Source organism: Plecotus auritus (genome assembly GCF_963455305.1).
Source record: "Plecotus auritus genome assembly, chromosome: 7".
Lineage (NCBI taxonomy): Eukaryota > Metazoa > Chordata > Mammalia > Chiroptera > Vespertilionidae > Plecotus > Plecotus auritus.
The window spans coordinates 11,847,962-11,918,298 of NC_137774.1; the positions used below are offsets into that span (position 1 = coordinate 11,847,962).

Here is a 70,337-nt window from a genome sequence, read left to right on the forward strand (position 1 = left end):
TAACATTTGAGACATACTCAAGTTATTCATGGTTTATCTGAAATGCTAATTTAACTGGATGTCCTGTATTTTATCTGGCAACACTGCTTGCAGGTCAAACCACCAGGAGATTCATACTAACTCCTTTGGAGTTTCTTAGATAACAATGCAATAGGAAGGAGAGAAATACTTGGATCGCTTCACATTCATTGGTACTGGGCATTGGAGACAGAGAAGATGGCCAAAGATGTATTAGGGACGCAAGAGACCCAGACCCAGGTGCCCACCGACTCTGGTAGGCAGACTCATCCCCACCCTGGGTGCGTGGGTCACCAAGCCTTTAACTGGCTCCCTGTCAGACTGAAGAGTTGCTTCAGAGCCTCCAGAGAGAAGACAACCTGCCCACACCTTGATTTGGCCTACATTTGAAACGTCTGACCTCCAGGACTGTTAGAGAAGAAATCTGTGTTGTTTTAAGCCACTAAATTAGTGGTAACTTGTTACAGCAGCATCAGGAAACTAAATCCCTATCGCCTAAAGGGAAATCTGTACTGCTTTGCAAGGCATTCAAGGGCCTGCTGTTATCTGCCTCACTGCCTCCCCTCCCCCATGCGTCACCCACGGAACTTCTCCAGGATCCTCAACAGGTCATGCCCTCTCTTATTCCCATGCCTTTGCATGTGCTATTTCTTCCACCTGAACACCAACTGCTCACTCGTTTGTCTGGCAAACTCCTCATCCTTTCTACGGCTCAGCTCAAATACTACCTCCTCTGTGAAGTCTTTCTTGCTTTCCCCTCGAGGGACTTAGGGCTCCTTTCCCGCTCCTCTGCTGCACTTCATCTGCACTCCTGTTAAAGCAGTCCCATTTATAAGGGCCCTCCCTGGACGGTACGCCATTTGAGAGCATGGAGCCTCTCTTTAGACCTTGGGTCTCCCTCAGCACTAGCATGGTCCCTGGCACATCAAATAACGGTCCCCAGAGACCACAGCTCTTTTTTTTTTTTTTTAAATATATTTTATTGATTTTTTACAGAGAGGAAGGGAGAGGGATAGAGAGTTAGAAACATCGATGAGAGAGAAACATCAATTAGCTGCCTCCTGCACACCCCCCACTGGGGACATGCCCGCAACCAAGGTACATGCCCTTGACCGGAATCGAACTCAGGACCCCTCAGTCCGCAGGCTGACGCTCTATCCACTGAGCCAAACCGGTTTCGGCGAGACCACAGCTCTTATCCCGACTGCCAGTGGGCCCTGGACCAGTGACACAGCCCCTCCAGCCCAATTCTCCACCCATAACAAGCATTGGGGAAGCCATCCCTTCCCTTCCCCAGTGAGCGATGATGACAAAGGAAATCCGACATGGAAGTGTTTCAAGGCCGAAAAAGAAAAGGGCGCCAGTCAGAGTTGGTAATATTCCGATTGTACCCACGGTACTTCATGCTTCCTCTCCAAGTCCCAGTTCTTCACCTGGGAATGCATTTCATGGGCTTCACAAAGGCAGGCGCCATGTCCGCCTCGCACCCTATTTAAACCCCCCGCCCCCCGGCCCCCCCCGCGCCTCCCCCCCCCACCCCCCCACCCCCCGGTCTACACTGCTCTTCAGGATGAATTCGCTGGTGGTGTTGGTGAAGATCTTGGGGGAGGCTTTCCCACATTCTTCAGACTTGTGGGTTCTCTCTCCTGTGCGCACCGAGGCGGAGATCATCTGGACGAGAGGTTCCCCCCCAGTCACAGCACTCACGTAATCGAGTTCCATGATACTGAGTCAGGTGTACCGTCCCAGCTCCCAACTCACCCCGAGGGCTCTCCCATGGACACTCAGGTACAGGCACAGGGTTCTTTCCAGCAGGAATTATCTGATGTTGTATAAGGTGGTGACTCCACCCAAATGAAGGCTTATTCACGCTTATTACACTTATGAATATTTTTTTCCGTGTGAATTCTCTGATGTTTAATGAGAAGTGAAAGGCAATGAAGGTCTCCATAAAGGCCTCTGATGTTCCCAGCTCTGTGTCCAGTGTGCGGAGGGACTCCGGCCTCTGGCCTCTGACAGTTTACAACCTGGTTGGGGAGACAACATGCATGCACATGAAACCGCTGGGGAACACGAGACATTGTGTAATCGGACCAAGCCCCGGAGTTTAATGGGATTCAGAGACTGACTAGACGGGGAGGGCCGCCCGAAAGGCGTTAGACGTTAGCTCAGCCTGGAAAAGATGGTAGAACTGAGGCTGGAAAAGAGAAGAGAACGGTGTTCAGGAGGTGGCTTTAGAGCAGGGATAAAGACATCCTTCTGCAGGGACTCCCTGTTTTAGATTCTGGAGAGGGAGACTGGGGTGGGGGGTGGTGTGGAGAAGGAGGAAAGAAGGGAAGGAAGAAAGGAGGTTGGAGGGAGGAAGAGAGAGAGACAGAGAGAAAGAAAAAGAGAGAGAGATTCTTTCTGTCTGACGTAATGATTTGTCCCTTGACTTAGGAAACTCCCGCAAACGTAGGGCAGCAGCTTTTGAAAATGTTTTCTCTCTAATGCTGCTCTCATTTTATAGCTCAAGCCAGTTTCACTGTTACCTGAAAAGGCACCTACAAAGGAACATTTCCCCCCTGCACTTCGGGAGCACAGGCCCCCATTCCAGGCCCAGGACTATGAATGCCACCCCCCCCCCCCCCACAGGTGACAGAGGCCCCAGTGGGGAGAGAAGCCCGCCCAGGAGAGGGCCCAGGAGGCTGCGTTCCAGCACGCCGGAGCGCTCTCTTCCCCTCCCTTGTCACATTCTCTAAAATCTTTCCATCCGGGATGTCGACATTTAGAGAGAATGAGGCGGCATCCGAGCCAAAGGCCTTTTCCTTGCCGTTTTATGGAAGTCTTTCGGGAGCATTCGGAGCAGGGAATGCTCGGTAACTTCCCGCAGAGGGTGGCGGCCGAGCAGGAGGGTGGGATGTGCAGAACCCATCTCGTCTGGTTAGACAGTTGGGAGACGTTTCTACCAATTACAGTGGTTGAACGCTGACTCAACATCCAGCAGCGGCCTGAGGTGTCAGAGCCTTCATATACGGACAAGTTTCAAAGTGAGACACGGGAGGACACGGGCCCTGCCCTGGGCAATGTCGTCAGAGAACAGAGGAGTGGACTTCACGCCCAGCAGGCGAGGGTGCGAGCCCTGTCATTTCCAACGCGGTGAAACGGGACGTGCCTTTCTCCATGGCATTGCCCAAAGGGTTTGTTTGCATGTGGAATGCTGAGGCTCCTTTAAATACGCTTAAAAAAAATTTTTTTTTAATTTTAGAGAGAGAGGAATGGAGAAGGATAGAGAGAGAGAAACATTGATGAGAGAGAAGCATCCCTTGGCTGCCTCCTGCACGCCCCCTGCTGGGGATCGAGCCCACAACTGGAGCATGTGCCCTGACCCGAACCAAACCGTGACCTCCTGGTTCGTGGGTCCACGCTCCACCGCTGAGCCATGCTGGCCCGGCCCGGCTGGGTGGAATTCTGAGGCTCTCCATTCTGTGCCGCTTCCTGTGTCACTTCCCTGGGAGGCTGAGGGTGGGGAGGGAGGGGCCTCACCCCGGGAGAACAGATCGGGGGCCAGGGCCTTTTGGGTGGACATCCGGTTGGAACATTCTCTGTTCCTCCCGGCGAGGCACGCTTGGCTCTGTGAAGCACGCAGGCAGGAAGTGAGAGAGATCGCCGTGGCTTTCAGCAGCCCCGGTGGTCATCCAGTCTGACCGCGCACCCCATCCTATTTTCATTCTTAGCATCTGTCCTGCCTGCTGGCTCATGGGCTCCCCCAGGGCAGGCGGCATGTCTGTTCTCGTCACCATCGGAGCTGTCTTAGTACCTGTCACGGCGCCTGGGACACAGCAGCTGTTCATGAAATCCTGGTGGAATAAATCAACTATAAATGTGGAAGTGATCCCCTTCAAAGCGCTCGTACCCTTGCCCAGGTGTACGGTTACGTTATAAATGCCGGTATCCTAGGGATGGGAGGGACACTGTGGGGCAGTCATAACAATCAGAGCTAGAAACGTGGCGGGAGGGGCCTGGAGAATAGGCCAAGAGCTCAGATGGTATCTGCGAAGCAACAGGGAGCCACAGCAGGCTCTCGGGGTCACCAATAAGAGAAGGCAAACGGGAGGAGTCACCGAGGACCAGTGCGCCTTGGCATGGCCTAATCACAGCGGTCAGCTCGAGAGATGACCTTTGGGGCTGAACGTCAAGAAAGCAGCAGGAATTCTAGTGAGTGTTGCTTCTGGGTGAATGCAGAGAGTGGGCGGCGGGAGCAGAAGCAGCGGCCAGTACAGTCATGGCCGGACATGTCCAGGGAGGAAGAGATGCCTCAGATTCTGGTGGTATGCTGTGTGGCGCCAGGGTGAAACCAAAAGGAAAGTTTGTTTTTCTCCAGAGAGTGCCTCCTGAGGGCAGAGACCGTGTCTTATGCGTCTACCCAGACGTCCTCAAACTACGGCCCGCGGGCCACATGCGGCCCACCGAGGACATTTATCCGGCCCGCCGGGTGCCGCTGCCTGTCCTGCTTAGCAGCCGACTCGTCCCGGGCCCGCAGTGCGCATAGGAATTTGTTCGCAGTTTTTTTTTTTTAAACTATAGTCCGGCCCTCCAACGGTCTGAGGGACAGTGTTTAAAAAGTTTGAGGACCTCTGGCACCCAAAATTCCAAGCAGACTGCCTTGCATGTAGTAGCTGCTTCATAAAAGCTTCATCAACGAATGCTTGGCTGGCCGGCCGGCTCTGGGAGGCGCTGAGGATGTGAGAGCTTACGGAGGCCTCTAGAGTCTGTTTACTGTCCGGTCTGCTCCAGCTTCCTCAGCCTCCTCTTCCGTGTTGTGCCACCTGTTTCCTGCCAGAAGCTGTTCCTGAAGATTGCTGCTCTCTAGGTGGACAGCAATCATGGGGAAGGGGGCTCGAGCCATCACAGGCTGGGTCTCAGCCTGCAGCCTGTCGGGCCACCCCTGCCTTCTCCTTGGGCTTCCCACTGCCAGACAGGAGCTACGTTTTGCAGGGTTGCACGGAGCCCCCCACCCAGCCACCAGGTTGTTCTTCACCTTTCCTCCTGGTCTTTCTTTGATCTCATCGCGGCAGGCAGGGACACGTCACCGCTGGAAGCCTGGTGTTAGCAATCGTGCGCACACAGACACACGCACACGCCTTTCCCCGTCTCTGAGCCACTGCCCGGCCCTCTGTCTCTGGGCCTGGCCCACCTTTCCAAGCCCCGGGCTCTCCCTCTCCCGGGGACGCCCCGCGTGGCCTCTGACGCAAGCGAGCCAGGCACTTGGCACGTCTGCAGCGCTGGCTCCCTCGGGGGCTGGAGGAAACCCACCCAGAAGGCGTGACCTTCAGAGAGACGCGAAACCAGGAGCCTGACCTCATGATGCCCACAGCGGCTGGCAAGGGGGGGGGGGTACCAGCTCTGCTGTCCTGGCTCCAGCCCAGTTCTCTCTTCTAGATTCTACCCCTTCCCTGGCTCCCCTCAAGGCTGACAAGATCTGCCCCAACTGGGGAAGGATAAGCATGGCATGGCGAATAGAGGATGGCAGGGGAGGGAGGGTGGTCTCTCTCCCAGGACCTGGCTCAGATCATTCCCTGGCTCGGTGCCTCGGTTTCCCCCTTGAGAAATGATGCCCATGCTTCCAGGGTTAGGAATTTGCTCAGCTTTTGGAAGATTCCTGAGCAAATTGGGGAGGAAACCCAGTCACGTTGAGTTCCCTTGCGGCCAGGAGCTGTCGGCCCCGCCCCACCCTAGGAGGCCTTGCTAGTAGGTGAAGCCGGGCCAGCAAGGCAGGGTCCTGCAGGATGAAAGCTCAGAGAAGCCAGAGCAGGAATAATAATGATAATCATCAGCCTGGCGTCCTAACCGTCCAGGAATGCGAGGCCCCACGCCCTGCGCGCCTCACACCCCAGGACACTCCACCGGCTCCTCTCCCTTCCTTTTATTGCTTCGATCCCACACTCTGCCATTCCCAGCCCAACCCATCTGGTTCCCAAGGACTGCAGCCCATCCAGCACCCAGTCCCATGGGAAGATTCGGCCCAACCAGGCCCAAGCCAGCAGCAGGGCAGGCTCCAGGCTTTCCCAGAGAAGCAGGGTGCCTGCCCCTGGCCTGGGGTGCTTTCCCACAGACCCATCTCTGTCTGGCCAGTGTGAGGTCCAGGAGCTTTGCCCGTGCCAGTACAAATCTGAATTCAGGTCCTGGCTGGGCCACAGACGAACTCATCATCGGGCCCGGAGTAAGTTTTGCTTTGAATTGCTCTGGGTTCACTGCCTCACCTGCCTCACACTTTCCAGGCTCCGCATCACTCACTGAAGATAAACTCTGGACCGCGTAGTTTCTTTTCTTAAAAAAAAAGTATGTGTTTTTATTGATTTCAGAGAGGAAGAGAAAGAGAGAGAGAGAGAGAGAGAGAGAGAGAGAGAGAGAGAGAGAGAGAAACATCAACAATAAGAATCATTGATTGGCCACCCTGGGCATGTGCCCCAACCGAGAATCGAACCGTGACCTCCTGGTCCATAGGTTGACGCTCAACCACTGAGCCATGCCGGCCGGGAAGTCTGTTTCTAGCCCACCTTTCCGACCCCACTCTTCTTCTTCACCTCCTGCATGCCGGCCGGAAGTGTTTTCTCACTGATGGTCACACGTCTCCCAGGCTTTTCCATTCTGGGGCTTCAGTCCTTCCTTGGGCGGTCACTGCCTCCATCTCCACCTGGCCAGGCTCTCCCGCCTTCAAGGCCCCGGCCAGAGGTCAGCACCTCCGTGACTGTGCCTGACCCTCGTCCTTGGAAGGTTGGCGTCTCTTGGTCTGGCTCTCTCAAGCCCACATACGGTGCTTATGAGCATAGTTCAACTTGCCCGCTGCACCTCCAGCGTGCCGCCAGGCTGTGTCTCCATGGTGCCTAGTTTAGCATCTGTACACAGGGCACGTGCTCAATAAATTCGTCTTGGACACACATTGTGGCATCCTATTAACTTCTCCACTTACATGTGCTTTGAAAAAGTAAAAATAAAAACAATTATGTTTTAATTTGTCCAATTCTTTTCTATTTTGTTGTAAATCTTCACCCAAGGATTTTTTTTTTTTTTTTTTTTAGAGAGATTGGAAGAGAGAGGGAAAGACAGAGAGAAACATCGATGTGAGAGAAACACATCGATTGGTTGCCTCCTGCACCCACCCAGGCCAGGGAGGAGCCTGCAACCTAGGTACTTGTCCTTGACCGGAATCAAACCTGGGGCCCTTTGGTCCACAGGCCCATGCTCTATCCACTGAGGGCAAAAAAAAAAAAATTATTTTAATGTAAAATGTTAGGTGTGTGTGTTCTCCCCAGCTTCCGCAGTAGCGGGTGAAGGTGGCAAAGTCTCTGGTGAAGGCGTGCCCCCTCGGTGTTGGCTCCTGGGCTGACACGTGGCATGCTCTCCTCACTAGTCACTGGTCCAGTCTGATCTTGGGCTCTGTCTAGCAGGAGGTGCGCTCTGTCCTCCTCAGAGCATGGCAGTCCCACCCTAGGGGGCTTCAGTTTGTTTAAGCTCCAGCAGCCTCCATGCCCCCTAGGACGCATCCCCCAGAAGGCCCCTGGGTTCCTGTGGGGGCAGAGACGAACGGTGGATGTGTTTAGAACCTCGCACCTGGCTCCTTGTGAGAACCCCGTGGAGCGGCCTTCTCCACTGCTGCCTAATAGTGTTTTTAATAATAGTAACAATAACTTTGACAACGCCTTGCATGTACTCAATACTTTTCTCCAGGGAGCCCAGCTCGCCATTCCCTCATTTCCAGAAGGAAGAGAAGGACCGAGGCGATGAAAGAGAGCCACTGCGGCCACACTCTAGAATACAGGCATCCTTTGTTCTGGGAGGGAACTGCAGTACATGGTATTTCAGATGCAGAGGCCTGATAAAGTGGGAAACCAGTTCCTTCCCTGGGACCCAAAGCCTGTGACTAAAGAATTTTTGCCCAAATCAAATCCCGCGTGAGATGAGAGCTCCCATCCTGAGCAGTTACATCTCATCAGGAATAAAAGTGGAGCGGGCCCCTTTAATATATTGTTTACAAATTGTGTGCATGGCCTACTGTCATTAGTATCTCAGGCACAGTGTACACTCTGGGTGAGGTTTGCTTTTTAAGAATGATGGAAGTGCAAGTTCACGTTTCAGATAGTCGCCTTGGTCATTACAGATGACCAAAAAAAAAAAGGTTGTGGTCGTCTTCATGGGAGACCTGAGCAGATGGCCACTGTTTAGACCTCAGGGTGGGGCTGATGAAGAGCTCGTGTGAGAAGCCAGAGCAGGAATTGACCTTTTCTCATGAACCAGTGCTTGCTGAATTTGGGTGACCCTTAGTCTGCAGTTTTCTATGCAGGAATCTTCATACACACATATATACATATACATATACATATACATATACATATACATATACATATACATATACATATTCATATACATATACACATATATCTACCTATATATATATAAAAGCCAAGCGACCGGAATGACAGAATGACCGGAACAACTGGTCGCTATGACGTGCACTGCAGCAGCCAACTGGCCCGATCGCCCCCCTCCACCTCCCACAGCATCTCTCCCAAGCTGGCCCGGCCCCCAATCGGCCCCCCACCCCAATTGGGAGCGGGGCTGGCCAGTCAACCTCCCACGGCCCCTCCCCTGGCCAGCCGGCCCCCAATAATCCCCCATCAGGGCAGGCCAGTAGGACCCCACCCATGCACAAATTTGTGCACCGGGCCTCTAGTATATAAATATATATTTTATTGATTTCAGAGAGGAAGGGAGAGGGAGAGAGAAATAGGAACATCAATGATGAGAGACAATCATTGGTCAGCTGCCTTCTGCACACCCCCTACCAGGGATCGAGCCCACAACCTGGAATGTATTCTTGACTGGAATCGAACCCAGAACCTTTCAGTCTGCAGGCTGATGCTTTATCTACTGAGCCAAACCAGGTAGGGCATGCAGGAATCTTCTTAACCCCATTATTTATTTCATGAATGTGAATTTAGGTCAAGTTAGATAATATCCTGTATAATAAAAGCATAGTATGCAAATTGTCACCTCAACAGGGAGTTGTCTGTGAGTTTGACCAGGGGCGGGGCTAGCCAGGAGAAGGGAGGGAGGCCCTGGCTGGCAGCTGCTAGGGACCCTACCAGTGAACAAATTTTGTGCACTGGGCATCTAGTCCTATATAATAGAAGGTTAATATGCAAATCGACTGAACGGCAGAACGACCGTTCGCTATGACATGCACTGACCACCAGGGGGCAGACACTCAACGCAGGAGCTGCCCCCAGTGATTAGTGCACTCCCATAGGGGAAGCGCCCCTCAGCCAGAAGCCAGGCTGGTGAGCACAGTGGAGGTGCTGGGAACCTCTCCTGCCTCCGCAGCAGGTGAACATCCCCCAAAGCAGTGGTCGGCAAACTGCGGCTCTGTTGACTAATGAGTTTGCCGACCACTGACCTAGACTCTCGATTCCAATAATTACAGGCTGTTGTTGTTCCTTGTGATTAAGCCCCTATCCCAGTGGTCGGCAAACTCATTAGTCAACACAGCTGCAGTTTGCCGACCACTGCCCCAAAGGGTCCCGGACTGCGAGAAGGTACAGGCTGGGCTGAGGGACCCCCTCCCAATGCATGAATGTCGTGCACCGGGCCTCTAGTCGTCCATAATGTCATTGTACCAGGCAATGTATATTGTGACACTTTGCAATGTTCTAGCCATAAACAGAAGAGTGAGGGAGCCCTGTCCACCCTCTGGGGCACGTCCAGGCGTCCCTCCAGGACATTCCACATGTCACACGTGGCCCATGTCTCAGTGTCCATCCACAGGTTAAAATAAGGGGAAGCTTTCTTGACTCATCCAAAGGGAGCCCTCATTTCTGTCACTGTCCCTACCATTTCTAACATCTGCAGGGCCCTCATAGCTCTCTCAGCCACCTCACCTCCCCTCCCCTCTAAAACCCTCTTTATAAAGTCCCCTTACCTCTCTCCATTCTCTGTTTCCATGAAAGACACCACTACATGCTCCATTACCCGGACTAGAAGCCACAGAGTCCGTCTCGCTCCTTCCTCCTTGTCATTTTCCCAAATGAGTCCGCTTTCTAAGGGTCCTCCCTGGTCCTGACCATTGCCGGGCCACTGGCTCCCTGCCACCAATCTCTTCCAGTCACATTTCCTCTCCACATTTTGCCAGAGAAATCTTCCAGGTACACAAGTCGGATTGGGTTTCCCCATTCCTAGTCTCTCCGTTGGCCTCACGCCTACGGGACAATGTGAGAACTCTTGGCAGTGCTTGCAGGCCAGGCCCGACCCACCTTTCCCAAGGGTCACCCTCCGCCAACCCCCCGGGAGCCACCCCCTCGAGTACCATGCTCCCTCCTACTTGGTTTCTCTTCTCGGCCTGCTGAGTCACGTGACAACCTCTAAGACCAGTTTCCCTGGCGCCTTCCAAAGTCTGAAGGCAGAGAAGGTTGCTCCATCCCCCTGCACCCCGGTGCTGGGTGTGGAACTCTCCTCTGTTCCGCTGACATGGGATGGTGGAGTTGTTGGGATCCTCCTAAGATACTGGTTCCTGAACACGTGAGCCGGTGTTTTATTTCTCTCTATACCCTCCTTCCTCCGCGCCCTCCTAGTCTGGGGGGAGGGGAGAAGGGGGGTACGCTCTTCTGTGAAGGATGGTTGGTTGACACTAGGCGTGAGGAACTTCTTTCCCACCCACCACCTGCCCTGCCCCCTACTCCACCCCCACTAGCTAACACTTAAAAAGCTACCAAGTAACAGCTACTGGATGCATTCACTCACTGAATCCTCACCACAGGCCATGAGCTCAGTGCTCCTGGCATCTCCACGTTACAGAAGAGGAAACTGAGGCACAGGGGAGTTATGTGATGGTCCAAGGTCGTGCAACTCGTCAGTGACAGAGTCAGGAGTCAAACTCGGCATCTTGGACCCAGAGCCTGGATCCTAACCTCTGTGACAGGGCCAGTGCTATCCCCCCTCCTTCAGCCTTCTCGCTGCTCTCCCTTCCACCCCAAGGTGGCTGCTGTTCCCAAGACCAGCTGAAACCCTTCCACTCTGCCCAGGGCGGAGGGTCTGCTGGCTTAGGAATCCCTCTCCCCCGCCTCGCTCAGAGAGAATGGCAGGCTCCCTTCGGTCACCCGCACCTCTCTGTCCTAGAGGGAGGCCCTCTGACGGCACACTTCATTCCTGGGCCAAGATGCATCGAGGGGATGGGAATCCTGGCCTCAGTGGGCCCGAGTCATTTCTCTGGGAGGACCCGCCAGAACCATGCCCAGGACCCCATTCCCTGCCCAGCAGCCCCTCGGGCACCTGGAGGCCGCTCCCTACCTGGTCTACCTGCTCAGCTTCCGGCCATCACGAACATCTTCGCCCTCTCAGAGGCTTTTTGTCTATTCTGCCTTGCCTCCCCACACTTCCTTCCTGTTCTTCCTCTTTACACCCCAACTGGGTATTTTTAACCCGAGGTTTCCACTCCTCTCACTGTCCAGTTGGTACTGGGTGGGGCTGCTGGTGCGCTGGAAGGGCTGGGAGCGTCTGGCCAGCCTCGAGGCTACAATTTGTGTCTCTCGCTGCTGGGCCCAGCCTGGCCCTCCCCCTTCCCCGTCTCTGTGAAGCTGTCCCTTCTCTGCTTCTGGAAGAAATGCCCTAAAGCAGCTGTGGGCTGACGCTTTGGAAACTGCCCGTAGGGAGCTGAAGCCCCCACCCCCGCCCCCACCCTCCCAGGTGATGCGGCAGAGATTGGACCTGGAACCAGGTGAAAATCAAGGAACAGCCCAGGGCCATCTCTCGGTCCGCCGTGCGGCCCGCATCACTGATGCCCTTTGGAGCATTGAGGTGGGGGGCAGGGCTCCCAGGGCCGCTGCTTCCTGGTCTGCCGTCTTCTCTCAGATTCGGAGCTGCGGCTCAGAGAGCTGGGCACTGCCTCCCGACCTCCTTACCTTCCCGGAGGTCTCTGCTACCAGGGCCTCCTCGCCCGAGCCTGGCCCACCGGTTCTCCACTCCACCCGCACCTGCTGCTCTCTCACCTCCACGAGGCTCAGCTTTTCTGCATCCCAGGTGCTTCACAGAGAAACCTATGTCTGAAGCTGCAGACGGGGCTTTTAGAGCTTCGGAGTTCTGATGGTTTGTGTTTGAGGTTTTTTTTTTTTTTTAAATATATTTTATTGATATTTTACAGAGAGGAAGGGAGAGGGATAGAGAGCTAGAAACATCGATGAGAGAGAAACATCGATCAGCTGCCTCCTGCACACCTCCCACTGGGGATGTGCCCGCAACCAAGGTACATGCCCTTGACCGGAATCGAACCCGGGACCCTTCAGTCCGCAGGCCGACACTCTTTCCACTGAGCCAAACCGGTTTCGGCGAGGTTTTTTTTGTTTTTTTTTTTAAAAATATATTTTATTGATTTTTTTACAGAGAGGAAGGGAGAGGGATAGAGAGCTAGAAACATCGATGAGAGAGAAACATCGATCAGCTGCCTCCTGCATACCCCCAACTGGGGATGTGCCTGCAACCAAGGTACATGCCCTTGACCGGAATCGAACCTGGGACCCTTCAGTCCCCAGGCTGATGTTCTAGCCACTGAGCCAAACCGGCCAGGGCTGTTTGTTTGTTTTTGTGCCCAGCTTTCTGAACAGTAGCAACTAAACAAGTTGATATCAGAGATTTTTCTTTTTCCAGCAACTGACGGTGACTCACTGCGGCTGCTGGGCCCAGGGCTAATAATGTTCCCCAAAGTCATTGATGACCCTAATGATTGCCCCAGGCAGGGAGGGAGGCGCCCGCCCTGAGTCACCGCAGAGGATTAAATACGCTCAGAGTTGTTTTTATGTTGACTGTGTTTTTAAAAAAATTCTAATTCCTTAAAAAACGGGCGCCCCTGTACAGTGTATTTAGTGACTAACCGATCGGAAAGCAGGGACCTGATTTTCCATGGGGCCTCGGGGACCTTCAGGACTTGTGGCCCGGACAGAATATGTGCAGCTCTCACCTCCAGCCTCCGCCCTAGCCACACCTCGGCTTCACACTTGTAACTGTCCCCACCCCTCCCTCCTGGTTCAGCCGCCATGGTCCCAAGTAGCACAGCTTCTGGCCCTACTGTGAGCCCTGACTGCAGCCCTGTCCGTCTCCCTTGCCCCCTGGCACTCCTTTTAGAGTTGGTCAGCCCTTCCGTCTACAAACATTTATTGGGTGTTCCCAGGAGCAGAGGGCAGCCTCCCACCTCAGACACCCACCACAGACACCCAGGGAGCGGCTACTACAGCTTCAGAGCTCCATCTAGAAGCGAAGGAGGAAGGGGCCCCACCCAGGATGGGGTTTATCAGAACAGGTTCCCCCCACGAGAGAGACCTGGCCTCCCTGTGCTTGTCAGGAAGGCTGTCCAGCTGGGCAAATAGGGGCAGAGAGCTGGGGAGTCTACCCAGGGTGGGGCCCCAGAATTCCCCCGCCACCTCTGCCAGGAAGCTGCCTTGTGAATCCTGGGCTAACTGGGCGCCAAGGAGGGGGGGACCAGCCCCAGCAAGGAGGAAGTGGACTGGCTTCCTGTTTGTTTGTAAATCTCAGAGCAGCATCGTGTGGCCATGAACACCAGCTACTCAGAGCAACCTTGGGCTGAGGCAAGAGCCTCAGAGAGCCCGTCCGTCCGCCAACGCGGTGAGCCCTCAACCAGCTGGGAGATACAGGGACCCATCCCAGGGCAGCCACGCTGGGGTGGCTAGCCTGGGTGAAGCCATGCCAGCTTGGCAGGGACAGGAGGTGGAGTAATGACTTCCCCAAAGATGTCAGAGTCACACATTCATAAGAGGAAGCCTCCGTGCAGCTCTGGGGGCTCAAGCATTACCATCTCCCCAACCCGAGGGCTATTTTCTAGACCCCTGGGTTCTGCTGTTTTGCCTTGGAGGGAAATCTCCTGCAGAGATCACTGGGCCCTTTAACATTCGGGCAGCGTGCATTGTGGTTTTGTTTGCAACAGCGAAGTACATGAAAACCACCAGCAGGTTTGCAGAAGCCTACTGGTGACAACAAAACATGATAGATCCATCCCAGGGGAAGGGTGTAGCCATTAAAAAGAATGGGGTGGCCCTGACCGGTTTGGCTCAGTGGATAGAGCGTCAGCCTATGGACTGAAGGGTCCCGGGTTCGATTCCAGTCAAGGGCATGTACCTTGGTTGCGGGCACATCCCCAGTGGGAGGTGTGCAGGAGGCAGCTAATTAATGTTTCTCTCTCATCAATGTTTCTAACTCTCTATCCCTCTCCCTTCCTCTCTGTAAAAAAAATCAATAAAATATATTTTAAAAAAAAAAGAAAAAAAAAGAATGGGGTGGGCCCGCCAGCGTGGCTCAGTGGTTGAACCAGGAGGTCACGGTTCGACTCCTGGTCAGGGCACATGCGTGGGTTTCAGGCTCGATCCCCAATGTGGGGCGTGAAGGAGGCAGCCAATCAATGATTCTCTCTCATCATTGATGTTTGTACCTCTTTCCCTCTTCCTTCCTCTCTGAAATCAATAAAAATATAGTCATATATATTAAAAAAAGGGATGGCACTGGCCAGTATGGCTCAGTTGGTTGAGCGTTGTCCCATGCACCAAGAGGTTGTCGGTTTGATTCCCAGTCATGGCACATGCATGGGTTGCAGGCTCCATCCCCAGTAGGGGGCACATCCATGTTTCTCTCTATATATCCTCCCTTCTTCTCTCACTAAAAATAAAATTACATATATATATATATATTTTAAGAATGGGATGGAGCCCTAGCCAGTTAGGCTCAGTGGATAGAGCGTCGGCCTGTGAACTGAAAGGTCCCAGGTTCAATTCCGGTCAAGGGCACATGGCTGGGGTGTGGGCTCGATTCCCGGTGGGGCGTGTTCAGGAGGCAGGTGATCCACGATTCTCTCTCATCATGGATGTTTCTATCTTTTTCTCCCTCTTCCTCCCTCTCTGAAATCAATTAAAAAAAAAAAAAAAAAAGAATGGGATGGATTTGTATGTGCTATTGTGGCGACATGTCCAAGATATTTTGATCAGTGAAAACAGCAAGGTGCAGAACAGTGCAATCCCTTTGGTGTCAATAATCAGAAGAGCGGGGGAATGTTCACAGAGGCGTAGAGATGAATGGACTGAGGAATGCCTCACTTTTTTCTGGAAGGAAATTTACGCAACCTAACAGCGGCTCCTCTGGGGGAGAGGAACCGTGGGAGAAAGTGGTGAGAAGGCTTTCACTTTTCATTGTTTATCTTTTTGTACTATTTGCATTTTTTAGTGATGTTTATATACTTAAAAAATATTACCTGTGGGCAATGGCATTATGATTCACTCTGTTCTGTTCTTTACATGTCCCTATTATTTACAAGAAAAAAGCATTAGATCCCTAAGTGTTATTTTTAAGGCTTAAAGAATCAGGCTGCCTGCATCTGCAGGATGAAACAGGGTGGAGAGAGGCTCACACCTTCTCCAGGAAAACTGATGGGAGGAGGCGGGGAGAATGCTTTGCTTTAAGGTCCGTACACATCGGTAACAGACAGAACAGCCAATTCTACGCTCCAGTTTGCGGACTCTTATGGCAAGCGTTTGAGCTGTCTCTGGCTTCCTTCCAACCACGCCTTTCTCTGTCTCTCTCCCCATTTCACAGCCTCGTCATTTATGTTTAGACTTGAACCAAACAATAAGGAACAGAAATCTGAAGGAAGAAGGAAAACATAATGCACTTGAATACACAGGACCTGATCACCTGGCATTGGGACTAAGTTGTTATAAGGACCTGCGTCTGATTCATCTTCTTTATTTATTTATGTATGTATGTATGTATGTATGTATTTATTTTTAATATTTTATTGATTTTTACATAGAGGAAGGGAGAGGGGTAGTTAGAAACATCAATGAGAGAGAAACATTGATCAGCTGCCTCCTGCACACCTCCTACTGGGGATGTGCCCGCAACCAAGGTACATGCCCTTGACCGGAATCGAACCTGGGACCCTTCAGTCCGCAGGCTGACGCTCTATCCACTGAGCCAAACCAGTTAGGGCTGATTCATCTTCTAATCCCCTGAAGCACACAGCCCAGGACTGCACACAGTAGGGACTCAGTAATCAATCACTGGATGAATGAATGGACCAACTTGTTTACACAACATTTGTCTTTTTAGGTCTGTTCATTCATCAGAACATCCACAAGATGCCCAGCCAGCATTGCTCGGTGGTTGAGCATCAACCTTTGAACCAGGAGGTTCAGTTCCCAGTCAGGACACATGCCCAGTGAGGGGCAGGAAGCAGCTGATCAATAATTCTTCTCATCATTGATGTTTCTATCTCTCTCTCTCTCCCTCTTTCTTCCTCCCTGAAATCAATTAAAAAAAAAAAAAAGAAGTTTCTATCTCTCTCTCCCTTCCTCTCTGAAATCAATATATATATATATATGTGTTTTAAAAAAAGCATTCATAAGATGCAAGGTCAAGTCTCCCCCAACTGCCTGGCAGCCTCTTAACATTTAATTTTGCTCCTCCTAAATGTTTTAAAGAAATTAGAAGAAAACTCACGGGGCTTTAGAAAGAGAATCTAAGGGTCTCCTCTGTGTCCTATTAATTCGTTAACAAGTGGGTGAGCTCCACAAACTGACCTCAGGTCTGCCAAAGCCGAGCACCCAGCGCCCTGGGGTAAGGAGGCATTGAAGCTACACTGGGTGGCAATTTCCCTGGCGAAGCGAGGGCTAGCCCCAGTTTGGCTGGTGCTTGGGACAGGACAGTGGTGTATGTACAGTCACCGATGCCCAAGGGGTTCTATATCAGGAAGTCACCCGGACCTGTTATCCTCACGCTGGCTGCTAACCTAGTCCCTTCTCTGGGATCTTTTTTTGAACATCCTGTGCTTGTTGACGCGGCCTGGCACCGGCAGCGGCAGGCGGGCTGCTGCCACCTGGTGGAGAAGTGAGGCACAGCCTTGCGGGGCTCAGTCTGAGACTCGAGAGAGAACAGGAACCTTTGAGCCCAGCTCCCAGCACCGCTCCCAGGACAGCCATGCAACCCTTCCTTCCAATGACAGCTGTGACCAAAGCCCGCAGGTGAGACGGATACACCCGCCGCTGCTCGGGCTGTAGCAGGGGAGGGAGGGACTCCCCGCTGGACCCGTTCCGCACGCCTCCGAGATCAACTGGCAAATAGCTGGTAGATCTACCCCCTCCACGTAAGGATGGGGAACTGGGGACCCAGAGAAGTAAAGAGACGCGTGTAAACAGTGACACAACAAAGGCTAACGCGCAAACCCCTTGTACAAAAAATCACTTTGGGGTTTGCGCGGCCAGTCCGTACCCTCGACCTCAAATAATGACTGAACACAGCTTACGGAATGCCAGGTCAAGCTACCTCCCTCGAGACTTCGGAGCTCCTGGGGAGGGGACCCGGGAGCACAAACCCTCCTGCATCTTCTCGTATGAATGAGACCAGGTTCAGACCCTTGACGGGCCTTACGTCCCTTCTCAATAGCTGGCACGTGTCAGGGACACACAGATGCCCACTGCCATCTCAGGATGCCCGAGAACTTTCCTGGTCCCTGACACTGGGGAGAGGCAGGCCGCTCCCTGGGACATAATAGGGAAGAGAGTGAGAATATTGAAGCATCTACATGCTAAGCCCTGTGCTAAGCATTTTCACATCTGTCGTCTCATGTACTCCTCAACAACACTGCGACGTGGGTATTCATGTCCTTAGTTTTTTGAGAAGAAGAAGAAAAAAAAGATGTTTGAAGTATTCAAGTAATTGACCCAAGATCTCCCAAGCTAGTAAGTAGCAGGGGGCAGGGTCAGAATCCAAACCGCAGTCTTTCTAACTCTAGAACCCATATCCTTTCCACTAAACGGAGGTGCTTTATGGAGCGAGCAATAGGGGACGTCCATCCCACCTTGGTGTTGAGCAATGTCAGCAAGGAGAGCTGTTGTCCTGGTTTATAGGTCGATGCTCGATCACTGAGCCATGCCGGCCGGGCTTATTCTGCTTTTGATATTTTCCCAACCATTTAAAAGGGTAAAGGCCATTGTCAGCTATATAAAAACGAGCGGAGGGATGTTCGGGGCCCACAGCTCACGTAGCTGGCCAAAGTGTTTGCAGCTCAACCAGCCAAACATAGACAGTCCACGCCTCTCCCCGATCCTGGCTTTTCTGGCTAATCCAGGTGGTTTGTCCTATCCTCCACGGAGGACTCGAGTGGAGGGTGCTGGGAAAACACTCTCCTCCCTAACCACCCCGTGTCGCAGGCGAAGGCGTTCTTCCAACTGTAAGCTGGTTTCCCCAGGCCCAGTACATTTCCGTCCTTTCTCTCTCCAGCTCCGTGCATCTGGGCCTTGCCAAAACTCCTAGCCTCCACCGTCTGGGGCAGGCCTCATCACTCCTTTTCTGTTCAGTCCTCAGACCCACTGTTGCCAGCGTTCCAGAGCCAATGTCCTTTTTACAAAGGGAGACTTACAGGCACGGAAAGCTAGGAGGAGGTCAGCCAGAGGTAAGTTCCTGGAGAAGAGGGATTCTAAGTTGGGCCTGGGACAGGGATTGGAAAAGGGAAGAGAGGTTGTAACAAGTATGTGTGGTGCCAGGTGGGTACTAGATTATGGGGGTGACCACTTGGTAAGGTAGACAGATGCCTAATCACTGTATACCTGAAACTAACACAATGTTGTATGTCAACTATAACTGAAAAAATTTTTTTAAAGAGGGGGAGGAGCCGAAACCAGTTTGGCTCAGTGGATGAAGCATCGGCCTGCCGACTGAAGGGTCCCGGGTTCGATTCCGGTCGAAGGCATGTACCTTGGTTGTGGGCACATCCCCAGTAGGAGGTGTGCAGGAGGCAGCTGATCGATGTTTCTCTCTCATCGATGTTTCTAGCTCTCTATCTCTCTCCTTTCCTCTCTGTAAAAAATCAATAAAATATATTTAAAAAAAAAAAAGAGGGGGAGGAGAGCCCTGGCCAGGGTGGCTCAGTTGGTTGGAGTGTTGTCCCGTGCACTGAAAGGTCTCTGGTTCGATTCCTGGTCGGGGAACATGCACAGGTTGCGGGTTTGATCCTTGGGAGAGGTGCATGCCAGGAGGCAAGCGATCGATGTTTCTCTCTCACATTGATGTCTCTCTCTCTCTCCCCGCCCCTTACTCTCTCTCTCTCAAATCAATAAAAATATATGTATTTTAAAAGTGTGTGTGTGTGTGTGTGTGTTGGGGGGGATGGGAGAGGGGGTGTTCCAGGCAAAAGCAGGAGAGACTGAGCTGTGGGCAGCTGACAATGAGGGGACAGTCCACACGCAGAGCCCATATGAAGGGAGAGAGTGATGAGACTGGGGTCAGGGTGGGACTTTAGTGGAGGGTTGGCCTGCTGGACCCTGAGAACCCAGATTCTGAGTAGGTTGAGGTAACTTCATGCAATGGCCTTAACTTCCAGCCCTCATTTGTAACCTCAGTCCTATACTCTCTAGTCCTTCATCTAGTCATTCGACAAACATTCAGCAATCCCCATCAAGAGCCAGGCGTGTTTGGCGTGTTAAGGGAAAGAAGAGAAAAGGGGAATGAATGTTGAATCACATACGTGTCCTGCACTCCGGAGATGTAGAGTAGGAGAGAACACACACATACCTACAACCCAAAGAAGGTGGCGCTGAATGCTTCATGGGACTGTGGTCAAGGAGTTCAGGCAAGGGAGAAGCAATGGACAGGGGAGCCGGGGACGCCAGAGGAAGTTCTGTGAACAGAAAGGATTTGAGCTAGGCCTTAAAGGGTAGGGGACATCTGAGTCTGTGCAACCTGGGGGAAGGGCTGTCCAGGATGACGTGACAATGAGCAAAGGGGGTGCAGACAAGGGTAAGGCACTCATTTTGGTGCTTGTTTTCAGTGGGGGTGTTATTGGCATTACTTGGGGGCGATTTTTCATTGTATGAGTCTGCCCTATACCAAGGAGGTCTTTTAGCATCCCCGCCACCTCCCGCCCCCCTCGCCTAATGCCGGTAGCCACAGCCCCTGTCCACTTGCATTTTCCAACAACACTCCCCGCTCTGCGGGAAACGCTAGATAGGTTTGCGAAGGCAAGCAGTGAAATGGAAAGTTGGACTGGAAAATTAGCAGCCCGGCCACGGAGGGCCTCAAGTGCCAGGACAAGACATTTGCGCTTTATTAAGCAAGGAGAGTCCACTGAGACCCTGCAGAGGGAGGGAACACGATCTGCTTTAGAAAACGAAGTTTGGAGCAGGATGAACGGGAGGCCTCCAGCAACCTCTCACCCAGGTCACTTTCCATCGGGGCGGGCTGCTTTACCCACAATTACTGGTGGAGGGCAAAGGTCAAGGGAGGTTCTATCTGCATATCCCTGCGGATTGCTGGAATGTCCTATTAGAATTGTATTTGCTACGTTGGGATTTGACTAATATCTCCTTGTCTCTCCCTGTCTTTCGGATCAAGCCACTTGGTAATGACCACGATACAACCCTCCCCCCCCCCGCCCCCCGCCATTGGTCCACACGGGGAGAATTTGTGTAAAACGAGAAGAAAAAGGGCAACCCTTTGAGGGTTTTCTCTTCCCTCCCTGTCCAGGGTCCACTGCCTGCTTAGTAAGCAGCCCCTTGGTGCCTGAACAAGGGAACTATTCAGCCTGACCAAAGGAGAGAGGAAGACCCTCCCTGCCTGCCCCTTCCCTGGCCAGGGCAGGACATGGATTTTGATCCTCGGCCCAGAGGATCCCAAGCTGATAAAGGCTCATTGTGGCAGCTTCTGGAGAAACCCAGAGGCCGTCAGGGGACTCTGGGGCTAAGCAGCCAGTTAACGGCCCTTGAACATTTGTGAAAAGAATTACTACTTGGCGGAAGTCAAAGCAGAATGAGGCCCCCGGGGCTGCCGCTGGCACCACCCATGGCAAGGAGACTAACAGCAAAACCAGCAGGAGCCGGGCCTGACTGCCAAGAGGCCGACCAGAGGCAGGAGGAACCCAGAAGCTGTGGACGACCCCCCCGCGGACACCTGCAGCGTGAAACCTCATCGCCCGTCAAATGCAAGAGATACAACTGCTCTCTTACAATGTCCCAGGGAAGAGAGGGGCCTCCTGCCCGCCCCCGCTCCGCCAAGAGTGTCCAGCGCCATAAACGGCAGGAAAGAAAGAAGGACGGCAGTAGAGTGGAAGTCGGCCTGGATCCGCTTTAGGAATGAGGCTCTTTCTGCTCCAGTCTTGAATGCGTTGAGTCCAGGCACCTCATCATTCGCGGGCCTCCCTGTTCTTACAGCAAAAACACAAAAGTAAGAAGGAAGATCCTGAGATAAATGAGGCCGGGAAGGTGGCAGGGAGATGGGCTAGATGGGAGGCTGGTGGGAGTATCAGCAGAATGCAGCTTTGGTGGGAGGTTTGCGGTTCAGCCGAGGGTCAGCAGCCCAGAGCACGCTTGTCATTGGGGGGTGGCTGGGAAGGGTTTCAATCGCTGCTGAGAGGCCCAGGGAGGGGAGCGGGGTGCAAGGATGGGAGAACTCGGTCCCTAGAACTACCTCTGTGCACTGTCTCCGCCTTGCTCCTCAGACAGCTGGCCCCATCCCTTGGGAGAGGAAATGCGGAATTGAGGTCAGAGACCCCTCGCCTTGGCCAGGTGCAGGACCTGGGGTTAACCTGAGAGCAGAGGTTAAAGCAGTCAGTGCACGTGCCCACCGCACGTCCTCGCTTCCGCTTTATTCCTAAAGGGATTGGCAGGGCTCATCTCTCAGTCGTAGCTCTGCTTTCCCTCCCCACCACCCCAAATGCAAAAACGAGGCCCTCTCAAATGTCATTTCTACATCAAAGCAAAGCAGAACAAGCAACCTCAACTCACAGCGGAGCGCCGAAGCCACCTCACGTACATAAAAACCAAACCAGAGCAGAGGGCTGTCACACTCACGCATTTTATGCCCATCAGGGGACTGACGCTGACAGCTGCCGGGCAGACCCACAACTTCCGGTTAACAGTGGCATCAAAGCCTCAGAGAGTCAATGACCCTGTACCCACTGGTACCTAAGAGCCCATCTCACGACACACCTCACCTAACCCCAGAGATTCACTTCCGGTTGGGGATGGATCTAGAACGCAGCGGAGTTTTCTGAAACTCAAGCATTTTTGCCTTGCTGGAGATTGTCCCAGCTGGCCACCCGAACGTGTGCACACAAAAACTGTGGGAACGCTCTGTTCAGATCGCATGGCTCCCACAAACAGAAAACAATCCCAGAAGACGGAGCTGTGAGGTCTGAATGTCATTTATTGACTGCAGTTCACACACATTGGCTTTCTCCCCAAGGCCGTTCCTTCAAAGCGAAGGCACCGAGCCCTCGAGGAGGGCAGTCTCGGAGCAGAGCCAGGAGCGCAGAACGCAGAGCAGAACGCAGGTCCCTGGCAGGCACGCCCAGCCCTGCCTGGCAGGATGCAATCCTTCCCAATGGAATTCCGCCAGGCATTTGAGACCCAAGGTGGGGGTGGAGAGGAAGTCTTCCACGGGACTCACAGCTCAGTCCAGGCCTCCTCTCCCACTAGCCGAGTCCGTCTCAGCTGCAGCAGCCCCAGGGGGCAGCACATCCAGCCCACCCACCTGCACAGGGCGGATCCTTCAATCCATGCCGTGTGCACACACCTGCTTCCGCTGGCCCAGAGTGAAAGAGAATCAGCCTTATGGTAAGAGACAGACCGCTTCCTCTCTGACCCGCCCGGCACCTCTTCAGCTGGGTCTGCGCAGGAACGGCTGGAAAACGGAGGCCTGTGCGCTCGGTTCAGCCGTGTGGCGTCTTCAAACCCTGGTAAACGTAGAGCTGCGGGCTACCGGTTTACTCAGGCTGACCACTGCGCTTCCCCAGCCCATCGCGCACACGACCCCGCCTTTCTTCTGCCAATTGCCACTGCCGAGGCTGCAGCTCCCGCAGCCCCCAAGACAGGAGTCAAGCCGGTCCGCACAGGCACTTGGCAATTGTGGGTCGGGAGGTGGACAGAGAAAGTGGGTGGGAATGAGAACAAGAGAGTTTTGTCTGATAAGAGTAATTAGAGATCTGAAGTGATTTTACTTTTATTTCCTTCACGTTAAGCCAATCATGAAATTTCACAGTGATTCTGGGGCAGGGGCAGAAGGAACTCGATGTTAAGAATCCTCGGGGCTGTGGCCCATGGGGCCTGAGCGGGTGCGGGCAGGGCAGGCCTCACTGGGGAAGCTGCAGGAGCACCGACTGCCCGGCCGGCAGGTAGGTGATGTTCCGAGAGCGGGAGAGCTGGTAGGCGATGTCCTCCGCGGCTTCCAGCTTGCGCAGCTCGATCAGGCCGTCGCCCGCAGTAGCCAGCGAGTTTGCGATCAGCTCGGCAGCTTTGGAATCGCCCTCAGCAGAGATGATGGCTGCCTTCTTCTGCTGCTCGGCCTAAGACAGGGAGGTGGGGAGAAACCAAGATCACACCTCAGGGAGCCGGAGGGCAGGCCATAGCTTTGAAGGCCCGGGCTGGGCACCCTCACTGATTCCCCAAGGAACTCTGGGTATTTGCCTCCTCCTCCTCCGGATGGGGTCAACAAAGCACTGTGAGCCACCCAATCCTCTCCTGTCCTGGACCACCTACTTCTCATTACTTTAGGGATACACTGTCGGCTGCATAAACAGCTGTCTTTTTCCAAAATCTTCATTATTATTAATAGCAATCTAGTCCGGCCATGCTACTCTGAGCCAGAGCATCCCAGGCCCAGGAAACAGGAGAGAAAGTTAGAATCAATGCTCAGGCTCCTCTTTCCCTCCGGTCCCAGGTCAAAGTGACTTTCACCAAGACCAGCGTCGCTGAGCTGGAGAAGCAGGCGTGTGTGGTGCTCCTTAGAGCTGCCGGGAACCCAGGCACCCAGGATGAGGTTTCCTAGGCTGCCACACTCCTGTCAATAGGACGTCTATCTGCAATGCATGGCCAATAAAATGAACACAAGTTGGAAACTGCTGGGCTCTGTGACTATTCACTCAACACATGTTTACTGAGCACCTCGTATCTCCAGGCACATGTCCAAGACTCTGGAGAGAGGCAGTTTATATAAGTTAAAAAAAAACTTCCTGCTCACGGAGTTTACCTTCTCTGGAATTAAATGCTTGCCACCCCTATGTCCCTCTTTTCCCTCATTTCAAGGCCTAAGGGGTGTTGGATTAGAACCATTTTCAACCTTTTTCATCTCATGACACACATAAACCACTCCAATTCTATGGCACACCTAAAAATGTATTTTTTGGTGATCTGACAAAAAAAAAGGTATAATTTTGATTCACTCACACCACACGGCTATTGTGTTGGCTGTCGTCATTTTCTTATTTGACAATCTAAGACAGTGGTCGGCAAACTGCGGCCGCCGTTTGCCGCTCTGTTGACTAATGAGTGTGCCGACCACTGACCTAGACTCTCGATTCCAATAATTACAGGCTGCTGTTGTTCCTTGTGATTAAGCCCCTATCCCAGTGGTCGGCACACTCATTAGTCAAGAGAGTGGCAAACTCATGAGCTGCAGTTTGCCGACCACTGATCTAAGGGAAAAGAGGTCAGGGTCCCGACTAAACAGCCAGGCATTGCGTGTTTTAGACTCTGCAGTATGCCGCTTGGTGATCGCTGGTTTAGATTGCCAACGCCAGAGAACGAGTGGTGGGAAGAAATAAATACACCTTTGCAGAGACCAGGAAGACCGGGCTGTTATGCAAATACTCTGTGTCCCACCACACTCTGACACATCTGGATGGACTTAGCGTTTAAACAAACCCGGTGATGATAGAGCATCTGGTGCAACATTTGATCCTTTTCGCTGTCAGCTTTCACTGTGTTAACTATGGTTAAAAATGACCTCTCAGCAAAGCTGAAAATATTCCAGGAGAAAAACATTTTTATTTGTAGAAAGTGTTTTTGATCTTAGGGAAGTGGAGAAAAAAATGGCCCTTCAGTGATTGGGGAGCATAACTTGACATATCCCTGACTAGCCCCCAAAGACTCTGGAACCAATTGCGGGAGTACGATCCCTTCAATCCCTTCCAATGATCCCGGAAGGAGAGATGACAGATGATGAATTTCCAGGCCACCCAGCAAACGGGGAGGCCGAGCACAGGAGAAAGGGGAGAGGCTCCCGCCATCTGGCCGAACGCTCACCTTTTCCACCACAAATCTGGCCCTTTCCGCTTCCTGCTGGGCCACCTGTTTGGCTTCTACTGCTTCTGTGAACTCCTTCCCGAAGGTCAGATGCGTCTAGAGGGAGAGAGGGAGCGCAAGATGAGGCGGTGTAATTGCTCAGACAGCGTGGCTGCGAGGCCCCGCGGCCGCTGGAGGGAAAGGCTGGGAATGGCTCTAGCAGCTGGAGGCTTCGCGAGGCCAGATCCCCCTTCCACCTCCGTAGCTGTGTCCAAACTACGTTACACCCCGAACCCTCGGCTGCCACTGTTCCCGTACATCATGCTGTCACCCTCAGTGCGACCATCTCAGTGGAAAACAGTCCACAGGCACTGAAGGGATCCACTCAACTGATCACCTCCCTAGAGAAGGAGACCTGTGGGCCCCAGGACCCCCACCATGATCAGTGCTCTTGGAAGGCTCTTTGAAGCCCCCGGGGAGGCCAGGTGGAGCCCCTGAGAGGGAGGATGCAGCTGGTTCTCAGGGATTCGAGAGCCTGCTGCTCCGCGCTTATGGGCTAACCAGCCCCCTTCCTTCTCACAGCACCTCCACCACCGAACAGGAAGAGGACGGGAGACCGTGGGACGCACATCAGGGTGTTCCCTGTGTGAGCGCTTCTGGGAAAGGGTTTAAAAGAGAGGGAAGGCAGCTAAAGCTATTGCTTAGGAAGAAGGTTTAAAATTAGGATTATCCAGATATTCCCTAAGAACATAAATAACTGCGACTTGGCTGAAGTGACTGTCTCTACTGATCGTGCAAACAGAGGGAACAGATCTCAGAATGCCTAATGACGACTCTAGAAATGACTTACTTATTTATCAACTTTTTTATGAAAAAGGAAGAAATCAAGGGAAAAGTAGCATTGGTTTTGCTATCAAATTCTACTGGTTTTAGTTCCTCCTCCACTCTCCCAACCTCTGCTTTTTTTTTTAAAGCATAAGTAACTCAACTCTCCTCCTGGAGCGTCCATCCTAGTCTCACTACCTTCCAGAACTGTTAGCACTCCTGACTCTTACGCTGCAGCTGTTCTACTCTGCCTGCTCCGTTTCTGGACTCTTGGTCAACGTTTGGGGAGGAAAACGCAATCCTGAGAGATGAGAAATGAAATGTGCAATTAAGGAATAAATTTTCTTTCTGAAAGGGCCAGCTGAGGGCAGCAAATTCCCCATGAAATCTAATTTTCTTCTCACACCTCTTAGATATGGTTTCTTGTGGTCAGCCCACACTTCCCCAGAATGGAGCATGTGGTTAAAGTTTAACAAAAGGCCAAGCTTCTCCTTGGGTTTTTACTGAGCATTTTCTCACAGCCAAGGTGCCCAGGTTAACAGTAAATGGGAGAGCCTGAGGAATTACTAGTCACAGGAGCCAAATGGCTGCAGCCTGGAATCTTGCCAGTAGAGGGAGCCCATGGGCCCTTCCACGGAGGGCAATGGATGCAAGGTGGGGCCGGGTGGAGCCAGGCCCTGCAGCGAGCACGAGCACGGGGTGTTGGAGTGTGATGTTTAAACAGCTGCACAGATGCTGAGGGGGAAATGATGCTTTTGCCTAGCGATGCACAGGAGAACCGAACAGGAAGCACTACCTCACTACCTGAACAAATCACTCCAAATGGTTTTTCCCACGAATCTAGAAACATGACCCTCCCCCTCGCCTCCTCCATCTGAAATGCTATCCTGCCTGTATTGCTTCCTGCCTGTATTGCTTTCCGTTTGACTTATGGCGTTTAGCGTATATAAATACACAGATATGCAGTCTCAGGTCTCGGAGACGTCCCTCACACCCATACCCGGCTTTGGGGAGCGGAACCCTTCATTTACACTCTATCACCTTTCACTGGGGGTTCCCAGAGCTCACGTCACTGAGCTTCAGACCCTAGGTGCTGGGAAATCCCCACGCGTCAGGCTGGGAGGTCTGCGCTAGGGAGAAAGACTGTGCGAGTGTTCTCTGGTCTCACCAGGCAGTTTCCTCCTGGGTCAATAAGGCACCACTTTCTGGGGAACTCTGAGGAGCTCGCACAGCCAGTCACAGTTTGGGATGGTGAACAAGCTTGTGGTTAGGTTACCCCCGTGGGCAGCGCCAGAAGTCAAAAGAAAAGTGTGTGGCCGAGGTGAGGGGAAGAACCCTTGCTGAAAACAAGCCCAAGGAGAGGGCCTCACACAGCAAGAAGTTCCCATGCTTTCAAGTCCTACGTCTAGGAATATGGAAGGCAGGACCTAACAACGTCTCCCCAGAAATGGAGCCAGGCACCCCAGCACGCACCGGGCCCCTCCCTGCAAGCTCTGCAAGGATCTTACCAAGGACACATCATCCAGGATGAGCCCGAAGGTCGCAGCTCGCTCCGTAAGGTCGTCGCTCACCTGCCTGGAGACCAGCTCTCTCTGGGTGATGAGTTCTCCAGCGTCAAAGCGAGCCTGGTTCCGGGCGGGGGGGGGGGCAGAGCAGCTGGTCAGGATAATGAGGGAGCAGAAAAGGAACCAGAAAACGACCAGCCACATCCCAACCCACCCACTGCCAACCTCTTCCTGCCCCGCAGTGATCTCTTGGGGGCCACCCTCTCAGCGCGGGGCTCGGGCCCTGTCCACTCACCACCACTGACTTGAGGATCTCTGTGGTGATGGATGGCAGCACGCGCTCGTCATAGTCCTCTCCGATGCTGGTGAAGATGCGGGGGAGCTGGCTAGCGACCGGGCGGAAGAGGATACGCAGGGTGATGTTGACGTTCTGTAAATCTTCGGGCAGGGAGGGGAAAAATGCTGGAGTTAAAAATAAAACTCACAGTGGCCTCCTAGAGGACTTCCTACCCCCAATTTCCTACAAATTATAAGCAGAGTTGCTAATCCTAGGGGCAGGGAGCAAAGGTGCCTGGGTTTCTTAGTAGAGAACCCAGCAGAGCACCGGTGAGGAACCTCTTAAAGGCGTCTGGTGACAACGGCTTTTCCGTGTGTCCTGAATGCCCCCAGATATAAGCAACAGGTGCTACAGGGTGTGTGGAACATGGAATGTTTTAGAAAACAGGGCAATGTTAAGAATTCTAGGGCGAGGCCTTTCCAAGGCCTGGTGCACGTGACCCAGGCCAGGAGCATGCTTTGGAGGGGTTACCGTGGGCTCAGCAGAAATAGAGCTTTGGACCGAACCAATAGTCCAAAGGCCTGGGCTGCAGTCCCGCTCTGCTGGTTACTAATTATCCGACTTCGCTAAGCTTTAGCCAACCTCAACTTAGTTCTCCAAGAACAGGGGTGATTTCATCTGACTTCCAGGCACGTTGAAGGAATCGGACAGAGAAGACATACAAACGCGCGGTCAAACGCAACAGATGTGAGAGGCCAGAATCATCCGCGGCCCACCTCTCATTACCCAGGCAAAGGACCAGGGAGGGAAACTCAACTGCCCCCGCCAAGCCAGGCCTGCTCAGAGCTGACGCACAGTCACAGCTGGCTTGCAGTCAACAAGACTATGGACCACGCACCCCTGAGACAGTCGAACCAGGCGAGAGAAGGGGGACATGCATAACACAAGCCCCTGGTCTCTGGAAGTCCCTTCCAACAGTTTCGAAGCTGGGTACACGAAGTATCCTTAGAACTACTGCCAGACAGCAGAGGAGGAAATCCCCAAGAGGTGGGAAGTTGAGACCTAGACTTTTAAGTCCAAGTTCTATGCTTCTCGATGAACCCCACCCACCTCCGATTTCCTCTGTGGTGGTAGGCAAGCCAGGCCCTGACAGGGGGCTCCTTCCTCTCCCTGGCCGGAAGCCAGGGACAGATGATGCCCTGCCCGTTTACCCTCCGTCCTCTGCCCGACACGCCGCTCACTCTGAAGTCCCAGTTCGGATAGAAGCTCCTCGCAGGAGCCTGGTCAACCACTGGTGGGGCCAGCCGCTCTCCCCTCTGCTCCCGACGCCCGTATAACCTTGGCTCCGGCACTCACTACACTATACCTGTCTGTTCACATCTCTATCTCCCTAACTGGACAGAACTCCTCAAGGCCCCTGCTTTAGTCATCTTTGAACTAGCCCCAGCCCCTACCCAGCCCAAAGCCAGGAACAGTCACAGCAAGCACACATCAGCTGAGGAAGGCATTGAGTGTGACCCCAACATCCACGTGACCCTCTCTCCCCTCCTGCTGTGTGGAAGTGCGGCTGCTGAGCGGGCACCTGCTACTCCACTGCCTGCCTGAGCACCTCTATGAACAGGATAGGGGAGAACGGGATAGCAATTCGTTTCAGGCTCCGTCTGCAGCCCGTGGCGTGTCGGACACCAGGGGACAGCTCCCAGGGAAGGGGGCCTCAGCCTGAGAGAGAACGACGGGAGGCCCGCACTGACGCACACAGAGGCCTCGGAACGTCAGGCAAAGGGTGAGTCAGCTGCGAGGGCAAACAGAGCCGCCAGGTGGGATTACAGAGTGATTCTGGGGAACAAGGGCCAACGGGAAGGGTCAACGGCATCCTCAGCTTTCTTTCAAATTGGATCACAGCCAAAACTGGTTTGGCTCAGTGGATAGAGCGTCAGCCTGCGGACTGAGGGGTCCTAGGTTCGATTCCGGTCAAGGGCATGTAGCTTGGTTGCGGGCACATCCCCAGTGGGAGGTGTGCAAGAGGCAGCTGATCGATGTTTCTCTCTCATCGATGTTTCTGACTATCTATCCCTCTTCCTTCCTCTCTGTAAAAAATATCAATAAAATATATTTAAAAAAAAAAAAAAAAAAAATTGGATCACAATGCCACTCTTGAAACAGACCTTTGTGTGTTTCTTTAAATGTGTGCAGTTGTCTGTGTGTGTACCCTAAGTATGTATTTCTTGCTGTGAATCCGTGTACACTCTCCAGGGAAAAGATGCTAGGAATTCTTATGTGAAGTCCAACCTCTTCTGGATCCCACAGCACCCCTTCCACCCTCTCCTGAACCCATAGGCGAGACTCACCTTTGCTACCCGTGATGACTGGCACGTTACGGGGTCGCGAGCGGCAGTCGAAGATAATCGGTTTCTGTACCCAGGGGATGAGGAAGTGAGTCCCCTCGCCCACCACGATGTCCTGCACACCACGGAACCGGTCGAAGATGACAGCTCTGTGCCCAGCATCCACTAGGAAGGAGGATAACGATGGGTCAAGAAATTCCTCTCACCCGTTCACCGAAAGAGTCACGCCCTGGAAAGGGTCTTGGTGCTTTCTGTTCATGTATTAAGTCTCCCCTCTCCTGCTCCATCCTCCCGCACTTCTGGTCTCCAGAGGCTTCTACTACCTACAAATCTAAGCAATCACTTCCTGTCCCACGTGTCTCCCCAAGCACCTTGCTAATGGGTCCTCAGCATCCTTTCTCCTTGAAACAATTGGCTGCTGATTTTCTGATTAACCACCCCATCCCCAAACTCCCATCAACCCATATCCAGAAACCACCTCCCAAACTTCTTTCTAAAACTCCCCAAAGTCTTCACTGTTATCACAGTTCAACCTGGTTCCAATTTTACCTCGTGTTCCCAGAAGCAGCACCCCCACTATGAGAATCCTAAAATCCAGAGAGTGTCGCTCTTTCTTTCCAAAAGCTTCTTTCTTTCTAAGGTTTTGAGGGGTTGTAGAGCTGTCTTGTTGAGAAACTGGTGATGGTGATTACTGTCTAATTATTCAGGGATGAATGGCCAAAAAGTTCAGAGTGGCCCTAGCTGGCCGCTCAGTGGTTAGAGCATCGGCCCACCGACTGAACGGTTGTGGGTTCAATTTGCAGGATCAACCCCCAGTGCCCCAGGGGCACGTGCAGGAGGCAACCAATCGATGTGTGTGTGTGTGTGTCTCTCTCCCTTCCACTCTCTCTAAAGATCAATGGAGAAAATGTCCTCAGGTGAGGATTAATACAACACGGACACTGACCAAACAACAAACCAAAAAGACCAGAGGGTAAAGCTGGGCCATGTGAGCCAAGCAGGCCTTCCTGATCTGCTGCTTTACGGTCATTACCGTTGGTCCAAATGTCTCCACTCCGAAATTAACCCTCCTCTTGTCGGACATCACCCATGTCACACACGAGGTGAGTCCATCTACTGCTGCTTGCCAACAGTGAAAGTTAGAGAAATCACAGTTGGAGGGGGGCTTGGAGATGACCTCGTTCAGTGGTCGGCAAACTCATTAGTCAACAGAGCCAAATATCAACAGGACAACGATGGACATTTCTTTGGAGAGCCAAATTTTTTAACTTAAACTTCTTCTAACGCCACTTCTTCAAAATAGACTCGCCCAGGCCGTGGTATTTTGTGGAAGAGCCACACTCAAGGGGCCAAAGAGCCGCAAGTGGCTCGCGAGCCGCAGTTTGCCGACCACGGACCTAGTTCAACCCCATTGCTGGACCAGCGAGGAAGCTGTACCGTGCCTCAGGTCTGCCAGCCAAGTGGAAGAACAGTCAGTTCAACCCCCTGCCCCCCTGTTCAAGGCTGGGCAGCGCAGCTCAAAGGCCTTTCCTCTGCAGTGACCCAGCTGCAGCAGAGCTCCAGCTCGGCACAAGGTCACCGCGGGCCGACAGCTCCTGCTGAGTCTTCCCACGGGCAGAAGAGAACAAATGAGATCTCCGTTTCAGCGAGACGGCGACATCCTGGCCGTCCGCTGCAGCATCTGGGGGCGCAGCATCACTTCACATGAACTAGCGCAGCTGGAAACATCCAACCAGCAACCAGACTGGGAGGCTCCCTGTGAAGAAAGGCTCCGAGAGAACCTCTGGCTAAAAGGACAGGGGCTCTGACGACAATGTAACCATATGGTGTGGGACGGCAGTGGGTGAGCCGTCTCGGTCACCAACACATTCACATTCGGCAGCGCTGCCACCTGGGGTGTCCCATGGGCTGTGCCGCCCAACAGAAACCCTCCAGCAAAGGAGCCTCACCATTATACAAGGCCGAGTTCACCACGCCTCCCGCAACGGCTAAGGCCAGGCCAAACTTGCCAATGGATTCAAACAGTTTGGCAGCCATGTCTCCTTCTGCTGGACCCACTCACACCTAAGAGGGTAAAAACAAAACAAGTAAAACAATTTGCTCCCCAAATCCTCAGAGAGAGCACTCTCTGCCTCACAATATTCACTTCTCAAGCTGGCGACTGACTCCCCATTCCTGGAAAACTGACACATCAACTCCTCTGCTGTTTTCTTTTTCCACCACTTAAGAAGAGGGGTCTGGAGCACTTGGTTAACACATGGGACTGAGGCATGTGCTCGATGCCCACAGGGAACTTAGCACCACACTAAACCACCCTCCCATCTTCCGGACAAACAGACCCCGTGAGAGGCTGCGTGGCTGGTTCTGTGCAATTTTGGTTTAGGAAAATAACTCAAAGTGAGACAGGCCTGTAAGCCAGGACAAGAGAAATAGGGAAACTGAGGTAGATAGCTAAACAAATTTGCAAGATACAGAAGGCCACCTCCCTAGAAATAACATCTAGGCCTCAGTTGTATTTCAGCTCCAGACCCAGAAAAGCAGCAAAACCAGGTGGGTGATACCAAGACCAGCTGCAAGGATTAAGGACCCCCTGCCCTGACACTGACCAATCAGTGACCACACGATCCTGAAGGAGCACACCTAGAAAACGGATGAATATTCTGTTAAAACCCTCCCTTGATACTTCCCCCAAGATACTTGCCTGCAAGAAAGAAAAGCCTCAAGACAAATGACCCAGCGCATGCTCTCCTTCTGGGGAGCAGCCCCCACCATTCCCTTTCTGCTCTTCTTCCCCCACAGGCATGCATCTTCTAAACCCTAGAGGACCCCACAAGGCTTGCAACCAGGGGAGCACTGGGCAGCAGCCCCTCATCCCAGGCTAACCCCTGAACCTGATCCCAAGACCCCCTTTTCCCTGACTTTCCAGAGAGCCAGGGCAGCCCAGTCTAGGCCCTCCTGTTGCTTCTTCTAAGCTAAGCCCTTTCTCGTTCTACTGTCCCCAGCTTTAATAAATGTCCCCTCACAGTCACCTGGACTCATGCTGGGAAATTTTTTTCTGCACTAAGTCAAGAACCCACACAGTATGGGCTGGTCCTAGGCAGACTGGCCAAGTGTCAGGTCCTCTTTCCGGTAACAAAAGAATGTGCTACATTAAGTGATTCCCACAGCAAAAATAGCGATCGCTAACCTTTATATCGGAAAGTCTTCTAAAGGCAACTTATTTAACCCTCACACCAACCCCTATGAAGTTTATTACAGATGAGGAAACTGAGGCACACCGTGAGGGTACATGAGGAACCCAGGATCACACAGCTATGAAGTGGCAGAACCAGGATTAGGACCTACAGGTCGAATTCTAGAAGGCACAAACTCCCCACCATACGGCTTTTCAACAGCAGGTATTAAGAGTGACCTGTTATGTTCTGGAACCAACATAACAAAGAGTAAGTGGGCAGGGGGGGCTGAGCCGGGTGGGCGGGAGCACGCCTGACCAAATAGAAGCCACGCCCAGCCCTTAACTTCTTAACGCTCCGCCCCATGGTCGCCATCCACTTCGGTCTCAAACCCTCCCTCTTTCCTTCCAGGCCAAAGCTCCTGAGACTACCCTGATCTCTCCTCGGGCATTTAAATATTCCTTTCCCAATGCCAGGACGCCCAGCCCTTACCACTCAGCCTTTCCATTTCTTACTGCTTCTGGATTATTCTTCACCCTGCCCCCATACACACCTCCCTTACTCTACGCAACTCCTGGCTCGTCCTGGGCTCACCCCGTACCCCCTTCCCGCGAGGCGGGCCCACGCATACACGCCGCTCTCCCAAAGTGCAAATGGCAGTGCAGAGAGGGACGGCAGGGTTGCCCAGAAGCGGACCACAGCCGTACCCCCCCATTCTCACCTGCTTCTACTCTGACCTCCACAAGGCTTCCCCAGCCACACATACTGCGCACGCACCAGACAGCTCCTCCTCTTCCCCGCCCTCCTTCCAAGATCCGCGCCTCCGATTGGCCGGCAATAGCGCTGTGCATTCTGGGAAGGGTGGCTTTCCGCCTTGTCCTGGTTTCTGGGCTCTTAGCAGATGAACTACAATTCCCAAAAAGCCATGCAACGGCAGACCCACGCTGAAAAGCCTTTTCTCTTTCGTGTTAAACGCCGAGAGGCTGCCGCAAAGCCTTTTGGGGGCTGTAGTTTCTTGGGGGATAAATGCACGTGCCTATTGATGCTAGAACCTCCTGGTAGATAGGCCTTGTAAAAAGTAGCTAGGTCTGCAGCTAGTGGCAGGGATGGCCTGGGAAAATATACAGCTGATGGAAGCATGGGTGGGCACCTTGGAGAAACTTGTGGTGAAATACCTGTTGGGGTGAGAGACCTTGAAGGAAAACAAGAGGTGCTCTTCATTCCACAGCCCTGCCTGGAAACGTCCTAAGAGTCCTGGAACATTGATTACCAGAACCATAAAGAACCTTAGGCCCTGAGGGATGTGGCTCAGTTGGTTGAGCGTCATCTGGTGCACGAAAAGGTCCCCAGTTGGATTCCTAGTCAGGGCACATACCCATGCTGCACGCTCCATCCCTGGTCAGGGCACGTACAGGAGGCAACTGATAGATGTTTCTCTCTCTCTCTCTCTCTCTCTCTCTCTCTCTCTCTCTCTCTCTCTCTCTCTCTCTCTCTTTTGCTTCCCCTTCCTCTCTCTCTGAAGTCAATAAAAACATATTTAAGGGGGGCCGGGGTGGCGGGGGGGGGGGGGGGAAGGGGCGCTCAGGAAGCATCTGGACTAGAAAAGGAGGCCCAGAGAGAGGAAGGGATTTATTCAAGGTCAACCATGGATTTAGCAAAGGGGCTTGGCTTAGAGTCCAGATCTTCTCATGGACAGAATATTTTTAAAACTTATTTGGAAAAGTTGCAAGAATAGTACAAAGAACTCATGTATCCTCTACCCAAAATCATCAATTGCTAAAAATCTGCTCCATTTGCTTTATCATTTGCTCCTTCCTCTCTACTTCCCACCCTCCTCTCTCTCTCTCTCTCTCTCTCTCTCTCTCTCTCTCTCTCTCTCTCTCATCTACCTTCTGCATTCTATTTTTGTCCATTGACCCATATGAACATTATAGTAACCCTCCCACACACACAGGATACAATCTAAAATTAGGTACTGCATTCATTTCTCATGTCTCTTTAGTCTCCTTTAATGCAAAAAAATTTCCTCAGTCTTCCTGTCTTTTATTACATTAAAAAGAAGAAGAAGAAGGATGTTGTTCATTTGGGGTTTGTCTGATGGTTCCTCATGATTAGATTCAGGTTTAGCATTCTTAGCTGGGATACTAACTAAGTAGTGTATGGACACTAAATTTTTATGAAACCTGGTCCATTTCTGGATCCTAGTAGGATTAGATTCTTTCAACTTCTTTTTCCTGTATTTCTCTCCTCTTCTCTCTGTCCCCTTCTTTGTCCCCATTTGGCACAATCAAATAATCAGAGATATCAAAGCAACATGCTTCAGGTGATATGGGTTTGCCCTAACCAACCACATTTTTTCCTCTCACTACTAGAATGCAAACTATAATAGCTGAAAGTTTAATTCTATTCTCAGAACATAGAATACTGCTTGACACACAGTGGACACTCAACAAGTATTTGTAGAATGAATGAATAATGAAGGGAGTGAAATTAGTTGGTTAGGCCAGAAAATACAGGCTGCTCTGGAATCCCACAAGAATGGCCTTAGTATTGTTTGCTTCTATTCTAATCTCACTAGCAGGAATGCTGAAAAACTAATTTTTGTATAATGTTTTATCATTTCCAATTATGTGTATCTAGAGTGTCCTGCTTGAGCATCATTACAATCCATTGTCCCTATTTTACAGTTAAGGGTGTTGAGGTTCAGAGGCTAAATGGCTTATTCATGGTCACTCATCTAGTTAGAGCTAGACTGGACTGGAACACAGGTCTTCTAGGTTTAAGCCTTATATTCGTTAAACTTTCCTCACATTGTGTCCTGGGAAGCAATGACAATGAGAAAGCTCATGTGACATGAGGACATTGTGTGGACCTATGCTAGTTGTAGGTTGAGAGATGGGGAAGATGAATAAGAATAATGATGAGGGTATTTGGGGGTAATTGAATTGTCATGAGGCAAAGATTAGGGGTAGAGCAGTATTGTTGCATCAGCTTTAGGAATGAGTCCAGTCCATTGCTACATAGAGCATTTTCTCCTTCAGCCCATTTCCCCAGTCACAGGTATGAAGATTAAGTATGAGAACAAATATATCTTGAACACTGTGGGCCAGTTGCTTCATAAATACATAATCTTACTTAACCTTATTTTCATATCACCATTTTGGAAATGAAGAAATGAAGATTCAGAGAAGTCAAGTAAATTGCTTACAGTCACACAGCTGATAAGTGGCAGATAGGTGATACTGTAGCCTGTACTTTCCCAAGCTGTGGGAATGGGTAATCTGTAAGTAATATGCAAACAAAGGTTGATTCTATTCCTACCTCAATGCCAACATGGGTGGGGTGGGAACTAAAGCAAACAATTATAGAAGGACATCTCTTTTTCTTCCTTTATTTAACACACATATATTGGAGCCTTATCATGTCTCAGATATTACTTTTTAGATTATTGGGTATATGTGTGAGTCATAAGGGGCTTTTTTGTTTGTTTTTTAAATATTTTTTTTTTTTATTGATTTCAGAGAGAGGAAGGGAGAGGGATAGAGAGGTAGAAACATCATCAATTGGCTGCCTCCTGCACGCCCCCTACTGGAGATCAAGCTCACAACCCAAGCATGTGCTCTGACCAGGAATGGAACCATGACCTCCTGGTTCATGGGTCAATGCTCAACCACTGAACCACTCTCACGGGACAGTAAGGATGGTTTTGGCGGCAAGTAACAGACTCAAATGGCTTAAGTAATAAGGAATTATATCAAATAATAAATCACAGGGTAGGGCAGTTTTGGGGTTTTGGTTAATTTAGTGGCTCAGCAAGGCCATCCATGCTGCAGAGTCTTTCCATCTTTAACTCTGCCATCTTCAGGTATTGACTTTTGTCCTCACAATTGTCCCCTAAAGGTCACAAGATGACTGCAGAAGGTCCAGCCTTAATGTTCTCATACCACAGTAACCAAAGGCCAGAAGACAGGAAAAGGGCATGTTACATTTTGGGTCCCCTTATCAGAGCTAGGTAAAGTTTCCCAGAAACATCCACCAGACATCCCCTTATGCGTTGTTGAGCAGAGTGTCATCATCTGCCCATTTCTGACCATTGGCAAAAGAATGACATAGCCTTGTTGGAACTGAACAAATCAAGAGTCAACCTTTGGGATTGGGGAGGGACCTGGCTTCTCCTAAACCACAAATCAAAATGGTGTTTTGTTAGCAAGGAACAGGATGGAAAGAATGGATGCTGGAATTGCAACCAACGGTGTCTGCCACCAGGGGTCTATTTTGGACCAGCTGGTCAGTGAGGCCTCTATGAGGAGAGACGTTTAAGGTAAGATCTAAAGAAGTGAGACATGGAAAAGGTTGGGTGGGGTGGGAGGAGAGCATGCAAGAGGAAACAGCACATACATGTCAACACAGCTAAGGCACAACTGATAGATCTGGCCGGTAAAGAGACAAGGATCCCCTTTTAGATTCAGACAGTTTATCACATAGACACCGAAGAGGGAAGAGTAGTCAAAGGTGCCAGCTCCTATTGGCCCAGGTGTGGGGCGACATGGAAACAGATGGGCGAGATGAGAGCTGCACAGATGTTAGCACTTCCTGTTGCAGAGAAGCCAAGGTCCCTGGCAGGTAAGCAGTATTACAGTTTGCAACTATGTCCTTAGTGGGGTGAGGACAGAGGCTTTTCCTTAGACAGCCTCAGACCCTTTGAGAACCCGAAGGCTTGAGAAACATCTCGCAGCCACTTTCCTGGTACACGGCGAAGTGAAGAGGAAATGGCCGTGCAGCGGCTCCTCACGAGGTCCTCTTGTGTTCTGCCAAGACTTACTAGGAGATCCAGCTGGGGTTCCAGCCTTGCCTAAGTGGGCTATGTGGAGATGTGTAGGGTTGCCAGGTGGAGCCATTTCCCTACAATGCAAAGACCTTGAGGCAGGCCAGAACTTGGTCCATTGAAGGAACTGAATGAAGATGAATGTGGCCAAAGCACAATGGATGGATGAGAGAGTTACAGAGGATTGCAATAGTGAAATTAGCAAATGCCGGATGTTGCAGGCCGTGCTAAAAAGTTTTAAGCGTAGTGAGAAGCCCCTGAAAGTTTATAAGCACAAGAGTGGATAATTCCTCCGTGGGGAAAACAACCAACCCCACAGAAAAACCTACAGATCCTGGTCGTTGGAAATCCCCAATGAAAGAGCCCAGGAAGGTCACTCTTGTGCAATGTTTCTTATATTTTTTGACCTTAGGACTCCTATATATTCTTAAAAGCTATTAATTAACCCCAAAGAGCTTTTAAAACATGGAATATATAAAGTATATTCACAATTAAAGTGAGAAATTCAAAATATCTACTTACTCATTTAAAAATAACAGTAATAAACTCATTATGTGTTAATACGGTTTTATGAAAAATAACTATGGTTTCCTCAACATAAATATTTAGTGAGAAGAGTGGCATGTTTTATACTTCTGCCAATCTCGGGTTCTTCGTTCATCCTGTGTGCTGCCACAGGTCATGTAGCCTGTGGAAAACCCTACTGCACACTCAGGAGAGAACGAGAGTGAAAAACGAAAGTAATGATTTAGTAGTACCATCAAAATGATTTCTTAAAGTATATGTTTATTGGTTTCATAGATGAAAGGGGAGAGAGAGGGAGACAGAAACATCAGAGAATCATTGATTGGCTGCCTCCTGCATGCCCCACACTGGGGATCGAGCCCATAATCTGGGCAAGTGCCCTAACCAGGACTCAAACTGTGACCTCCTGGTTCATAGGTCAATGCTCAACCACTGAGCCACGCTAGCTGGGCCCATCAAAATAATGTTGACTTTTAGCACCCCCTAGAAGGGTCTCAAGGACCCCCAGGGTTACCTGGGCCACTTGTGGAGACCCATTACCTTAGAGTCAAACCCACCACAGGACCAGAACTCATGCACTCAAGCACACAAAGCTTCCGGCCAGCTTTTCAGTGCTTGTGTTGCTTGGGATACCAGTTAGAGCAAAATTAAGTTGCTGTACCAAGATCCCAAAATACAGAAAGAAATGAAGATAGAAATTAACTTCTCTTTATTCCACAGGTCATTTATAGACCACTTTCCTTCCATTTCATTGGCTTGCCGTCCCTTAAAAGATTGTCTTCATCTAACCATGGGCCATCTGGGTTCCAGCTTGCAGGAAGGGAAAACGGAGGAAACCCAGGGCAGCAATTTTGTTTTAAGCAAACAAGGCAGAAGCAGCACATAAATTCCACTCTATTTTATTGGTTAAAACGTGGTTACATGACCTCATCTAATCACAGAAGAGGCTGGGGAATGTATTCTTTAGCTGGGCAGCCAAGTAGGCAGAAATAAAGGGTTTGGGGGCTAACCAGCGGTCTGCAGCACCTCACTCTCACATATGGACAATCAGACAAGGGACAGAAGTCTGTGGTATGCAATGGAATACTATTCAGCAATGAGAAGAAATTGCTGACACAAGTCACACTATGAAGGAATCTCAAAACCATTATTCTGAATGAAAGAAGCCAGACACAAAGAGGAAAAATTATGTGGTTATATGATTATACTAGAGGCCCGGTGCATGAAAATTCATACACTGGAGCGGGGGACCCTCAGCCCAGCCTGCCCCCTCTCACAGTCCGGGAGCCCTCAGGGGCGGGAGGCGACCCGGCAATCAGGGGAAGGCGACACCCCCATCACACCTCTGCTGCTGTCACTGCTGGCAGCACAAGCCTCTGCCAGCCCTGGTTACCTGAGCCTCGGGCAGCCCTGGGTGGCTCGGGGGCTGAGGGGACTGGGGGACTCCGGAGGCAGGCGTGCGGGAGCAGCCGGGCCCTCCTGGGGGTGGGCCCAGCCTTGCCATGCGCCTGCCACCCTGGAGGGGCTGAGGGGACTGGACACCGCCATCTTGTGGCTGTGGGTGCCGCCATCTTTGAGGGCCGGGCAGTCAATAGCATATTCCCTCCTTATTGGCTGTGGGTGCCGCCATCTTTGAGGGCGGGGCAGTCAATTAGCATATTCCCTCCTTATTGGCTGTGGGCGCTGCCATCTTTGAGGGCGGGGCAGTCAATTAGCATATTCCTTCTTTATTAGATAGGATGATTTTATTTAAGTGAAACCCAAGAAAAAACAAATTTAACCCATAGTGTCAAAAGGCAGATTGGTGGGTGGTTGGGACCAGGATACGGCGGTGATTGATGGCAAAGGGGCTGAAAAAGAATTTTTTTTGCGGGGGTGAGAATTTTCTCGATCTTGGTTATTGTGGTGGTTACATGGGTGTAATGATTTATTAAGTTTTATCTAAATACACACCTAAGTAGGTTCATTTTACTGCATGTAAACTATACCTAAATAACGTGTTTGTTTTTTTTTTTAAAAAAAAACAAAGTAGAAGAATAGCTCCTAAGAGCAGAGGTTTTTGTCTTTATTCACTGCTACATCCCTATCACCTAGAACAGTGGTTGGCAAACTCATCAGTCAACAGAGCCAAATATCAACAGTACAACGATGGAAATTTCTTTTGAGAGCCAAATTTTTTAAACGTAAACTTCTTCTAACGCCACTTCTTCAAAAGAGACTCGCCCAGGCCGTGGTATTTTGTGGAAGAGCCACACTCAAGGGGTCAAAGAGCCGCATGTGGCTCGCGAGCCGCAGTTTGCCGACCACGGACCTAGAACAGTGTGTGGCACACAGTAGATTCTGCATAAATATTTGTTGAATGAATTATTGAAAACATAAAAAAGCTCTTGGAGATTAAAATTGCGATATAAACTTTAAATTAAAATTCAACAGAAGGACTGGGAGATAAAATTGCTCCTAGAAAATAAAACAAAAGGATAAAGAGATGGGGATAATAGGAGAGGAAAGATTAGAGAATCAATTCAGTTCTTTTTTAAAAAAAATATATTTTATTACTTTTTTACAGAGAGGAAGGGAGAGGGATAGAGAGTTAGAAACATCGATGAGATGAGAGAGAAACATCGATCAGCTGCCTCCTGCACACCTCCTACTGGGGATGTGCCCGAACCAAGGTACATGCCCTTGACCGGAATCGAACCTGGGACCTTTCAGTCCGCAGGCCGACGCTCTATCCACTTAGCCAAACCGGTTAGGGCCTCAATTCAGTTCTGACAGCCTGTGAATAGGAGTTGCAGAAAATAAGAACAGAAGAGGAAGATATGATAAAATAGATAGCAATGAACTGAAGGACCTGGCTTTCAAATGAAAAGATGACCCCAAGCAGAACATAATGAATGAACAAGACTGACACTAAGAACCATCATCATGAACCTTCAGAACAACGAGGGCAAAAAGAAGATCCTAAATGCTCTAGACCCGTGGTCGGCAAACTGCGGCTCGCGAGCCCCATGCGGCTCTTTGGCCCCTTGAGTGTGGCTCTTCCACAAAATACCACGGCCTGGGCGAGTCTATTTTGAAGAAGTGGCATTAGAAGAAGTTTAAGTTTAAAAAATTTGGCTCTCCAAAGAAATTTCAATCGTTGTACTGTTGATATTTGGCTCTGTTGACTAATGAGTTTGCCAACCACTGCTCTAGAGAGAAAAGAACTGGGATCAGATGGCATGGACATCTCACCAGCCCCAACTGCCACTTAGAATACAATGAGCTATACTTTCAAATTCTAGGAGAAACTGGTTTGCTACCTAGGATTCTGTACCCAGCCAATTGATCAAGTGAGATGCTAGAATAAAGACATTTTCAGAACGTCTCAAAAACTTTACCTCCCATGGACCATTTCTCAGGAAGCTACTTAAGGATAAGCTGCAGAAAAAAAAAAAAAAAAAAGAGGGAAAAATTTTTAAAGAGAAGACATAGTATTCAGGAAATAGAAAGTCCGACTGTGAGAGGCAAAAGGGATCTCTAGAATGATGGTCCAGGGAGCTTCTATCAATAAGTAGATAGAAAACTAAGCAAAATTTTAAAAAGAGAGAGACAAGTTTAATTCCAGGGGAAATGATGTTATTCAAGATAGGAAATAGTGTCATGGTGTACAACGTGGCTCAGCTGGGAACAATGGTTTCCATAGGCATAATAATATAAGCACTTAATGATCTCATAAATATGTTCGCAGCTCTATTGGGGAGATGAGGGAAGAGAGAGATGATGTGTTTGTGTCTGAGCTAAATCTCCATCTTCCATAACAGGAAGAAAATAAATAATATTTACAGCTATTCAGTGAATAGTCGTATAAGCATATGATTTACTAGTCGAAACCTGATGGGAGATGCTAAAATAAATAGAAGAATTAAAAGTGTTGGTCTCTGGGGCCAGGAATTGGAGTGAGGAGAGAAGGGGCAGGGACTTCTGTTTGTCTTTAAAGGCCTTCTGGAACTCTTCGAGTTCTTTAACTACGTACATGTATATTTTAGACAAAAATAAAAATAAACGGGTGAAGCAAGAAGGAGGGTACAAAGGAGAAGGCATACACAAGACTATTCGACAAAAGCTGTCTCCCCTCAGCCTGCCGCCCAACACACGTGGAGTGGGGGAGACACTGTCCTGAGCATCTTAGGGCCTCAAGCCTATGGTTAAGTCCACAGGGGACCACCTCGGCAGTGGCCTAGGTAGACCAGTCATTCATGTGTTGGCTCCCTTCCTTCAACACAGCTACTGCCCAGTTGCTCTGTGCCCAGCCCGGTGCTGGTGAAATGCTCAGAGAGAAGCGACAAAGGCCTGGTTCTTGCCTTCTAGGGTCTCCTGGACTTCAGGGTCGAATGCGTGACACATAGAGGGCAGAATTTGTTGGAAGGAAAGGCGGGAGAATAAATATCGTGTCTGAGTCAGTCCCGTGAATCCATTCTCTCAAGGTCACCAAGCCCGAGTCCTAGCCAAACCTGTCTCTGAAATGTCACACATCGTGTAAAAGGGGGCACCTCTGTTGTAGGGGAAAAACCCAAACCTGAGAATCAGGAGGCCAGAAGGAGCATTACTTTGTCATTCTTGCCAATTCTGTGACCTTGAGCAACGTATTTATTTCAGTTTTCTTCGCTGCTCAGTGGGGATGTGGGAACACACCTCTCACGCTCAGAGTAGCACACAAAAGCCCCTCCAGGCTCACGCAAGCTTGGGTTGCTGTTATAATGACACCGGCCCCGCCCTGTCCCCAGGCAGGATGCCTTCCTCTTGCTTCCTCAGAACTGCAATCCCAGCCAGGAGTGAGGGAAATATTTCACCCTAATTGGATGTCACACACAACTAACGCTTCACGCGGAAAAGAAAGGGAAAGGAGGAAAAGGCATGAAAATCGCACCACCTCCCTGGCCCCAGGATTGATGAATAAGCAAAAACCTTCAGCTTCTAAAAGACCACGTGGAAGAAGAAACAGATGGTGTCCGGGATGTGCTGAGGAAGCTCCGAGGAGGGCTCTGACTCACCTCTGCCCTCCAAGAAGGGGCGGAGGGGCAGAGAAGGAATGGTGAGGAGGCTGGAAGCAGGAGGCATGGGGGGGCTAGGTAGAGACCCCAATAGAAATCTGGTTCTGGGAGGTGCTCCTCCATCCCAGCAGAAGCCTGAAAGCACCTGGCACCAGCCACACAGTCTTCTTGATGAGCTGAAAACGAGAGGTTCAAGGAGGGTAGACTCCCTGTCCTGTGAGCGTGGGGGCGGGGGAGGGGACCATTAAGCTCTCAGGATGGCTGCGTGGTCATGGGCTGCTGGTTCCAGCAGACATTTGTTGAGAACCCAGTACCTACACGCCAGGCGCTGTACTAGACCCTGGGGAAACAAAGGTGAAGTTAGCATGGTTCTGACCCTCAAGGAGCTCTCAGCTTGACAACGAGCATTTGGAAGGCAGCTATGCTCACCACTGTGCCACCAGCGCCGCAGGACAACGAGCATTTGGATATAACGGGGTGGGATGTGGATCCCACCTCATCATAAGCCATGGAAACACATCAGTCATGGCCCAGGAGTGTGGCCTGGAGAAGAGGGCGTCTTGGGGTCAGGCTTCAGCTATGGTGAGAGCATGTGTCTCCTACAGGTGGAGTATTTGTCTGGGATACTGGTCAGAGGTACCGTGCTCCAGGGACTCGGACTCATAGCTGACCTGGGAGCAAGAGTAATGCTCCTTCTGGCCGCTAGGAGGAGCTAGCGTCCTCGAGTGGACTGCAGGGTGGTGCTCTCTAGGGAGGGGCAGGGAGCATTCAGTAGGTGGGAAGGATAAGTGTCAGAGGGCATCCCGGTCTCCTCCCCCAACCCCCAAACAACTCCCCTTTGACTCTGGGCTGTCTGTCTGTCACACACATGGTGGTGATGGGGAGTGGGTTACAGGTTCCATGGAAATAGGCAGATTGTGCATAAATCTAAAACAAATGTATACTCACCTGCCCAACCCAGAACATGAGCAATGTAGGGGGGTCATTTTGCCAGGTCATTTTACTCATCTGACTCTCAGTTTCTCCATCTGTAAGATGATTTCTGAGGCCCTCTGCTACATTTAAGCAAGGATTCCACGACCACAAGGACCCTGTGGGTCCCGGGTTCCTAACTCTGCCCTTGGCTTTTTCTGCAGGTGCACTCCAGTCCCTACCCCCAATTCCGAAACATTCCTCTGGGATGGGGGAGGTTGTAAGAAGGAGAATCTCTGGGAGATGGTCAAGACCCACGCCTCTCTCTCATTCCACAATTCATTCCCCAGCACAGACGGCGTTCCCAGCTCTCAACCAGACCGCTCCCCCTGCACATCTCTTAGGCACCGCCCCCTCACATACCCTGACTCCACGCTGCTCTTGGGCTGCCCGTCTGAGGGGTGGCCCCACCACCCTCCCAACCACCCAAGCCTGAATCTAGGTACCAACTTCAACCCCTCTCTTCTCACACATCTCTTTTTAAAAAAGTCCAGACAGGCTTACCTCTCACTCTCCCTCCACCGCTTGCCCTGGTTCAGGCCTGCATTATTTCTTTCCGGAACCGGTTGGTCTCTCTGACTCCAGTCTGTCCTCTCTCTAATCTATCATCTATCTGTGCTGCTGCCAAAGAGCTCTTTCTAAAACACAAATCCGATTATGCACATCTCTGCTTTAAAATCTTGGCTGTAGCCTTGTGGCCTAAAGATAAATCCAAAGTCCTAATGAGGCTTCCAAGTCCATTCACGATCCAACCCTTGCTTCCTAGCCCAAGCTCATTTCCCAGCATGCTCCTTGGTCCATCCATAGCACACTCCTCCCTACCCCCGGATAAGCCCAGGTTCTTTGGGGGTTATTGCCTTTGCAAATATGGTCCCCCTCAGGCAAGAATTTCCACCCTGACCTTTGGTTGGTGAACTTGGACTCCTCCTTGAACTCAAAGCAGTAAAGCCTTTCCCAAGAACCCAGGCAGGGTTCCCATCACACTTATGTTTCTGTTATCCGTCGGCCTCCCTCACCAGGCTGTAAGCCCCTATTTAGTGCTGTATCTCCATATCTCATCAATGCTTAATGTGCGCACGAATTCAGTACACAAATTTGAATGAATGAATAAATATATGAATGGCCTGGGAAATTGCACACTGCTTCCCTCTTTCTCCACTGGAGCCCATTGAGCAAAGGAAAGACAAGAGTGGTAGGAGATCAGGTGGGGGAGGAGAAGTGGGGGAGGCCAGACCAGCCAGGGTCTTGAGGACCAAAATAAGAAATCTAGATTTTGCCAAAACCGGTTTGGCTCAGTGGATAGAGCGTCAGCCTGCGGACTGAAAGGTCCCAGGTTCGATTCCAGTCAAGGAGGCAGCTGATCGATGTTTCTCTCTCATCGATATTTCTAACTCTCTATCCCTCTTCCTTCCTCTCTGTAAAAAATCAATAAAATATATTTAAAAAAAAAAAGAAAGAAATCTAGATTTTAATTTTCTTTTACTGGATCTCATGTACACCAGCTTAATCAATTAGCTCATACTCCTCAGAGAGTGATGCAGTATCATCATCCTTGTCGTTGTCATCATCTGATTTTTTTTTTGTGTGTGTGTGTGTGTGTGTGTGTGTGTGTGTGTGTGTTTGGTCTCTCTCTTCACACCACAAATATTTATCTCATGCGTATCTTCTGCCCTCTCTACTTTTACTTACAGAGAAGAATTTGAGTTTCCTTCTGAAAGCTATGAGACGTCTTCGGAGGCTTTTAAGCCAGGGAGTGACATGATGTGATTTTCATTTTATGAAGATTGCTGTGTCTTCTCTGTGGAGAACGCACTGTAGGGGACAAAGTCGAGCTGGGAGACCAGACAGAGGCTGCTGAAGTGGCACAAATGAGAGATGGCATCGGCTGGAGGGGTGGCAGTGGAGACAGAGAAAGCGAACAGGTGGGCCTTGTTTAGGAGGGAGAGCAGACCAGATTGGCTGGTGTGTAAGAGGTGAGGAGCAAGAGAGAAAGAGACCTCAGCAGTGACAGTTCCAGAATTTCTATAGAGAAGGGTTTGGGGGGGCAGTCATTTGGTTGGACGTGGGGCCAGGTAACTTGCCCAAAAGCTGTGTGCAAAGCAAGCACACTGTTATTTAGACTGTATTCCTTTTTTTTTTAAAAAAAGTTTTTTAATTGATTTTTAGAGAGAGAGGAAGGGAGAGGAAGAGATAGAAACATCAATGATGAGAGAGAATCATCAATCAGCTGCCTCCTGCAACCCCCTACTGGGGATCGAGCCCACAACCCGGGCATGTGCCCTTGGCCGGAATCAAACCCAGGACCCTTCAGTCCCCAGGCGGACGCTCTATCCACTGAGCCAAACCGGCCAGGGCTCCACCATACTCCTGCTTTCTGTGCAGCGCGTATCAAAGCGTTGGCGAGGTTCTCTGCTGCAGCCCCGTTTCGGCTTCGGGTGCACTTTCCAGCTCTTCCCATCTCTCCTGCGTCCGGGACCCTGGCAGGTTTTGATGGAGAGAGAAGGTCTAAGAACCGAGCTGAGGCCCAGGCCTTTGTGAGAGGCTGGTGCAGGGGCTGCACCCCCGGGAGGAGAAAAAAAAACGAATGCCTTAGACTTCCAGCTGGAAGAAGTCTCAGCCCCGAAGGTGATAACTGTCCCCCTAGCCTCCTCTTACCCCCGCCCCCAGCTCAGCCAGCTGCTGGAGGGGGAAGCTGGGGAGGAAGCAGGCCGGGTGATTAAGAGCTCCGCTTGTCAGGGCTGGGGCCAAGGGGCGCGCCCCCTGGGTGACATTTTCTCGCATTGTGTCCTCAGAACAAAAACCAGTCTTATTTGAGGAGTTGGAGCGGGGTGGGGGCAGGGGGCCGAGGCCGCCGAATGGAATCGTGGCTCCAGGGAACAGCGATTACTCATCAAAGGCCAGGGCAGCCCGCGTCTTTGTGTGCCCTCCGCGGCCCGCCCGTGCCTGGCCACAGGCCCCCGGCCCTAGACTGCCCTCCCTCCCCCCCCCCCCCCCCCCCGAGCCCGAGCGGGGCTCCGACGGGGGAAGGGCAGGGGATCGTGTGTGGGCAGAGAGCGGCTGCAGGACAGTGGGGGGAGGGGTGACCAAGGCAGGCTTCCTGGAGGAAGGGAACGTTGGAGAGGAGCTGGATAGAGGCGAGGCGCGAGGAGGAGAATGGTTTCGGGCCAAGGGGAGAAAAAATGGAATGGGTCTCGGGAGACCAGGGGGTGAGTGCGGGGGGAGGAGAGGGGACAGAACCTAAGGTGTCAATTCAGCCCCGGGATGCAGAGCCCTGGAGGGGCTGGGGGAGGGGGCCGCTTCCTGCTACGAAGGCTATTTTGGGGCCTGAATCAAATCAAATCCGCTGCAGCCCCCAGAGCCCCCAGCAGCTGCGCAGAACAGCTGTCTGGGCCTGTGGGCCCAGGGCGCTGAGCGCTGGAACCTCGCTTCCTGCCCCCCACTAATCTCTCCGGGGCGCCCCGGGGTGTGGGCTGCAAGGGAAGTGGGAAGAGGATGTGAAAAGGCTTTGGGCGAGAGAGTCGGAAACCTGGGCTTCAACCTGTGCCTTTCCTCCTGTGCTGTGCTGCCTTGGAGCTGAGGCTGGCCCCTCTGTCAGTCTTTGGGGTGCTCCTGATACCCGGAAGGGAATCACCCCAGAAGCTCTTCCTTGCCTCCTGGCCCTCCTTCGAGCCCCTACCAGGTATCTCAACAGGCCCAGACAGTCCCTGCCCGAGTTCCCTGCCCAGCTCCACGACACCCCCTTCCCCCTCCAGGAAGCCCTCCGTGTTTTCTCTTGATGGGATGGGCCCTTTCCTCATGTGCCCCTCCTGCTCTCAAAGGCTCTTCACCCACACTTATCTCCTTAGGTTGCCTTTGTCTCTTCTGGGTGTGTGTGTGTGTGTGTGTGTGTGTGTGTGTGCGCGCAAACGCCCCCATCAGACTGACCCTTCGCTCAGTGAGGGGTGGGGGGCTCTGAGAGTAGGAGGGGACTCAAGGGAGGGAGGGGCTGAGTCTCTCATGAGATTAGCTGCCTGGCTGGGGTCACAACTCCCTTCTCTGGAATAGGGCTCCCTAAGGGCAGGGCAGCCTCTCTCCCACCAGGACTGGATTTGCTTCTTCCTTCCACTTGGTGCTGACTCAAAACACTCGAGTGTTGCAGTCTGGGGACAGGTCAGCTCAAGGGCAGGCTCCTAACTGCACCAATGGGAGCCCCATGTAGGCCCCCCAGAACCCCAGTCATGGATGTATCGGGGAGATTGGGGGGGCACGGAGCCCTCCTCCAGGGAGCCTTCCTGAGACAGGCCAGAAGGAGGGCCTTTCCTCTTCGGTCTACCCTGGCTCAAGGCCAGTCAGTGTCCACCAGTGTGACCAAAGCTGGGATGTTCCCCCCCGGGCAGCCCTGTCCCTCAGGTCACAAGTCCATGACAGGGTCCCTCATGCCCATCTTGTGCAGAAAGGGCCCCATTGTCTGGGGGGCATAGCTGAGGGGTGAGTTCAGAGCCCAGGGATGTCGACCACTGGGCTGGTCACCAGCTTTCTGACCACAGCAGCGGGGACTCAGGGAAAATCCCCAGCTGCTTGTTGGAGAAAGGGGCCGGTGCACACAACAACACACAGAGCCACCGCCTGGGCACAGCCACCGCCTGGGCACAGCCACCGCCTGGGCACAGCCCTCCTCCTGGGGCCAGCCCTCCTCCTGGGCCAGCCCTCCCAGTGCTCCCCACACACACGCCGCCTCAGGGCAGCCCAGCCGCACTGAGGACAGCCCTCCTCCCCTTTCCGCATTCCTGCCGGCAGATGCTCCATTCTTTCCTTCCTGGAGCCCCTGAGGCAGAATCTCCCCACCTTCCTCCCGGGGGCTCCGGACATAGCGACAGCCCGCGAGGGAAGCGGGGATGTGGCACCTGTCCCCGGGCAGGGGCAGCCCTGGAGCCCCGCCCACACTGGGAAGAGAGCCCAGGGTGCTTTGATCTGAGCGGCCTGTGCTGCCAAGAGGGACGGAGATGTGCAAACCAGGTGCTTGGCCAGGTCTGCATTCCTGAGCTAGTTTCCAGATCTGCGCCCTCGTCTTCCTCCAGCGCCCTCCCTCCCCGCTAACGAGATCCTCTCCCGCTCACTGAGCGCTTGGCCTTATGGCAATGCTCTTCTCAGCGAATTCTCTTTCCTCACCGAATGCCTCCCCCCTGCCTCCCCTCCCCCGTCTCTGGGAGAACAGCATCCGTTCCCTCTCATCTCTTTGGGCCCAGAGGGTGCGCCCTACAAGACAGACCCCCATAATGCTCGCTGAGACAGGTGGTATGGTTTCCCCACATCCAACTCCCAAGCACACATACATGTACACACATGTGCCCACGCACACACAGAGCACCCATCACCACCACCTCAGGGGCCCAGCCTGGGGAGGCTCATCTGAGCAGATAAGGTGGGCAGATTTGGTCACCAGCCATTTCAGCAGATTGGCCGACAGCTCTTGGCCAGCAGAATCTACCAGGCTTCAAGCAGCCCATGAACTAGAGAGAAGTGAATGGCCGGGAGGTAGTCTCGTAACCAAACTCTGGGTCGAACTTGATTTTGGCCCTGAATCTGTATGACGTGGGGACCTACGATACAGGCTCCACACAAATCACTAGTCCCACGCCACCCACCCCCAAGCTGTGTAAAGTGAGAGGGCCATTCCCCATCCCCACTCGCTCCCTCCAGGGACAGCTCCCCCTGGAGTGGCCTGGCCTTGGTTGTCAGGAAGTCACTGAATCTGTCCCACCTCAATTCTTCCTGCGGTGGCAGTGGTGGCCCCACCTTCAGTGAAGCAGGGACTGTGTGTGTGGGGGGGGGGAGGGGTGGACTTCAGGGAGGGAGGGAGAGACCCTCAGACACAGAGACAGAGCCGGAAAGCCCAAGAGGTGGGCAATGGAGAGAGAGGGGATGAGAGGGAGGGGAAAGAAAGAAGAAGAGCAAATGAGCAAAGAGAGGGGGAGGGGGAGGGAGATAGAGGAGACAGAGAGTGAAGAAGTGCTGAGCCAAGTGATGGGAGGAAGGAAGCCATCAGCCCCCCTCCCCCGCCCTCCCTCCTTCAGCAGGGCCAGCCAGGCAAAGCTCCAGACATAAATGCATCCCATTGGGTGGAGGCTTCGGACTGCACTGCTCCCAGGTCCTCCGGGCTCACCTGGCCGAGGGTGGCCAAGCACTCATCCCTGGCCGCTCTGACACCACCTGGAAACTAGCCGGGAGCCCCCTCTGAAGGTGATCCTGGGAATCCATAAGAAGAACTCAAACCTGCCCAAGCCCCCCTGGGAGGTCAGCCCCTCCATTGCTGCCAACCCTTTCCCCCTAACAGGACTGCGCTAACCATGAGGAGGCCAGGCCTCCTAGCAGAAGCAGACCCCCCCCTCACCCCCCACCTTCCACTTTGCCTCGTGAGTGACTATTTGCTGACTGTCTCTTTCATGTCGCTAATCGCCCAGCCCCATCTAATTGGTAATTAGCCTTGAGAGCCCAGCCTGTGCCTGGCTAATTGCTGTTTGTCTCACCCTCATCTCCGGCAGAGGGGCTGTGCCAACACCGCCGCCTGGGCTCTATCCGGGCGGCTGGCATCCATGCCAGGCTCTGTGGAGGTTTCTGGAGCCCCACCCTGCCTTTTTCCAGGGGGGTGTGGGGTAGAGCCTCTCTCAGCAGCCATCTCTGCCCCCAGGGTGGTCCTCAACAGTCCTGGGCAGCTGCAGAGTGTGGCCCCAGCTTTCAACCCTGTTCCCACCCAGTTATAGAAGGAGACAGCCACAAACACGCCGTGGTCCCTGGTGGGGAATAGAGTCTGGGAGGGCTCCAGGGAGGAGATGTCTGAGCTGGACCTTGAAGCATGTCTAGGATTTAACATCAGAGAAGGGAGAAAGGATGTTCTAGGAAGAGGAAAAGGCAGGGCTGCTTGTAACGAGAAGGCTCTAAGGCAGGGCTGTCTGTACCAGGCTGTTCAGGGACCCGGAGGTGGCTGGCCCCGTGTGACTGGAGGGTTTGACACGTGCGTGATGGGAGGGGAGGCTGGAAAAGCAGGCAGGGGCTGGACTGTGGAGGACTGGCTATGGGTGCCGGGCTAAGGAGCTGAGCTTCATTCTCCAGGCAGGGGGAGCCATGGAGGGCTATGGAGCTGGGCAGAGATATCATCTGATCTGCTGTAGGGGCCGCGGGAGGATGAGGTTTGGGAAGAGGAGAGACCAGAACAGGGGGAGTACTTAGGAGGCTGCTGCTTTGGTGTTGGAGGTAGAGACAGAGGAAGAGGGGGAGAATTATTTTAGAAGAATCCGCAGGATTTGTTGACTGAATAGGAGTCATCCATGGGGACCATGTGCTAAGGGTGCAGTCCACAAAGGCTCATCCCCTTTCTCAGTAGCCCTGTTGGGCAGCAGGGCAAGGAGCATGTCACATGTTTCCCATGACTCAGTAATTTGGGGACCCCTTTTGGGGAACTAATCCTTCTAGTCCCTTTAACTCTCTCCCTCCCCTCCCCCTCTTTGCTCATTTGCAATAGTAGAAGATGGTACTATTGTCACAAGAACAGACACTGGCTGGGCCCTTACCATGGGCCGATCACGGAGTGCCTGCTCCTCCCACCCTCCTGTGACAATTATTCTAGGCTGGGGTTGGTTTTATTGTATTTATTTATTTTATTTTTATTATTATTTTTGTTTTATTTTAATCAAAACAGCACCTCTACTCGAAACCCCCTTCCTATTTAACTGTTCAAATCCTACTCACCTTTTTAAGCCCAGGCAAAGCCTGCCTGCTCCAGGAAGCCATCCTGGATTTTGTAAGGCCCTCCCCACCCCCTGGAGGTAATCTCTGCGGTGAACTTGATTTTGAACCTCATGGTTGTTCTTCTACTCGTCCTGTCCTAGAGCCCCCTCAACAGCGAAGGCCTGCCCTGCGGGAGGTCCCACATGTGTTGCCCACATGGCCCCGGACTCCTCAGGGATGGGTTTTTTCCCTCCCCACCCATTGACGAGTGTCCTGGATCCCTTGTTCATCCCTACTGCCACCCAGCCTGGTATCGCACCCCGGATAAATGCTTGCTCCACGGCTGTGTGCTGAGTGAGGCTCGCCTGCCCCAATGGAGGAGGCATCTCTCGCTCACCACACACTCAGGTGGCTCCTGGCTGTCCCCTAAATTCAGGTTTGCCCCTCACAGCAGGAGGCCTTGCCTTGGTCCAGGAAAGCTGAAGGCCTGAGCTGCTGGTTCTAAGGCAGGCCCAGGGGAGGAGTGTCCCAAAATGTGTGTGGGTGGGTGGGGGGGAGGGACTCTTGGGAAGATGGCTTTGAAAAGGGCCTCACACGGTTCCATGAGCAAGTCCTGGTGCTTTTATCAAAACCATCGGAGCCATCTTGTGCTTTCTTTCCTCCGGCAGAGCTGGCCTCATGCCCCGGGCAGGGGAAGAAGGCGCTAGCGCCCTCCACCCAGCGTGGAGGAGCCTTTGGTGGAAGTGGAACCGCAGTCACGGGGGATGGGTGGGCAGATGAGCCCACTGTCCTGTGACCCCAGTGGACCCCAGACCAAAGCAATCAAAGCCATGGGTTGGAGACCCCACCGAGGGCGGGATCCTGGGAGCAGGTGGAAAACAGTGTTTTCGGTGGTGATTGGAAGACCTGTGGGGCCTGGGGAATTGGCTGTGGGTACAAGTGCTCCTCCGACCCCGGTTCCCCCAGTCATTGCAGACATGAGCTGGCTCCGCCCCTTCCTGCCGTGCCACCTTGGGCAGGTCACCTAACGTCTCTGCGCCTCATTGCCTCAGCGTGGTATAGGGATGATGATAGCAACGGCATCTACTCCAAGGTGGGTGTGATGCCTGTAAAGCCCACAGTACAGTGGCTGCCCCTGGGTAAGACTTTGCAAAATTAGCTTGTAGTATTCTGTCCACCTGCTTGTTTTTTAAAAAATATATTTTATTGATTTTAGAGAGAAAGGGAGAGGGAGAGAGAGAGAAACATCAATGATGAGAGAGAATCATTGATCGGCTGCCTCCTGCACACCCCCTACTGGGGATCAAGCCTGCAACCCGGGCATGTGCCCTTGACCAGAATTGAACTCGGGACCCTCAGTCCCCAGGCCGACGCTCTATCCACTGCGCCAAACCGGCTAGGGGTGTTTGCTTATTGTGAATCCTCTCTAGCCTATCTGCCAGGCATAGGGAACAGCTCAGCACAAGGCAGGCAAATGCGGAAGATGCCCTGATAACTGGCCCACTTCCTAGGAGCCGTCTTTCCGGCCAATCACATGGGCCTCAGGCAGGGAGGTAGAGAAGAACCAGGTGTCCCATGTCCTGGTCCTTCCAGGCAGCCCCTCTGCCTCCCCACCTCTGAGAACATTAGGCCTTTGAGACATGCCCCCAGCCTGCCCCCGACCCCCCACCCCCAGCCTGACAATGGGGGCTTCAGAGGGGATGGGTGGCAGGACACAGCCCCCTCTGTGAACAGAAGCCTATCACCAAGCTGGTGAGCCTCAGAGGACACATTCCTCATGGGGCAGGGAAGGACGAAGGGAGGGGGCTATGCGCTGGCCCCTCGGCCTTGCCCTGACCCGAGGAGGGTTGTCACTGGGGGCCTGGACAAAGGTCCCCTCTTCCCGCTCTCTGTCTTCTTGTCTCTCCCCCCAGCCTCCCGCCCGGGAAATGGTGCCAACAAGGCTCTGTCCCAGGGCCAAGGAGGAAGGCATGAGGCTGAGATGTAGGGGTCACCTCCAGGTTTTCATAGAGCACCCGTTGCATTGTGGGGGTAGGTAGAAATCGGGGCAGGCAGCCATTCAGGTTAGAGTCTGCCAGAGCTTGTGAGGGTCCCACAGCCCTAGGGACCCTTGCCTCCTTCCTCAGCCCTCTGGACCATCTTTTGAACACCATCTCCATCGTTCTCAGTTCTCCTCCCCTTCAGGAGGTCTTCTCGAAGTAATCTGGGAGAGGAGATGGCTTCGCTCCACTCCACTCCGTTTGAATAAAAGAATTCCACACCTTGTCACAACTCCCCTCATCAAGGTCAATGATCGAATAGCCATGGCTCTTGCTCTGGCAGGATGGAGAGAGGTCTGAACCAGGAGTCCACCTTCCCCTAATAACTGTCTCCCCTTGGGCTTCAGCTCACTAGCTAACACGAACTGGGCTATTACTGGGGGCCAGGTCCTTACATACCTACAAACCCCCATTAACTCCTCTAACAGTCCTGGGCAGCAGGTACCATTCCTAGCCCCAATATGTAAAACCAAGGTGTAGAGAGATTAAACAGCTGGCTCAAAGACTCCCAGAGGTGAAGTGACATGCCCAAGGTCACACAGGTGGGAAGCGGCAGAGCCAGGATTGGACCCAGCATTCGACCCCCAACATTCATGCAACTGAAGCAGAAGCCTGGGAATGACGGCCTAATGCCTGCGTCAGGCCACCTGTGCCAGAACAATAGTTCCCGGACTCCTGCAAAGGTCGTTGCGGATGGAGGTAATGAGGAGAATAGAAGATGAGGCTGACACCGAGGAAGAAGAAGGTGTTGATGAAGAGGCAGGTGATTCTAGGCAATTCCCACTGAGGAGACATTACATTGTTCAGTCATTCATTCCATCGTCCACCTGACAGGCTCTACTGAGGGCGGTGGTAAAGACCATGAGCTCTGGAGCCTGACAGACTGAGGCCACATCCCACCTGCCATGGCTCACTGTGTGACCTTGAGCAAGTTGCTTTACCTCTCTGAGCCTGAGATTCCGCATCAATAAAATGGGGATGGCAAAAGTACCTATCTTGTAGGGTTGTGGTGAATAATACATAGAAAGTGGTTTGTATGGTGCGTAACATGGAATGAACACTCAATAACTGTTAGCTATCGTTCTTCTATTCCTTGCCAGGTGCGGGGCTAAGGTGCCAGAGTTACAGAAATGAATGGGACTGCCTCTCTCCTGGAGAGGACTAGTGGAAAAAGATAGACGTGGACAGACAATGTAATAGGTGTTGGGAGAGGGACCTGTATAAACAGCCACAGGAATACTTACTGTGCCTGGAGGGTGACAAAGCTTCCTGGAGAAGGTGATCTGATCTGGGACTTGAAGGATAAATAGGAGCCTGTCAGGGAGATGGGCAAAGAAGAGATGAAAGCCATTCCAGTTAGGGAACAGCATATGCAAAGGAAGAATCACCAAGGGAGCAGTGTGTGCCCTGCGGCCAGCGGGGACTGGGCGTGGCTCTAGCGTTGGGGGTGGAGTGGGGGACAGTGGCAAGAGGGGAGGCTCTGTACAGGGCCAAGGTTTTTGAGGTCCTGCAGTGGCCTGATGCTCCTCTAAGGACTTTATATTTTGTCTTATAGCCGAGCGGTGGGAGGTGGGCAGTGAAGGGTTTTAAGTAAAGGCAAGACATGAATTACATATAAGACACTCTCAGTGAAATGGATTCTGAGAACTTAGGTTGGATGTGAGACAGAATTTTTGATGACTGGGGACCCTTGGGATTTCTCAGAGGGGAAATAGGGAGCCTGTTGTTGATGTTGAAGGAGAAAGTGGACAGCTCTTTGGTGGATATGAGCGCTGAGCACTGAAGTTGGGCGTTTAGTCATGGGACTCAAGACACATTCTTGAACCTCTCTTCGCATGGCCTGTGGGTAATGGAGAGCCTGCCTGCCTTGGGATGTGGGATGTGTATGTACTAGTACATGTGTGAGTGTGAAGACACATGGGAGAGTGAAGGAAGACCCTGTATACCACAGTGAGGCCATGTGTGGACCTGGGAGTGGCGGACTCTCTCAAGAATCCTCTCCTAAGAAGAAAGCAGAGACAGGGAGGGTGAGCATAAGAGCCTCTTGCTGCTCCAGCCTGGCTGAAACCCTTTGCTACCCAGACAACTTGGAAGCACACATCTGGAGTCTTAGACAGTACAGTGGAAGGTTCTAGAAGAGTGACTCTCAAATTTCAGCCTGACTTGGAATCCCCTGGGGATCTTGTTAAAAATGCAGATTCTGACTAGCAGGCTGGGGCGGGGCCCAAGAATTTGCATTTCTAACGGGCCTTTCTTCCCCCTCCAAGGGGCTGATGTAGGAACCACACTTTGAGTGACAAGGATCTAGAACAGTGGTCTGCCATCCTGGCTGCACATTACAGTCGCCTGGGGAGATTTTTAAAAGGAAATAAAGGATGCCAGGGGCTCACCCCAGACCAATGAAATCAGAATGTTAGGATAGGGCCTGGGCATCCATAGTTTTAAAGCTCCCTAGATGATTACGATTGATTACGATGCATGAAAGAAAAACTGGTCCAGAATGTCCCCATTCAGACTGGGGCAGGGGGCTCAGAACTCACTTCCCAGAGGATAATCTAGAAATAGAATGCAAATCCCACAGAGTCCTAGCCTATGGCCCTGTGAACAGTATTCCTGGTAACCCCAAAAGGGCAACTGAGGGGTATCCATATCAGGAAGAGGAAGGGGCAGGAAGGGCAGCTGTCTCTCAACTCTGTCCCCATCAGCTCCTTGCAAAGTGGCTTTGTCCAGTGTTTGAGGCACAAGGCTAAATATAGCCTGGGCTGGGGGCTGAATTCAGGCTATTGAGGGGCCAGGCTCTCAGCTGCTCTGCCCAAGGCCCGGGCCACAGAGAGCTGGAGAAGAGGAAGCTCAGAAAGAAGGGAATAGGGAAGGGATCAGGTGTGTGGGCCCTCGCATGGGTTGGGGAGGGCACAACCAAAAAAATTGTATGCATAACCCATGGACACAGACAATAGGGTAGTGAAGGCCTGGGGTGATGGGAGGGGGTGGGATAGAAGAGGTCAATGGGGGGGGGGAGGGAAAGGGGCCATATGTAATACTTTCAACAATAAAGATTTTTTAAAAATGGGGGTGCAATGTGGGGGAAAAAGGAGAGATTGTCCTCACTTTGTGCTATGGATTGAATTGCATCCCCCTTGGAAATTCATATGTTGAAGCCCTACCCCCTAATGTGACCGTATTTGGAGATATGTATATTTGGCTTATAAGAAGGTCATCAAGGTGAAGTGAGGTCATCGGGGTGGGGTCCTGATCCTATAGGATTAGTGTCTTTATTTTAAAAAGGCACTAGACAGTGCATCCCCTCTCTGCCCCCCTGCACACGTGCACCAAAGGAAAGGCCATCTGCAAACCAGGAAGAGAGGTCTCGCCAGAAACCAAAATGGTTGTTGGAAACCTGAATTTGGACTTCTGGCCCCCAGAACCGTGAGAAATAAATTTCTGTTGTTTAAGCCACCCAGCCTGTGCTGTTTTGTTATCGGCAGCCCGAGTTGACTAAGCCATCTTGAAAGCATAACCCAACTGCTCATCCCCTTACTGTGCTTTCATCTCTGTCTCCCAGAATTAACTTCTCTTCCAGCAATCTTCAAAAGAGAGTTCTTCACTTCCCTAAAGGATGCTCCCTCTGGTCTTCCACTCAATGCACACGAGGAAGTGCTTGCAATTTAGCCACCATCCCTAGAGCTGCAACTAGATACATGGGAAAGAAGAACGGTGCTCAAACCTCCAGCCCACAAAAACACAATTCTCCTCTCATACAAAGCCACTCAGGCAGGCAGGCACCCCTGTGGCACACCCAGCATCGCCGGCGCTCAGCCTGCCATGGTACCAAACCCCACCCCGAGGAGTGTGGGCTCTGTGGCTTGTCCCCACCGGCTTGGAGTGTTTAAGCGGTGAGTTTGCACAGCAGCGAGGCCAGAGGCACATTAAGATTAACTTCCTGGCTGCAGCCAGCCTGGCTCAGCCTTCCTGTTAGAAGATTCTGTGGGCAGCCTCTGCCCAGAGACACGGCTCTGCAAAACCACAGCCCCCTCCCAGGCCTGGCCCGCCCCTCCCCCCCACACACCAAAGCCCCCTCTGGCGCCCAGGCAGGAGCTGTTCCTGCACCTCTTGCCAAGGCCCGTCCAGATGTCTTCAAGCAGCTGGCCAGAGCCTAGAGGGGTCTCAGGTGGCGGGGAGGTCTGCAGAGCTGCCTCAGCTCTTAGCGCTGAGCTTAGCAAAGTCTATTGGCCTGATTATCTTACGGAGAGCACACCCCACCCTATGCAGTTCCCAGTCTGGATTTGGGGGTTTGGGGAGACAGCTCAGGATTTCCAGGGCCCCCAAGTCTAGAGAAGACTATCCCTACCACTCTGGGGCCCCAGGCTGATGGGGGAGACACAGCCCCTGCATTCAGGCCTCCCAATCTGACCAGGGAGTGTAGACACCCCAGAGATGGGTGAAGTGAAGGCGGAACATCAGGGTTGGGAGAGACAGGCAGGGGATTGCTCGGCTGGGCTGGGACAGGTGCTGTGGGGGTGCTGAGAGATCCCGGGAGGAGAGGGGGTGGTGACAGGGTCACTGCTGTCTTTAAGTCACCAGGAGAGCCCCAAAGGCAGGAGGTGTGCTGTCTCCCTCACAACCGGCAGGGCCCTCCGCCTTCTGTGTGCCTGCCAGGGCCGCTCCGTCCTCGCTACCCCCAACTGACAGAGGGGCATCCAGGATATCTTGGGGTCCATGTATCTAGTTGCAGCTCTAGGGATGGTGGCTAGTGACCCCTCCGACTGGGCCCTGGGTGGTGCCTGTATCTCCTCACTCTGCTCCTCTGAAGCATCTGCCGCAAGTTCGCGAGTAAAGCAGCCCCGGGGGTGGGGTGGGGTGGGGGTGGGCAGTCAGTGCGGAGGCGAGAGGGAGCCATTAGGGAGCTGAGTTGCTGCAGGACTAGAGGATTCTAATCGATGGGCTCATGTTATATTTATCAGCCACACTACTTAGGCGCTGCCCTGAGCAGGACTAATGGCCTCCCCATTGGAGACGCCATTACAGGAAGTGTAGGGGGAGGGCCGGGGTGCTGAGAGGAGATGGGGACCTGGCAAGGCCTACCTCTCCTGGTGACGGCCTCCCCCCAGTCCCTTCCACAGGCCCGCTGTCCTGCAGGCTGCAGTCATGGAATGTGCTGCAGACCCCTCACTGAATGGGGGGAATCGCCCAGAATCCTCATCCAGATGTCACCCAGTCACCCCTCTGCCTCCCCTCCTCAGCAGTCTTTTCTTGTACCTTTTCCGCTCTTGACTGAAGCCACACCCTTTCCACCTTGACTGTCTGAATGACAGCCATGTGAGCCAACCAAGTGGCTCAGCCTTTCCAGAGCCAGCAGTGGTTGCCATGGTGATCTTTCAGGGTGGCGGGTGGAGGGGGGTCTGGATACATCCTGTAACAGCCTTAATTGCTCATTTATTTAGGGCAATTAGTCCCTGGTGACCCTCCATTCCTTGACCCCAGCAGTGACTATTCTCAGCTCACACAACATTCCATCGAGATGGGGTTGGGGCTGGTCCAGAATTAATGGGGTGGGGGGAGGCAGGCTGCTCCCAAAGTCTGAGAAGCTCCCAAAGTCGGGGGATCCATATTTAGAGGTTGAGGATCCATATTTAGAGTTTGGGTGTCCTGACACTGGCCCCTGCTCCCAGCATGCTCTGGGTGCTCTCTGGCTGTCCATTCATCCCTGCGGGTGAACACACCCCTCCTCTCTCCCAACGTTGGTGGCCTCTGGATGGCTGCGCGTCACCAATGGCACCACTGCCCTCATCAGCCACATCATGGTTGGCTCCTGCATAGCTTTGCCCCCCACCCCCTCCCCACAGGCAGCTGCTCCCAGAGCTGAAGGTCTCAGGGGGCCCTTCCTGTCCTGCCATTGTCCCATCAGGGGACCACAAGGCCCCCTCATCCTGGGCCTCAGATCTGTACTCCTGCACCCTGCTGTCTAGGACGGCTTAGTCCAGACTAGAAGAATCCCTTGCACAGATGGAGGGAGCTGAGGCCCAGAGGGAGGAAAACAGCCAGGGTTCCTAGGGGAGTACGAGGCAGAGCCAGGAGCCAGTGCCCCGATTCCAGCCTAGTGCTCAGTGACATCTCCTCCAATCTCCGTGGAGACCACCTGCTCTGGCCTGCCCCTCCTATCCCTCTTACCCACCTGCAGTCCACCTGCCCGCAGCGCCTCCTGAAGGCCTCCCGTCTCAGCTCCTCAGAAACTCTGGTTCAGACTCGGCTCTTGCTCTTCCAGGCCATAGCCATGTTCCTTGTCCCCTCCATTCCCAGCTTTCCCTTTGTGCTCCAGAGTCTCCTCTGATGGTGGGGGTGCTGCTGGGACCAGGTGAGTCCCTATGACTGTACCTGTGGGGACTTGCAGTTCACCCCTTTCCCAAAGTCTTCTTTTAAATATATATATTGATTTCAGAAAGGGAGAGAGAGAGAGAGAAATATCAATCATGAGAGATAATCATTAATTGGCTGCATCCTGCATGCCCCCCAATGGGGATGGAGCCTGCAACCCGGGCATGTGCCCTGACCGGGAATCGAACCGTGACCTCCTGGTTCACAGGTCGATGCTCAAGCACTGAGCCACACCAATCGGGCTCCCAAAGGCTTGGTTGAAAGTGGAGGCAAGCTTCTGGGGCCTCTAGGATCAGCCCCCTTAGTTTTCCTTTGGGGTTTGGAACCGTCTTTGTAGGCCACGCTGCACAGAGCCTGGAGATCCTTACGAGGAAGGGTTGCCCTCTAAGCTGGGAGCTCTTTCTCGGCCCCTTTCCCTGAGTGTACCCGTCCGGAACCTTCCTCACCTTCACAAGTGCAGCTGCACCAGCCTCCCTCCTTGTCAGCACTCCTTCCTGGGAAAGTCTTTCATGGGGGAGGGTGGTGTCCAGGGGTTTGGGGACAGGGGGTGGGGGGAGGGTGCCTAGACTCAGCCTTGGTGTCTCCCTGGCTCTGGGACAAAGAGAGCCATGTTGGGGGTGACCTCACCCTTTGGGCATTCTCCTGCTGGACAAAGGTCCTAATTGTTTCCCAGCTTGGAAGCAGGAGGTGGGAGGATGACACTCCAATTCTGGGACCCTCTTTAGAGACCCTGCACTTCTGGCCGATGCAGCCTCAGTGTGCGGGTGGGTGAGGCAGGCCCTGCGGATGGAGGCTGGCCCAAGCTGGATGGCAGAGGCAGAGCTTGGAAAATCCGTTAAGTCCTTCCTAGGGTCTAAACTCTAACCTCAGTCTTGGGACGCTGAAGCCCACTGCTCTGAAGTTAAGAAGCAGATGCTCCTGCTTTTCTTGTTTCGAGGGAGGGTGGGAAAGGGGAGTGCTGTCTTCTCTGCCTCAGGAAAGCGTGATTTCCAAATTTTGTTCCCAACAGTTAGGGAGCCTTCAGGTGAAATCTTCCTAGAAGTCTGATCAGCAAAGGTGGAAGCTGATTTGGTTGAGGTGGTAGGATGGTAGGGTGGTAGGCAGAGACTTCCTCAAGCCCCCTTCCCCATCCCTCATCCCACCCCATGGCAGCGTAGTTTGAAAACCACTGCTTTAGGACTGTTTTGCTTTGTGCTGTCCCCCAAGCATCCAGGGACCAGTCCCCTGCAGGTGCTTAAAATCTAGTTGATGAATGAATGAATGAATGAATGAATAGCTCCACCCCTCACTTATGTGCTATGAGGTTCTCTTAAGGGCCTGGGCTGGGCCTTCTCCTACTTCCCCTCTGCTCTAGACACAGTCAGGATCCTGGGATGTCCATCCCCAGGTCAGGGGCTCCCTCTCAATTATGCCAGAGCCATCCAATGTCCCCTGGTGCGAAGGGCCACAGCAAAGGACATCAGCGGTGTGTGCTGACGTAGCAAGCAGAGTGGGGGTGTGCGTGCAGGGGTGGGCTGGACATGGGTTATTGCATGTAATCTCCCAACAGCCCAGAAGACATAGATTGAGTCCCCAAGGCAGAGCCCGGAGCAGTGCAGAGCAATGAGGACCTGTCCACCCACTCCCACTTGCTCCTACAGGAGTCAGGGACCCCGGATTCTAGCCGGGGCTCTACCAGGGAGTGCCGCCCATGGACCCGTGGGCAGGTCACTTCCCTTCTCTGGGCCTTTGTTTCCCCCCCTGTAACCGATGGAGTGGGACTCATGAGGCATCCCGGCTCCCACGTCCTGCGCTGTGCTCCCGGGGCGGCGGGGGGAGGGGGGACAGGAGCTGAAGGGGAAGCTGCAGAGAAAGGAAGAGACAAGATGCCTGCCCAGGAAAAGGTTCACCAGGAAGTTATGGAAGAGAAGGATGGTGAGACGGAGCCTGGCCCATCTGTGTCCCCTCTCGTGTCCTTGGCTGCATAGTTGGGCTCTTGGTTTCGCTCTTCTCCCGGGGCTAGGCAAGGCTTCAGTCCTCTTTGGCTCCCTGCTTCATGGTCCTTTATTGCCTTGCCCATCCAGGTTCCATACTCCTGCTTCTCCCAGAAAATGAGCCTCCCCTCCCCAACACAATCATTCTTTTCTCATCCATCTCTCCCTGTGCTTTCAGGACCCCCCCCCCCCCTCCAGGAAGCCCTCCCTGATCTCCACTTCACGCCTCTACCCCCTGGCCTGGGTGTGTAGCCCCCTGAGCGGACTTCAGTCAAGGTCCTCCTCAAGTGTTGTCATCATCCTTTCGCTTAGAAGCTCCTTGAAGATAGGGACACTGTCTTTTGATCCCAGAATGACCACCGTCTGGCTCATAGCAGGGCCTTGTGGGAGGGAGGACACTAGCGACTCAGAGGGAAGCACTCAGTTTGGGACTGGGTGAGGCTGACCTTGTGTGCACTTGGCCAAGCAAACACTCCGGGCCGTCAGATTCCTCCCCAGGCACATGTGCATCTAGACAGCTGGGTGCAGACACATACACACACACACACACCACACACCCGCCAGCCAGCACCCTCTCTCTCACTGCAAGGCCCTAAAGGGGTGGGATGGAATGTGGGGGAGGCGGTGGAGGCGACTGCCCTCCAGATGTTGTTGGAAATTCAACACGTCCCCTCCACCCCTCCCTCTCCCACTTCCTGCTCCATTTCCCCTAAATATTTACTGATTTTTATTTACATTCTTTGCCCGAGGTGCCCAGCCCCTGTCAGGTCCCATTTACTTGCTCCTGTTCCCTCCTGCCAGCTCCCCTCCTCCTCTCTCAAATCTGGAGCCAGGAGTTGTGTGTGGTTGGCAGCAACCTCCCCCAGGCCCATGGGGTGCTGGGGGCAGTAAAGCCAGTGGGCTGGTAGCTCTGGGCAGGGCTGCGGTGGGGGGGCTCGGGGACAGGGCAGCTTGCTCACACACTCCCGCCTGCCCCCAATCTGGGAACACTTTAGCGCCCCCCCCCCTTGTTTCACAGGGACTTCTGGAAGGGACTGATGGATGCCAGATGCCAGGAACACCATCACCCAGAGAGGACTCAAGAGGAAAGAAAGAGGGAGAGCTGGGGCAGACTTGACAACAAGTGGGACAGTTCTGTTCCTGGCATGCTGGGTTGCTACTCATGAGCTGGACACCCCCACCTCCTCATCCTCTTTACCCCCAGGTGACCAAGAAGCCTGAAAAAATGATTTTTCCACTCCATTCTCAGCCCCACTTACACCCTCTACTGCTCTTAGTTGTTCAACCAATATTTATTGAGCACCTACTATGTGCCAGACACTGTCCTTGGTGCTGATGATATATCAGTAAACCAACAGACAAATTATTCTTGTCCTGTGGAGCTTGCTTCCTCATGAGAGAGAATAAGTACATTTTGGAGTATGTTAGAAGCTTGTAAGAGCTATGGGGAGGGGGGGAAGCAAGGTAGGAATGGGGAGTGCCAAGGGTGGGGCTGGGGAAGGAGTGTGATTTTATTATTATTATTTAAATATTTTTATTGATTTCAGGGAGGAAGGGAGAGGGAGAGATAGAAATATCAATGATGAGAATCATGGATTGGCTGCCTCCAGCACACCCCCCCACTGGGGATCAAGCCCACAGCCGGGCATGTGCCCTGACCAGGAATCGAACCGTGACCTCCTGGTTCATAGGTCGACACTCAACCACTGAGCCACACTAGCCGGGCATGTGATTTTAAATGACATCATGAGGGCAGGTTTCATTGAGAAAGCGGCACTTGAGTAAAGCTTGCAGGAGGTGTGGGGTGATTTGTGGGACTGTGTAAGGAAATGGTTCCAGGAGGAACAGCCTCAGGAACATGTGTTTGAAAACCAGGGAGGAGGCCAGTGCGGCTGAACAGTGGGAGTCAGGGTGAGTGGAGACGGGAGAGGAGGGCAGGTCTTTGGATTTTCTCTGAGTGAGGTGGGGAGCCTCCGGGAGGTTCTGAGCAGAGAGTGATGTGACCAAACGTATTAATGCCGCAGGGTGAGTCCTGCCTCCCTTGCACTCTTCCCTTCGCCTTGGTCCCACCACCTTTCTTTGCCTGCTGCCTCCTACTTCTCAGCTACCCTCTCAGCTGCTTGTGGCTTCTAGGAAGCTCCTCTACTCCAGGAAGCCCTCCAGGATTGCACAGAGGAGCCTGCCTGGTTCTGTCTGGACAGATGTCCTTTGTTTTCTTTCTTCCCTTCCCCTGGGAGAGATGCTATAAAGGGGGAGATTGTATGCTTCCTGGGTCAATCCAAGGACCAGAGAGGGCGAATCACTTTTCCAGGGGGTCTCCCCAAATGGCCAGCATTCTGCCTCTCACAAGCCTTTCTCCTGTCACCCCGAGTTTTTCATGAATGCTCGGTCTTCCTTTTCCTTCCTCTGCATCCTTCTCCTTCCTTCCAGGTCTCTCCACCTCAAGGAATGACCGAAGCCTCCCACGTCTCTTTGGGGATGGGATAGGGAGGTCCACTTCAAGGGTAGAGATATACAAGCACTGGGGCTCCCCAGGCTAAGAACTAGACCGCTGGGAGGGAGCAGCAGAGGTGGGGGCTGTGCCAGGATTCAGTACTGGCATCCTCTTCCGCACCCGGTCCCTGGAGGACCGCTTGTTATGTAGCAAACTCTGTTGTCAAAGAGCGAGTAATTGCTGGCCAAGGAGAGAGATGGAGGTGTCCTCATGCAGGAGGGCATGGGATGGTGGTTAACCCCAGGGCTCGAAGGACCTGGTCCTGGTGCTGGCTTGGTTAAGGCCTCACAGGGTGACTTTCCCTCAGGTGCAGCGCTCCTTTGGGCCTCATTCATTCAAGCAGAAAGTATTTATTGAGAGTTTACTGCGTGCCAGGCACTGTGCTAGCCATGGGCTACAGAGAGAGCAGAGCCAACGCGGCCCTGCCCTCATGGAGCCTGCAGTGTAGAGGGGAGTAAACATCAGTTAAATGGTTCCACGAACGCAGTCAGAATGGCAACCACGGTCAGTGCAAAGCAAAGGTAGAACATGATGCTCTGAGTATCCACGTAGCACCTCACCAGCCAGGGACGCCAGGTGGCTTCCTAACGGAGCCGATGTTCGAGCTGCAACCTGAGGAGGTGCAAGAAAAGAACGTATGCAGATGTGGCTGGAGTGCAAAGAGCAAGGTGAGCGAGCAGAGTGAGAGGTGGGCAGCGACTGACCTTAGGGGGTCTTCTAGGTCATTTTTATTTTTATTTATACTTTTATTGACCTCAGAGAGGAAGGGAGAGGGAGAGAGAGATAGAAACATCAGTGATGTGAGAATCGTTGATCAGCTGCCTCTTGCACGCCCCACACTGGGGATCGAGCCCGCAACCCAGGCATATATATGCCCTGACCAGGAATCGAACCTTGACCTCCTGGTGCACCTCTGGCTGGGCTAGGTCATTTTAAACCTTGATCTACGAGTAGAGGCAGACAGTTAAGCGTTTTTGGGTTGTGTTGGGGTGGCGGTGCCGTGATCATCTCAGGTTGGCTGCAGATCAGGGGTGACGAGAGAGGCGGTGGGAAACCTGTTGGGAGGGGATGGCAGTGGTCCAGGTGAAAGTTGATGCTGCCTTGAACTAGGACTTGGCAGGGGATCAGTAAGGGGAGGAGGGTGGTGTCAAGGACGACTCCTGGATTCCTGCCTTAGGGTTTCCCACCTGTAAAGAGGGAAAAAGCAGCTCTGCTTTCTCCCGCAATAAGCTCGTGGAGACAGACATTCTCCTCCGGGGAAGGCACTGGGGTGAACGGTGAGGAGAGCGTAAGAACACTCCCCAACCAGAGAGCTGCTCCTCGGATCTACCCCAAATCCTCGAGGCTGTCCGAACCCCTGCAGAACCTGAGAGTAAGAACAGGCACCTGGGACTGCAGTGCTCACTGCCAGCAGGGCCAGAGGGGTAATGGTAAGAAGCAGGGGCCGGGATGAAAGAGGAGACAGGATCCAGGTGGAGGGCCATGTGCCACGAGCCCGGGAGAGAGGCTATAAACACTTGCTGAACAGTCAGGGTCTGGCGGAGGTGAGGGGTGGTCTCTGAAGTGGGTGCTGGCCCAGGAGGCAGGAGAGCCCAGGTGGAGGGGGCTTCAAAGGAGATTCCGTGCTCCGTACCTGCAGAAGGGATGCTTTCCAGAAACCTCCAGTCTCCTGGGCATCGGCCTGCCTCCTGGAGCCCCTGTGTGTGAAGGAGATTGAGCGTGCCCAGGACACGAAGACAGAGGGTGCAGGTACAGGAGCTGGGCAGATACCCAGGGAGCGTGCTACTGGGTGGAGATGATCTGAGAAGTGTTTCTGGAGAAGGAGGGGGAGGGAGAGGGGAAGGGGATGAGGGAGGGGGTAAAAGAAGAAGAAGGAGCATTCAGAAGGGGTTTGGGAATTTGTCAGTCCTCTCTCGCTGGTCCAGCTGGGATGTGCTCATTGATGCTGACAGCGAGTTGGGTGTTGGGTGATATTTCCCACCCCCACCGCCCCATGCAGCACCTCCTCCAGGGTCTCATCTTGCCGTCAGTGTCTAGGCCCCCAGTCAATGATGGTGGGCTCAGCACTCTGCCCCTCACCACTCGTCCTCTCCTCCCACTCCAGTTGCTAGCCCCACTGGCTTCGGAAGATCTGCACGCTTGGCCCCTGCTCCTCCCCAACTCCAGGGTGACCCCACAGTGAGCACCTACTTGGCTGGTGGTGCAGGGTCTGCTGTGCCTTTGGCTCACTCACTGGCATTTGGGGAAGAACCGGATCATCCTGGTCTTCCCTGAGCATTGCTCCACTCAGAGGAGGCCCCGGGAGGGACCACCCTTGGTCTGTTAGGTGTGGAAGTTCAAGGGCAGGAAGGATTTCCTGGGCTGCAAAGGGGAACAGCCGAGAGGCTGGAATTTGAGGAGTCAGTTCACATGCACCCTGTCCTGTGGAAGGCCCAGGCTTGACAGCCTGGTGGGGGAGGGTCCCAGTCTCAGAGAGGACTAGGGGCCACAGTGACATACAGGCGAACAAAGGCTGTCAGCGCCACGCAGCCAGACCGAACATCTGCACCGCACGGCGAAAGCAGCCGCTGGCCCAGGGCAGGCCGTCAGTGAATTCCTGTGGAGAGGAGAGAGATTGTGGTTTCCAGCTCAGTTTTCCTGAACGTCTAGTTCCCTGTCTACAAAATGGAGTCGTAACCTCTGCACTTCCTATCTTGTCAGACTGTCACGGGGAGCAAATGGAAGGATGATGGCAAGAGTGCTTTGTAAACACAATACCCGGGGCCCGAGCCCAGTACAGCGCCTGTCGCAGCTGTCCCTCTCCCCAAATGGACTTCCGGCTTTACAGGTCAGTTCACTTCTTCCCATGTATGTCCCATGGGGCTGTTTTAGGCTGTTTATGTACATTTCTTGCAAAAACGATTGTATGTGATGGAATAAGTTTAGGAAAGCTGTGTCAAACATGCTCACCTGGCTGCACGCCAACCTTGCGGGACTTCTCAGAGCCTTCATTTTGCTCAAGTGGAATGTGAATCTCCAAGGGGTGGGAAGCTTCATTAAAAGAGCATTTTTTAAACGTATTTGGCCCCCGAACCATTTCTTCAGGGGCATCTCTTGGGGCTGATGTGCCCCAGGGCACACTTTGGGAATTATTGCTGTAGCTATGGAGAGTCCCTGAGGCATTTAAGCAGAGTCAGGGGATCAAACTGGTGTTTAGGAAGACGGTTGGGTGGACGGAGGAGTCAAAGACAGAGGCAGAGAAAGCACTTAGGAGGCTGAATCGACAGTTGCAAAAGAGGAGCCGAGCCCCGTGCCAGCCAGGCACCATGCCAACCACGATCTCCGCCCTCAGTGAGCTTGCAGTCAGGAGGGAGGCCCCACCAGGAACTCTCCTCCAAGGCTCAAGATGCTAAGTGATGCAACTGAACCACATCTCTGATCCAACAAGACCCCTGACGACTTACTCAACTGGCAGCCTCTGGCTTTGGTTGGCTTCCTCTCCTTTCTCTTTTCAAGAATCAATAAATAATTTGAGATTAAGTCCAGTGGTGCTTTGTTGCTGTTTCACCCTTATGGTAGTTCACCCCCAAAAGTAACATGGGGTCAGCCTGCCACCTCACTGGGACATGGAAACTCAAGTCGGACAGTCACTGGGGCGGTGGGGGCTTGCCCGAGGTGGGAATGGGGGGGGGGGGTGTGTCAATTGGGGACAAAGGAGACATATGTAAAACTTTAGACAATAAAAAAAAAAAGAAAGAAACTCAAGTCGGGAGACACGGTTCTGAATGGCCATGCCTCGTTGAGTTTTAATCTGTTGTGTTGTCACCGGCCCAGAACCTTGGCACTGAGGACGGCTTATCAGGGGTGGGCAAACTTTTTGACTCGAGGGCCACAATGGGTTCTTAAACTGGACCGGAGGGCCGGAACAAAAGCATGGATGGAGTGTTTGTGTGAACTAATATAAATTCAAAGTAGAGGAGCGGAGGGGAGAGCAAGAGAACCGGATAAAACAGCCGGATCCGGCCCGCGGGCCGTAGTTTGCCCACGGCTGGTAGATTCACCTAGCGTTGGGGACAAGAAGCAGGAATACAGGCACCCTCCCCTCCCCCGGCCTCTGCCTTGTTTCACGCCCACTCTGTCGCTCTGGTTGGGGTCTCTGCCTTCTTCTCCTGGGGCAGGACAGAGGGCCTGCGGGTTCTGGGTCCCCACACAGCCCTGAGTCCTTGTCAGGTGCCGTCCGCCGGCAAAGCCAAAGGGTAAAAGAGGGCATTGCTTCTCACGCAAAGATATTTCAGGGGAAAGTCTGCCAATTTCATTGGAAGGGGAAGTATTCTCCCTTAGAGCAACATGGATGTGTTGCAGAGTAGAATACAAAACTGGCTACAAGTTTAGACACAAAACTGGAGAATCCATTGTGGGGCAGCCACTGAAGGAAGAGCGGGAGGAAGCAAAGCAGAGGCCTGTACTGGGGACCTGGAAGGGCCACGCTGAGGAGCTGAGAGAGAAAGCAGGTGTGTGCTGGGGGCAGCCAGGAGGGAGGGGACGTGAGGAGATGAAGGACGAACTGTATTGAATGAGGCCTGCGGGAGGTGGGGGCGAAGAAGATGCATCTCCTGCTCCTTCCGTCTGCTGCCCCCACCTCAGCCCTTCAGAGGCTTCACTGAGATCTGAAGCAGGAGAGGCAGATGTTTCCAGATGAGGCCAGATGCTGAGATACGGGGAGGGGGCTGGCCCCTTAGGGCTTGGAGGGGTAGGGGGATAAAGGAAGGACAGGAAATGAGGGAGGAAGGAGTGTGATCTCTAGCCAGGGCCTTTATAGACAGGGTCTTGGCTGATTCTCACAGCAACTGGGGAGGCAGGCATTAGGCCCATTTTTACAGATGAGTCAACTGAGACTCAGCACTGTCCTCTCGGCTTCTGAGACCGCCCACCTTCCTGCCTCACCTCCTCACCACCTCTTCCACATTCCCCACGGACAACCTCCCGTACCTTCCCTGTAGGCTCCTCTTCGCTCCACAGACTTGTCCTTGTTTTCCTTGGCTTTGGTCCTCTGGCCTCGCCTTGCCTCCTCCTCCAGGAAGCCCACCCTAGGCTCACTCAGCTCTCTCTTGCTGGACTGTCTGTCAGCTGAGGTGTGTGTTCCACCTGCCCCCTGTCAAACGGGGAGCCTCTTATGAGCTCAGACTGCTCCTCCCCTGA

At 52.8% G+C, this 70,337-nt stretch overlaps 1 protein-coding gene across 6 annotated transcripts; it reads right to left on the reverse strand.

Moving 5' to 3' along the window:
* Window positions 1-23,012: 23,012 nt before the first annotated feature.
* PHB1 (prohibitin 1) lies at window positions 23,013-34,027 on the reverse strand. 6 transcript variants are annotated; one of them, XM_080680593.1, is made up of 8 exons: window positions 33,930-33,951; window positions 32,656-32,689; window positions 31,999-32,113; window positions 30,053-30,214; window positions 27,723-27,865; window positions 27,431-27,547; window positions 25,119-25,214; window positions 23,013-23,380 (listed from the first exon to the last, which is right to left on the reverse strand). In XM_080680593.1, the coding sequence occupies exons 3-8, from the start codon at window positions 32,084-32,086 to the stop codon at window positions 23,168-23,170; spliced, it is 819 nt and encodes a 272-aa protein (XP_080536719.1). In that variant the 5' UTR covers window positions 32,087-32,113; window positions 32,656-32,689; window positions 33,930-33,951; the 3' UTR covers window positions 23,013-23,167. The 6 variants fall into 6 exon arrangements, with proteins under 6 accessions (XP_080536719.1, XP_080536718.1, XP_080536720.1 ...); XM_080680592.1 differs by lacking the exon at window positions 32,656-32,689 and having other exon boundaries at window positions 33,944-34,027; XM_080680594.1 differs by lacking the exon at window positions 32,656-32,689 and having other exon boundaries at window positions 33,776-33,956.
* Between the last annotated feature and the right edge of the window lie 36,310 nt (window positions 34,028-70,337).

What these genes read in the sequence shown, in the direction of transcription:
- PHB1 (XM_080680592.1), bottom strand. Translation starts at nt 32,086, where the DNA reads ATGGCTGCCAAACTGTTTGAATCCATTGGCAAGTTTGGCCTGGCCTTA. An exon ending in AGATCCTCAAGTCAGTGGTG is followed by an intron (nt 27,548 to 27,722) that starts GTGAGTGGACAG and finishes GCCCGGAACCAG; the next exon opens with GCTCGCTTTGACGCTGGAGA. An exon ending in CCAGATTTGTGGTGGAAAAG is followed by an intron (nt 23,381 to 25,118) that starts GTGAGCGTTCGG and finishes TCCCTGTCTTAG; the next exon opens with GCCGAGCAGCAGAAGAAGGC.